This window comes from Xenopus laevis, chromosome 7S (assembly GCF_017654675.1).
Source record: "Xenopus laevis strain J_2021 chromosome 7S, Xenopus_laevis_v10.1, whole genome shotgun sequence".
Taxonomy (NCBI): Eukaryota; Metazoa; Chordata; class Amphibia; order Anura; family Pipidae; genus Xenopus; species Xenopus laevis.
The window spans coordinates 108,520,068-108,574,384 of record NC_054384.1 but is presented as its reverse complement, the minus strand read 5'-3'; the positions used below and the strand labels follow the sequence as shown (position 1 = coordinate 108,574,384).

General features: G+C 40.6%; 4 protein-coding genes across 4 annotated transcripts in view; all 4 read left to right on the top strand.

The window, feature by feature from the left end:
- The window catches only part of LOC121393049 (tRNA selenocysteine 1-associated protein 1-like), a 7,339-nt gene extending 6,905 nt beyond the window's left edge, over positions 1-434 (top strand). The window contains exon 7 of the mRNA XM_041571743.1: positions 1-434. This exon is cut by the window's left edge and continues 26 nt beyond it. Within this exon, the coding sequence (XP_041427677.1) occupies positions 1-111 (111 nt within the window). The 3' untranslated portion in view covers positions 112-434.
- Positions 435-11,472: 11,038 nt separating this feature from the next.
- Positions 11,473-14,491, top strand: LOC108697896 (fish-egg lectin). Its single transcript, XM_018228375.2, has 4 exons — positions 11,473-11,621; positions 11,800-12,027; positions 12,967-13,300; positions 14,073-14,491. The coding sequence occupies exons 1-4, from the start codon at positions 11,573-11,575 to the stop codon at positions 14,248-14,250; spliced, it is 789 nt and encodes a 262-aa protein (XP_018083864.1). The 5' UTR covers positions 11,473-11,572; the 3' UTR covers positions 14,251-14,491.
- Positions 14,492-29,278: 14,787 nt separating this feature from the next.
- On the top strand, positions 29,279-32,091 carry LOC121396625 (fish-egg lectin-like). Its single transcript, XM_041571748.1, has 4 exons — positions 29,279-29,341; positions 29,527-29,754; positions 30,649-30,982; positions 31,730-32,091. Exons 1-4 carry the CDS (start codon positions 29,293-29,295, stop codon positions 31,896-31,898), a joined length of 780 nt encoding a protein of 259 aa, XP_041427682.1. The 5' UTR covers positions 29,279-29,292; the 3' UTR covers positions 31,899-32,091.
- Positions 32,092-41,701: 9,610 nt separating this feature from the next.
- On the top strand, positions 41,702-51,121 carry LOC121396618 (phospholipase A2 inhibitor subunit gamma B-like). The gene is made up of 5 exons (XM_041571738.1): positions 41,702-41,791; positions 47,030-47,143; positions 48,142-48,282; positions 49,625-49,765; positions 50,745-51,121. The coding sequence occupies exons 1-5, from the start codon at positions 41,707-41,709 to the stop codon at positions 51,110-51,112; spliced, it is 849 nt and encodes a 282-aa protein (XP_041427672.1). The 5' UTR covers positions 41,702-41,706; the 3' UTR covers positions 51,113-51,121.
- The last annotated feature ends 3,196 nt before the right edge of the window (positions 51,122-54,317 follow it).

The following is a 54,317-nucleotide window of genomic DNA, read 5'->3' as shown; positions in this document are numbered from 1 at the left end:
GAGGCTAATAAGCAGTTTATGGAGCAGAGTGAAGAACTATACACTGCACTTATGGACTGTCACTGGCAGCCACTGGACACCGTCATGTCCAAAATCCCAACAGATATGTGACCCAGTAAAGACACTGGACTAAATCAGACAGTAGCCAGTGAGCCCAGGGCTAGTGGTGCATTGTATGACTCAATGATTCAGATACAAACATTCAGTACTTTCACTTCCAAGTCAACAGAGGGAGCAATTTGGAACATGAGTGAGTCACACCTCATTGTTGAATCTTATTTAGTCCTTTTATTTACATTTGTATAAACCTGGAACAGACTTCTCTGCATTGTGTGGCTTGTGATGTTCAGGGTTTCTATTGTTTTACTGATACCTTTTGTATGAGTTCAGCAACACTCAGTTCTGTAAAGATGATAAAATTCACTATTTTACTATGTAATGCTCTAGTTTATTGGTCGCATATGCTTTAGACAGGCGGGTTTGATTGCCTTTTGCACCCTGAAACAAAGAGTAACTCCCAGGATGCAGTTGGGCTTCGCAGCTCTAGTGATTCAACCCAGCTGCTGCAGGAGAGGCCTCTATGAGATTAAGTTGAATACGGAGACATGAAAGAAACAACATATTCACAGTACGAGTTTTATTTAAACTAAAGCAACAGATGTGCACGTTTCATACAATTTCAAGTATAATATCTCTTTTTTTTTCTTTGATCAGAATCCTGGCAGATTGCCACTATACTTGGCCATTTTCTCCCTTTCAGTTAAAGGGACCACTCACTTTGCTAACATTTAAAGGAAAAGTATACCTCCAAAATGAATATTTAAGCAACCATTTATATCATATTAAGTGGCATATTAATAAATCTTACCAAACTGGAATATATATTTAAAGGAAAACTATACCCCCCAAACAATGTAGGTCTTGATTAAAAGATACTGAGTAAAACAGCTCATGTGTAAAACCTTGCTTCATGTAAATGAACCATTATCATAATAATATACTTTTTTTAGTAGTATGTGCCATTGGGTAATCATAAATAGAAAATTGCCATTTTAAAAAATAAGGGCCACCCCCTGAGATCGTAAGATTCACTGTGCTCACATACAAACCATATGTTAGGTCACATGAGCCAATTAACAGACAGAGTTCTGCCTTTTGCTTCCTCACTTCTTCCTGTTACAGTTAGAGCTGCAGTATTTCTGGTCAGGTGATCTCTGAGGCAGCACAGATAGAGTCACGAAATGGTGGTTCAAGGCAAGAGATGTAAAAGGGCAATATTTATGTAAATATATATTCCAGTTTGGTAAGATTCTTTAATATGTCATTCAATTTGATATAAACTATCTGTTGCTTAAGTATTCATTTTGGGGGTATAGTTTTCCTTTAAGTAAATATTGCCCTTTTACATCTCTTGCATTGAACCACCATTTCATGAAGGTCTGTGTGCTGCCTCAGAGATCACCTGACCAGAAATACTGCAGCTCTAACTGTAACAGGAAGAGATCACCTGACCAGAAATAATGCAGCTCTCACTGTAACAGGAAGAGATCACCTGACCAGAAATAATGCAGCTCTCACTGTAACAGGAAGAGATCACCTGACCAGAAATACTGCAGCTGTAACAGGAAGAGATCACCTGACCAGAAATACTGCAGCTCTAACTGTAACAGGAAGAGATCACCTGACCAGAAATACTGCAGCTCTAACTGTAACAGGAAGAGATCACCTGACCAGAAATACTGCAGCTCTAACTGTAACAGGAAGAGATCACCTGACCAGAAATACTGCAGCTCTAACTGTAACAGGAAGAGATCACCTGACCAGAAATAATGCAGCTCTCACTGTAACAGGAAGAGATCACCTGACCAGAAATAATGCAGCTCTCACTGTAACAGGAAGAGATCACCTGACCAGAAATAATGCAGCTCTCACTGTAACAGGAAGAGATCACCTGACCAGAAATACTGCAGCTCTAACTGTAACAGGAAGAGATCACCTGACCAGAAATACTGCAGCTCTAACTGTAACAGGAAGAAGTGTAGAAGCAAAAGACCGAACTCTGTCTGTTAATTGGCTCATGTGACCTAACCTGTATGGTTTGTTTGTGTGAATTGTATGATCCCAGGGGGTGGCCCTTATTTTTTTTTTTTTAAATGGCAATTCTCTATTTAAGGTTACCCAATAGCACATACTGCTAGAAAAGTATATTATTATGAAAATGGTTTATTTACATAAAGCAGGGTTTTAGGCAATACATTGTTAGATAGACCTACCGTATATACTCAAGTATAAGCAGAGTTTTTCAGCATCCAAAATGTGCTGAAAAAGTCTACCTCGGCTTATACTCGGGTCAGCGGGCAGTAGCTGAGATTGCAGTCACTTTTAATCATTCCTATACCAACAGTTCACTTGGGGAGAGACTGCAATATCCCACAATGCCCTCTGTTGGTTATATGAAAGAATAACAGTGAATTTGCACCCTAGACTTGTATGTATAAGCAAATGAATTCCCTTTGGCAGCCAGGGGCTACCAACATAGGTGCTTCAGAGCCAGGGACCAATGCCATGTAGACAAATTGTAAGGCACCTTAGACTCCTAAGGCATAAGCTGGTCACACAGTGGTGGGACAGGTGAAAACTTGAGGAAATATTGAGATATCTTCTCCTTATGGAATCCTAATAACATGGCAGTCTGGAGCAGTAACAGTTATTGTCTTGTTTGTGGCCCATTTGCCACCCTTCTAGTTCAGAGTGCAGTTTACCCTCTGGCTTCCCATCAAATATGATTCCTGATATGATTTACACTTTGGGTAACTGCATTTTGTCCATCGCACACTCATATCACATGAACTATTGGGGTTGGTGATCCGTTGACCTGGCTTGGTCAACAACAGTAAGGGCTCTTACACACGGGCGTTCTGACCTGCGCTCCCCTACGTTCCGTTTTTGGCGTTCAGCCGCAGGGGAGCGCAGGAATAGACGCAAGTCATTATTTGAAATGGGGCTGTACTCACTCAGGCGCGTGTAGGCGCCGAACGCAGGAAAAATGCAGCATGCTGCGTCTGAACCTGCGTTCGGCGCCTACACGCGCCTGAGTGAGTACAGCCCCATTTCAAATAATGACTTGCGTCTATTCCTGCGCTCCCCTGCGGCTGAACGCCAAAGAACGGAACGCAGGGGAGCGCAGGTCAGAACGCTCATGTGTAAGAGCCCTTAAATATTCATGGGTCCACACACACACACTCACGGGTCAAGTTGGAGAGCTTACACCGTTTATTGAATCACCAAAAGTATCAACATTTCAGGGGGGAAGATACACCCTGATCCCTATGAAGGGAGGGTGTAGCTCCCTGAAACGTTGATACTTTTGGTGATTCAATAAACGGTGTAAGGTCTCCCACTGAATATTTACACTTGGGGTCCATAGAGAGCAGTGGAGGGTGACGAGGAAATTCGGGCCAATGTGATCAAGGAATAAGCAAATGTCTGTTATTACATTTGTTATAACCCAAACAAAGGGCTTATTTGTCAGTATGGAGGATGAATAACACATGAATAAAAGCACGAGCTATAAAAGAATACCAGTCTATCTGCTTTTGGTTTGCTTACATAAAAAAATGGGAAAACCGAAGACTAACTGCAAGGTTGCTTTAATCACTGCCATATAAAACATTCCAAGGGCACATTTCCCAGACTGGACTGTAGTTTGGTAGCCCCTATGTAGATTGTCAACCTACATTGAGACTCTGTTTGGCAGTACATCTGGTTTTTATACAACCAAAACTTGCCTCCAAGTCTGGAATTCAAAGCAAGGGAACCACACGTTATACTGGATTGGAGAACAAGGAAAGTAGTCGGGGTCACAGGCCGGGTCAATACACCAGATAAGCAGAGCAGTACAATAACAGGAGACAGGAACATGACTGGGGTCACAGGCTGGATCAAAATACCAGAGACTTAAGATCCGAGAGAATGATCAACCACAGGCAGGGGTCAAGGCAGGCAGCAGACAGGACTTGGTCAAACACAAGTAGAAATAATCACACCCAGGAACTAATAAATAGACCTTTACGTTGGCCAATGAGATACACACAGAGAGCCCCTTAAATATTTGAATTTCGCACCAGCCGATGACATCACGTTCGGCGTTTTCCGGATATAGCCAGAAACAGAAATGCGGAAAAGAAACGCATTCACTGGCACAGTGCAGAAAGAGACAGATGTCCCTGTCGCACCCCAACTAGAGTTGTCACAGCGGCAAACCAGAGTGAATCCATATCAAGCAGTGGTTGAGGCAGCAAACAAGAACAAGTGTGATGAAATATATGGGATAATTAGGGGTGCCACCTGGTTTTCATCCGAACAGTTCGGTTTTTGTAAGGCCTGTTCAGTTTTCAGCCTTATGAAACCCGAACAATAATCTGGCCAATACATGAAAAACATGTAAATACCAAGATACTCACCTCAACATGGCTTAGTCACTATCAAGTGCAGTTCATTTCTTATTATTACAGATGCAAAAAAGCAAATCAATCAAAAATAAGATTTTTTTTTTCTAAATTAGCATTGCTGTATTTCAGAGCTTTCTGGATAACTGATTTCTTTATGATAGATCTCAGACCTGTAATTAAAGGATTGGGCTTAGTCATCAAGCAGCTAGAGATAGGGTTGCCACCTGTGTGGTTTTGAACTGGGCATCAACACTTTAAAACATTGTGAAAACTGGATAGAAATCAAACCAGTGATGTAATAGCCTCTCTCTGGTGTCATAACTCCACCAAAATCATTGTGCCCACCTCTGATGTCATCATGCCTGTTCCTACATCACTGCCCCACCCCCGTATTCGGGTTTAGCCATCAGCAAAGGTGGCAACTCTAGGGATAATACATTTTGTGTGTGTTATTACAATATCCAGATAGAAAGTGCACAAACTGTTTAATGGAATAGTATAGAGCTTCATGATTTTGTAAGAATTCTCCACCATACAGTAGTATCCCCAGTCTCTTCTATATAAGAACAATATATCACTTGATTGAGTTCTGAGCAGGAACGGGGCAAAATGATCATGTGAATTATAAAGGATTACAGAATGTTTACAAGAAGCAGGTTGGCTGAATACATTACGGACTATCTCATGATTCAGAATAGATAGAGGTTCTACTATTAATGGAAGCCACGTTCAGGACATTACTTTTGCTACATGAGCCCTTTATATCTCAGGCGCTTGAGGATCTGAATGTTAGAGTAAATCATTAAAGGCCAGTATATTCCTCTGTGTTCCAAATGAGTTCCATGCATAGGGTTTGTGTCCAACACAACGTTTGAGGGACAACAGCTGGAGAAGTCGCATGTATAGGTAAATGGTAAATACAAAAATGAGTTACCTGCCATAAAGGAGAAGAAAAATTAAAATCACTGGGAGTGTCAAAAGTCAGGCACCACCAGTGATTATATTCACTTACCTCCGGCCAGTGCTCCTGTTAGAGCAAAACTACACTGACTTGGGGAATTTGTGGAGGAAGAAGCTCACTCTGTTGTGTTCCTCCTGAAATACCCCAGGCACATGCATTTCAGCTGACAGATGCACCAGCCTGGGGTATCAGGTACGTGAATAAAACATTAGGGAAGAGACACACTCAGATTCGGGGAGATTAATCGCCCGGCAATAAATTGCCTCTTCTTCGGGGGCAACTAATCTCCCGTGGCAGCTTGAATCTAAATGGCACCTGGAGTGCTTTGTTTTCTGAAGTCACCCAAAGTTTCCTCGTGAGGCAAAACAAATCGCACCGATTGCCATCCCTTCGGAGATTTACATTCTAGCCGGTGGGGGGCAGTTTGGGGACGTTAGTTGCCCTAAAGAAGAGGATATTTGTCGCTGGGTGACTAATCTCCTTGAATCTGAGCGTGTGTCTCTGCCCTTAAGACTAGTAGTATCTAGTTGTCTTCACTACTTAAGGGTAAGGGCACACGGACTTCACGAGGAAACTTCGGAAAAACAAAGTGCCACGAGTGCCATCCCGCTGGCTATTTTTTTATTGCAGTTCGGGGAGATTGTCGCCCCAGCGACTAATCTCCCCGAATCTGCCCGTGTGCCCTTACCCTAAATGTGGCTTCTCTAGCTGTTGTACTTTAAAATTGTGTTGGGCCCGTGGATTAAACATAAAAGCACAGTGATAGCAGATAATGGCTGGTCTTGAGTTAAAGAATAATTATGTTCTGGTTTTTCAGCAGAAATGTGTCATCCTGAGTTTCAATGAGGGTTTAATTCTGTTCACTTGGGCTGAATTCAGATTTACTGAAGAAAATGGAGTTGTGAACTGGTTTAGCAGAAATTGCAACTTACGAAAGTTCAGCAGATCATTCTGAAAGTGCCCCTATAGGGATATGTAATTGAAGCTGACTAACTGGAATATTGTGTTTAATTAGCTTTACTTTCATTTACTGGACTAGAATTAAGATTATTCAGCAACTTCCAGTCTTAGGTGGCCAAACCCAAGGACGAAGTGTTACTGAAACCCAATAATAATGTTGCATCGTTATTCCAGAGGATCTTTAATGTCTCATGGGAAATAGTGGAATTGGAGCAGTTCAACAAACTCATTGTCGCTTCGGTCAAAGCAATTGACAAAGTTCTCCATAAATATGGTAAAGTTATAAAAAAAAAAAAATCAAAATGGAAGTTGCAAGAAACAGAAATGGAAAACTAAGTAAAAATGCACAACTATCTGTCTATATAGTGAATAAAGTGCCCCCTATTGTAAAATATAAGGATATTATAAGTCACCAAGGAGTTGCTTGACCGAGTGCTTTTATACAGGTCACGGAATTCCAAAGTTGCTTCTAATATCCTCATGTTTCTCAACAAGGGTTACTTTATTTATTTATTATAATACACCCGTTTTTGTGAGTCATGTGACCAAAATGACGTAAATTAAAAACTCCAGAGCAGGTGTTAACGCTAAACCTTTGCTAAGGAATAATACGCAACGTAATATTCGCCAGCATTTTGTTTTACATTGCAAGCAGCGCTAAACATTTCCATAAATGCCATTTTAGTTAACCCTTGCGATTTAAATTACATTCCCCCCTTAGTCCTTTATTATTCACTCACTAATAAGGGACTGAATATTTTTACACAAGACCCGTAAGTCCGGTCCTATTTTTCAACCTATATGCAGGGGATTTATTACACCCGAGGGTGGAGAAAGTCCTAATCTGAAAATCTGGCATCTCAGACCTGCTAAAGTTGTATATAAGGGTTTTTGTTTTTTATTAAAGTCAGAATGGCAAAAACTCAAAAAAATTTAGTTTTTTTGACTATAAAATGCTATTTTTTTGTGAATAAAAACCTAGAATTTTGTGATTTATTATACCTTGAGGATGGAAAAGTCTGAATTTGAAAATCCAGCATCTCAGACCTGCCGAGGTTGTATAGAAATCAATGGGAAGGGTCCCGAAGATATCTTGATCTGCGCTGTGTTTCGTGCAAAAATCTACGTTTTCTGGTGGAAAATCCAAAAAATTCATAAGATTCAAATTTCTGGAATATTTTCAGGAAAATGTATTGATAATAAAGGGAAATAACCCGTGCAGATTTGGTTGGAGTAAATTTCAGAAAATAATGAGATAAATTTTGATTTTGATAAATAGTCACCTAAATCAATGGGAGAAGTCCTGAAGATATCCTGATCTGCGCTGAGTTTTATGCAATAATCTGAAGATTTCATGGTTTTCATGCAAACATCCAATAAAATCTGATTTTTTGGTTTTTTTTTTATTGAAATCAGAATGGCAAAAACTCGAAAAATCTGAGTTTTTTTGACTATAAAATCCGATTTTTTTTGTGAATAAAATCCTAGAATTTTGATTTTTGTGATTTATTATACCTTGAGGATAGAAAAAGTCTGAATTCGAAAATCCGGCATCTCAGACCTGCCGAGGTTCTATATAAATCAATGAGAGGAGTCCCGACGATATCCTGATCTGCACTGGGTTTTGTGCAAAAATCAGAAGATTTCATGGTTTTCGGAAAAAAAAATAGTTTTCTGCTGGAAAATCCCAAAAATTCATACCATTCAAATTTATGGAATATTTTCAATTTTTTTTCCCGAACTGGAATTTATAATATGGGGAAATAACCCATGCAGATTTGGTTGGAGTAAATTTTAGAAAATAATGAGATAAATTCCGATTTTGATAAATAACCCCAAAAGTCAATGGAAGAAGTCCTGAAGATATCCTGATCTGCGCTGAGTTTTGTGCAATAATCTGAAGATTTCATGTTTTTCGGGCAAACATCCAATAAAATCTGATTTTTTTGGGTGAAAAATCCCCAAAATTTTAACTTTCTTACAATTTTCAAGATTGTTTGAGTTTTTTTCCCCCGAACTAAAATTTTTCTAGAAAATGATTTGATAAATAAGGGGAAATAACCCTTGGAGATTTGGTTGGAGTATATTTCAGAAAATAATGAGATAAATTTGGATTTTGATAAATAAGCCCTTTTTAAGTTGATTAATGACTTGGGGGTGGACATTTAAGTAATGAGACTAATCCTTTATGGTGAAGGACCTGGGGGCACTTGTTGATAATAAACTAAGCTGTAACAAGCAATGTCAGTCAGCAGCAGGAAGGGCCAGCAAGCTGTTATTCAATATAAAAAGAGGATTGATGCCGGAGAGGGTAATACTTCCCCTTTACAACTGGGAGTTTTGGCCTCCAGTGCTCAAAAGGGAGATTATTGAATTAGAGAGAGAGTCCAATGAAGAGCAAATAAGTAGTGATGGGCGAATTTCTCCCGTTTCGATTTGCCGAAAAATTCATTAGTTTCCAGAAAAATTCATGAAACTGCGAAAAATTTGCGAAAAATCGTGAAATCGGAAAGTTCACGAAAATCGTGAAATTCGAACATTTTCACAAAAAAACTGAAATTCGGATGTTTTCACTCAAAAATCGTGAAATTTGAAGGTTTTCACAAAAAATCTTGAAATTAGCAGGTTTTCACTAAAAAATCATGAAATTTGAAGGATTTCACACAAAAAATCGTGAAATTTGAAGGATTTCACAAAAAAATCGTGAAATTTGAAGGTTTTCTCAAAAAAATCTTGAATATCTGACATTTTCACAGAAAAATCAGAAATTGACACCGGCAAATTTTCACTGGTGAATTTTCCCGGGAGTTTCGTTAATTTATTCGCTGGCAGTGAAACGTGGAAATTCACCGCGAGTTTGTGCCAGGCGAATTTATTCGCCCATCACTACAAATAAGTAGATAACGGGAATGGAAAGTGTCAGTTATGAAGGAAGACTGGCCAAGTTGGGGTTGTTTACACTGGAGAAGAGGAGATTTAGGGGAGCAAACTAGTAGGTCCTTCCCACAGACATAAGGGCTCCATTAGGAGAAATGAGATTTTATATTAAGATATGGAAAAGGTATTTTGTAGTGAAAAGTGTTGTTATGGGATTCCCTCCCTGAATCAGAAAATACAGGTTTACAGAGTTTAGCTCTTAGTACAAAGTTGATCCAGGGACTGGTCCGATTGCATTTCAGAGTCAGGAAGGAATTTTTTCCTCTTAGGCAAATGGGACAGAGTTTCGATGGGGTTTTTCAGCTTCTTCTGGATCGACTGGCAGGTTACACTTAGACAAAGAGCTTAAACTTGACGGACAGGTTTGTAATTTCCTCCTACATTTATTATGTTATTATGTATGTTACAAAGCCTACAGAGAAAAACTGCTGCTTCATTATTTTATTTACCTAATTGAATGTAGATATGACTTATCTTTCATTCTAATGGTAGTTCTCCTTTATATGATGTTAGAATTTGATAAATGAAACTCAAATACCTACAAATTAGATAAATACTAACCCATAGCGCTGTGTGTAGTGATTCTGTACTCCTGGATTTAATCAATACGCTAAATTGACTTCATGCAGCTGAAATAAAAGTACGAACAACACGACGGATGCGCCTGGAAATTAGAATCAATTCAGTACAAACAAGCCTGTTTCACAGTATAACAAATACATATACATTAATAAAAGCATTAGTATGATTATGAATATGATAGATGTCAAATTTCTCCCGTTTTCCCACGAAAAATTAGCGAATTTTGACGCCGGCGTCCAAATATTTTCGACGCCGGCAACAATTCTGCCACTGGCGACAATTCTGACGCCCATGAAAATTTGTCGCCGGTGTCGGAATTGTCGCCGTCGTCAAATATATTTTTGCTGGCGAATTTTTGCGGCAATTTTGGCGAATTTATTTGCCGGTGGTGAAACGTGGAAATTTGCCGTGAATTTGCACCTGTCGAATAAATTCGCCCATCACTAGTCAATCGAGGGGTTTGCAAATATAAAGAGACATAAAAGATAAAGGTCTTAGTGACCCCTCACATTTATTCCCTCCAAGTTAGAAAAAACAGCAACGGAAAAACCCAATCAGCAATATATTCAAGTTTCTTTCTTTTTTAAAAAAAAAATTGAAGTTTTACTATTTACTAACAAACAAAAGAATTTGGAGAACTGGAATGAAAATCTCAATGTATCTAAAGCAAGTAAAAGAGACTTTACAGCTTGGGGTTTTGGGGACTAGATTGCTGTTTGCCGAGGGTCAGGTCTGGATTTGTGGAAAGGTCACCAAGGCCCGGGCCTAGGGGAGCAAGATTTTAGGGGGCAGCATGGTACCCAACCCATCTACATTAGTTCAGAAAGAAAGGGGTTGCACTAGAAATACAATAGTTTTTTAAAAATTTCCTGAGCACCAATACCTAGTGCTCCGGACCTGATGAAGAACATTTGCGTATGTGCAGGAATAAAGGGGAGGGGCCAGGGTGGTGAATGGCAGTTGGCCTAGGGGCACCCACCATACAGCGAAAATCCAGCCCTGCCAAGGACCCTTGACTCAGGTCTTCTGTTGAAAACCACTTTGCACAATATTTGTCCAGATATTGAATAAATCAACCTCCCTGATTTATTAAACAAGTGGTGTTTTCTTCCTCCTTGTATTTATGTAAAAAAAACGCCAATTTGCTGTCATTTGTCCCATGTTCTTGCAGCACCGACAGACACTCAAAGTGGTGGATTTTGGGCATTTGTGCTGCTGGAACATGGGATGGTAGAGTTTAATCTCCGCTGTCATTGGCCTAAAAAGGATCAAAAAGATCAGAGTCTATATTAAAATAAAAATTTCACGTAATGAAGTTATTTTAATGCATTTCTTTAAGAGCTCAAATCAAATATCGGGAAGTAAAGAATTAGAATGAAATGTTTCCAAGTGGTGTGAAGACTGAATAGGATTCCTCTGATGACTGATGTGAATGACTGGAATATTTGTAATTGTCCCTAAACAGTCAAGTTGGTGAGGATTCCAACACCACCAGGACAGAGCCATTACAGACATTGATTTCACTGACATAAGGAATCTCCATAAACCTCCAGGCAATAATGATCCTCTCACACCCAGTCTTTGCCCCTCTGGCTGTGAGGGAGGAGTCGGAGGGGATATATAAAGAAGGCAGGATTTACAGCCCACATTATAGTTTCTTCTGCTTGAACCTAAAGTCGCCATGTTGCGCTTCATCTGCCTATTCCTGCTCTATGCCGGAGCCATTGCAGGTAATACCAATATTTCTGTCTTTCTATTCCTAGTTGAGTAAAGGGAGCCCAAAGGCTACAAGAATGTCTGTTTGGACCTTCAGAAGAGCCTAAGGAGGGGTCAGGAGAAGCAATCTTTTTTATGCCCCCCAAGTTGTATCTCAATGTACCAATAACTCATTCTTTGTCACTTTTTCAGAACTGCCATGTACAGTTATGCCTGGGAAGCTGAAGCAGTTGGACGCAGGCAATGGAGAAGTCTACGGGGTGGCAGATGATGAAACTATTTACTTCTTGCACTCAAACCAGTGGGCACAGATTGAAGGAAGGCTCATTCACGTGACTGTGGGACCAGCGGGAGTTTGGGGAGTCAACAAAGATAACTACATTTACAGGCTGAAGAATTACAACTGGATAGAAGTATCAGGTAATGGGTGGGAGATCTCTTGCTTGGCTGGGAGAGCACTCAAAGGCAATACATGGGGGAGGCATAGTTTTTATAGGAACAGGCAGAACGTGCTGGAGAAGGTCAACAATCTAGAAAGAGGGAAACAAGAGTGAGGAGAGAAGCAGCAGAAGAGATGTGAATAAACATGGGAGAAGTTCTAAACCTACAAGAAAGTGGCCTCCCTTCAAGGAGATCAGAGTTTTCATTCTGTTTGAAAAATTTAATTTCATGGTTTGCATTGCTCAGACCATTCATCAATAGGGGTGTGAAAGGAAGTTATGCAGATGGCAGGGGTTTATTTAGTCTTTGTTTTTGAAGGAGAAGTAGAAGTCTAAAATAGAATAAGGCTAGAAATGCTGTATTTTGTATACTAAACATGAACTTACTGCACCACAAGTCTAATCAAACACATGGTTTATGCTTTCAAAGTTGGCCACAGGGGGTCACCATCTTGTAACTTTGTTATACATCTTTGCAAGACCAAGATTGTGCACATGCTCAGTGTGGTCTGGGCTGCTTAGGGATCGTCATAAACAAAGCTGCTTGAGTTCTGCATGGCTGGGAAGTAAGGCGGGGGCTCCCCCTGCTGTTCATAAGTATGATTGTTTCCCTGCACAGCAGTTAGTGACTGTCTGATAATTCCCCAGTAGTAAATGAAGGGAGAATTTCACTGCATACAGTCAGGTTTCTAATAAAAACGGTACAGATTTTTTAATTAAAGAATATTGGAGATAGGTTTCTTTTTCATTAAAGAAAGTAAAAATGGGATTTTATTTTTTTGCCGTTACATGCCCTTTAATCTCTAAATTTTGGAAGATTAACAAACAGTAAATGTATATCCTAATGCAAGTGTTGTTTTTGTTTTTTTATATAACAATAATAGAATTGGTGTTATTGTGTATGTTCTTTTACCCACAGGACGTTTGAAGCAGATAGATGCTGGGGGTGATATATTCATCTCAGGAGCCAATGCAGACGATGACATTTACTGTGTGAACCAGGATCCAAACACCTTCCCTGCAAATTCCTTACCCTATGTCCAAATTAAAGGGAAGCTGAAGCATTATGCCTGTGGTCCTCTTGGATGCTGGGGAATCAACAGTGACAATGAGATCTATTATCGCAACCATGTGACCCCAAGCTCATGCGAGGGTACAGCATGGAGTAGGATGGAAGGCAGCCTGATCATGGTGGAGGTTGGAACTGATGGCTCAGTCTTTGGCGTCAACTCAGAAGGCTCAGTGTACAAAAGGTAAGAAGAAGAAATACCAAATTTCCAAAAATTCTCAAAATTATGAATTCTCCACAGCTAATTGCTGCAGGTTGCTATTTTGCATGCTCAGTTGCAATTTTTTGAGAGTATGGATTGCACCACTTTCAGCTTGTCAATGCCAATGTCTTTAAAAAAGCCATTAGAGTTTAAGTCTATAGCTGATATTGACACAACCCATTGTGGGAACGCTGGAATTACCATCACATGCTGGGTGCCAGTTATTCCAGGGTTCCGAGTGTCAGTAGGTGCACTTACACACTACTTACCCGCAACAGCCAGGGGTCACAGTTGTATTCACCACAGAACAAATAGTGAGTGTACCCCCTACTTTAATTTATAGGGATATTAGAGGTCAATGATATAATAATCTTAAGGATCATCCTGTATCTTTACAAGTTAAAGAATAAATCCAAATATACAATGTTTATTGATGTAATCATTTGTTAATGGTTCTTAATGATGTCATTGGTGTCACATGACTAGCTGAGACTTTCATATCATAAAGTGTAATGTGACCCTGTTGTAAAATATGAGGATATAAGAAGTCACCTTAGAGAACCATGAACTGTTCCTTAGTCAATGTTTCTCCTAATATCCTTATGATTTACAATAGGAGGAACATCACATCAGTACTCACTGTATGTAACGTTATAGGAATTACAGTAATAGTAAAACGTTATAGGAAATACAGTAATAGTAATAGTATATTACATGTCATTATCTAATCACTGCTATTTACTTCTATCTTCAGAGACGGGATCTCCCCCAAGAACCCCAGAGGAACATCATGGACTCAGATAGACGTCTTTAACAGCTTTAAGTACGTCAGCTACGATGCCGGGTTCCTGTGGCTCATTAGTGACAACGGACGCATTTTCAAATGCGAATATCCTGAATCCATGCTGCCCAATTTGTTATCAAATGTATGAAATCCCACAATAACTCTTATAATAAAGCAACATTATGGGCGGTAGTTCTGTGATTTAGGCAGGACTATTTCTATGGGAAATCTTAGTAAATCATTTTGGCTAATGGGGGTCCATGATGTTGGGTGACACAGTAAAGGTTCGAACTTGATGTGCAGTTGCATATTTTTCAAGCCAAATCAACAATATAACAATGTAAGAACTGATCCTTTCAATAAACGTTATCATTCATTTGTTATCACAAGGGATCTGTCTTTGTACATCATTTCTATGGAATTTAGTGTGAGATTACTCTGAGGACTTGCCAGGGAACATGGATAGTGATGGAAATGAATTTGCATCGAATTTCCGCACTTCGCCACCTGCAAAAAAGTTGCATGCATAAAAATTGTCGCATGTAGAAAAAATATTTTGACGCCCATTGACTTGAATACATTTGGACGAAAAGGTGCCAAGAGTATGGCACCCAACAAATAGTGTACACCACAACTTATGTTCTAAAGCTTCCCATTCAGAGACCATTGATGATTAATATTAGTGGTTTATTCACTAAAACATAAGGACAACAAAATGAAGTGCTACAAATATAAAAACAATTTGGGGATCCGCGCTCGCATTGGCGTTTTCAATATCTGCATCCCTACAGGTAACATTAGTGTCTATAGTAACTCCCCCATATATGTCAGTCCACTTGCCAAATCTGCAGACATGTTCAGTGGTGCAGCCACGGAGAGTCCTTGCACTTGATACCCACGGTCCTGGGGAAGAGAAATGTTACATATAGTTACATTGGGTTGAAAAAAGACCAAATTCCATGAAGTTCAACTCCTCCAAATGAAACCCAGCATCTTTATATCCAGTACCAATATCTATATTAATTGTAGATTGTAGTATCACAATAGCCTTGGATAAAGTCATTAACTGAATCAGCATCACAACATCACCCGGCAGTGCATTCCCCAACCTCACTGTCCTCACTGTGACGAACCCCCTACTTTGCTTCATATGAAAGTTCTTTTCTTCTACATAGTTACATAGTTAGTTACATAGTTAAATTGGGTTGAAAAAAAGACAAAGTCCATCAAGTTCAACCCCTCCAAATGAAAACCCAGCATCCTTACACACACCCCTCCAGAACCGCCATCAGAAATCGTAGGGCCCCATACAACAAAATTTCCTGGGCCCCCTTGGCTGCACCCACCGCAAGCCCCACCTACAGGTCCGCCCCCACCACACAGTAAAAAAACTTTGTCTTCCATACTGACAAATAAGCCCCTTGTTTGGGTTATAACAAATGTAATAACATTTGCTTATTCCATGATCACATTATCCCGAATTGCCTCTTGTCACACTCCATTGCTCTCTACAGACCCCAAGTGTAAATATTCAGTTGGAGAGCTTACACCGTTTATTGAATCACTAAAAGTATCAACGTTTCAGGGGGCTACACCCTCCCTTCATCAGGATCAGGGTGTATGAAATGTTGATACTTTTGGTGATTCAATAAACGGTGTAAGCTCTCCAACTTGACCCATGAGTGTGTGTGTGGACCCATGAATATTTTACTGTTGTTGACCAAGCCAGGTCAATAGTTCATGTGATATGAGTGTGCGATGGACAAAATGCAGTTACCCAAAGTGTAAATCATATCAGGAATCATATTTGATGGGAAGCGGGAGGGTAAACTGCAATCTGAACTAGAAGGGTGGCAAATGGGCCACACACAAGACAATAACTGTTACTGCTCCAGGCTGCCATGTTATTAGGATTCCATAAGGAGAAGATATCTCAATATTTCCTCAAGTTTTCACCTGTCCCACCACTGTGTGACCAGCTTATGCCTTAGGAGTCTAAGGTGCCTTACAATTTGTCTACATGGCATTGGTCCCTGGCTCTGAAGCTCCTATGTTGGTAGCCCCTGGCTGCCAAAGGAGGAATTCTATCATACTTACCGTGATTCCCCTTTCCTGGCCATCCCCCTAGTCAGCATTTAACTGACGGGTATCCCCTCCCACTGACAGATGTGTCCCCTAGCAGAGTTTAAAGCCCCACCTACCTACTTCCTCCCTGTCTCTGTAAAAAGCTCTAGGATTCGGGAGGGAATGCTGACTAGGGGGATGGCCAGGAAAGGGGAATCACGGTAAGTATGATAGAATTCCTCCTTTCCCTGGCCATCCCCCGGTCAGCATTTAACTGACGGCTAATACCCAAGCAATGAAAACAAGGGGTGGGAGAATCAAACAGTTTACTTAGAATTCAGTACTGCTTGAATAACTTTACGACCAAAATCAGCTCTTTTGGTTAGCCTGACATCTAAACGATAATGTTTAACAAAAGTAATTAGGACTAGCCCAGGTAGCTGCCCTGCAAATGGCATCTGTAGGTGCCTCCTGCTTCTGCCGCCCAAGACGTCGCCATAACCTCTGGTTGAATGGGGCCTGACCCCCTCAGGTACTTCTTGCCCTTTTAGCGAGTAAGCCTTCTTGATCATAGTAATGATCCCATCTACGAATCGTGGGAAATCGAAAGCCGCTTGACCCTTGTTAGCCTCCACAAGGGATAATGAACAGGCTTTCAGACTTCCTAAAGGGTCTTGTAGAGATCAGATACCTCTCCAAACACCTCTTTACATCCAGAACTTCAGGAATATCTCCCTCCTGACCTGAATTCTTGTCAATGGCTGGAAGACATATCGGTTCATTTAGGTGAAATTCAGACACCACCTTCGGCAGAAATGTTAAACTTGGTTAAGTGTCACTCCTTGATCACTGAATACTGTGTAAGGAGGGTTTAGCCATCAGAGCTTGTAGTTCGGAAGACCCTTCGACCTGAAAGCTATAGCCACCAAAATACAGACTCAGAGTTAAATCCCACATGGATATGTTCTCTTCAGGGAGTGAAAGGAGATTTTGAAAAAGCTTCCAGCACAAGCGGCAAATCCCAAGAGGGAGCAAGCTCCTTAACTGGTGGTCTAATTTTACTGCAGCCTTGAAAAAGCGAATTATTAAAGGATTGCTGGCAAACTGAATTCCCAAAATAGCTGAAAGTGCAGATACCTGAACTCTAAGGGTACTGGTGCTTGAGGCCCTTATCCAAACCCAACTGAAGGAACTCCAAACACCTGAATCACTTCTGGGTTTCAGGATTGAATCCCTCCTTCGTAGCCCAAGAAGAAAAAAATACTCCAAATTCTATCGTATTTTAAAAGAAGTGCTATTCTTCCGAGATTTCGACAAAGTATTTATAAGGGCTTCCGAACAGCCTTCTTCCCTCAGCCTGTTGAGCTGAGTCTCATGCCGCTAGCTTTAGTTGTTGAGGAGCAGGATGAAGAAGATGACCTGGAACAGAAGGTTCTGGTTTGTAGGGGAGTCTCATTGGTTTGTCCAAGCCAACCTCCTTAACAGCGGATACCAAGGCCTTCTCGGCCAATCCGGTAGGACTGCCGACAACTTCGATCCGGGACCTCAAAATCTTCTTTCAAAACCTTGAAGATCATTGCGAATGGGGGAAATACGTAAGCCCAAAGGTTGTTCCAACTGTGGGCAAATGCATCCGGTCGCCCACGCTTCCCTGCATTGGAACTCTGGAGAAAGAAGATTGGAAGCTTGTGGTTGTTCACAGATGCCATGAGATCCGATCGGTTCCCCATCTTCCCAATATCCTCCGAAAAACCTGGCTGTTGAGGCTCCATTCTCCCGGATCTACTTGCTTGCGGCTCAACCAGTTCCGCCCTCCAATTCAGATTCCCTGGAAATATGAACTGCGTTTCCCCCAAGAGGCATGACTGGGCAAATTCCATAATGGATTCAATTCTTTCATCATTGCCCTGCTTTTGGTGCCCTCCTTGACACCTGATATAAGCTACTGCTGAGACGTTGTCTGATCTTATGCAGACCTCCTCTGCCCAAAAGTAGAGGTTCGAAAGCCTGTAGAGCTTTTCAAGACCGCCCTTAGTTCAGGATGTTGGACTGCAGATGAGATAGATCTTTCTCCCAACAACCTTGGACTGACCACTGCTGGCAATGTGCTCCCCAACCGAGCCGAAGCGTCTGTGTAAGATGTTTAATGGCCTTTGATCTAGCAGAGGGAATCCTCTCCGAAGATTTAGGCTTCAGCCACCATAAAATCGTTTTCTTTGCCTCCATGAAAAATAAAATTTGGTCCAATTTTTCCGTGTCGATCCCACTGCTTAAAATAGCCCCTGAATTTCCTCATATTCCATCTGGCCCAAAGAATACTCAATTGTTGAAGTCAGACTGTTAAAACTGCATAAATTGTCTTGCTGAAGACAGTTAAAAAACAACCTTGTTCATCATTTGCTTTATCTTAAGATCCTTTCCTGAGACAGGAAACCATCCCTAGACACGTATCTATCTAGCTCCCAGATAGACAATCTCTGAGTTGGTACAAGTTGGTTTTTTTCCAGATTTAACAACCATGAAACCTCTGTAGCTCCGACATACTGTGTCTCGGTTCTTTCTTAGGATCTCGGATTTCTGGCTACCACTAACAGGTCGTCCAAATATAAAACCCCTCTATCTTTGTCTTTAAACCCCTTGCGATGACAACTATTAAGAATTTTGAGAATGTTCTGGGTGAGGGGAAAAGGCCAAACGGAAGGCAGGTGAATGAATGCTGCCCCGGGGAAAAAAAATCTGGGGAAAACCGTTTTCTACCGACGGGCACATGCAGATTCGTCTTTTAGATCGTTGAGATGCCCCTCTCGGACTTACTGCCCCCTTATAGTTAGGGGCTCCATCTTGAAGGAGCAAACCCCTCAGCACTTGTTCATTTTCCCCGAGACCCCGGGTTGGGTCTCATGTCTGAAAAAACTTGTGTCTCTCTACGTCAGGTTTGAAACGATCTTGAGTTTAGGAGGGCCCCCAAAACGTTGGGATTTTTTTAGGGAAAAAATACTTTTCCTCCTAAGACTTATTAATGATCTTTTAAACCTTTCCAAAAAGATTCCCCCCAAAAGGAAGTTTACATTGAAATTTTTAGGGGGAGTACCCCAAAACAAGCTTAACCACGGGGGTCTAGGGCTGCGCCCCAAAAAAGTCTACTTTAGGCCCAACGGTTAAATCACAGGCCTGGACAAAAATTACATGCCATCCTGATTTTCCCCGAACCTGAAAGACTTTTTCAAAAGGGGCTCCCCACTGGATAAAACAGCCCGCCTCCGCCCCAAAAGACATGGCTTTAAAAACTAAAATTTTGGAGACTGAAGGCCGCAACATTCCCCACTATAAATAGGTTTTCTAACTCGTCTCCATCCTTTTTTGGGATGTAGCGAACCCCCCTTTTAAGGTTTGCGAACCCCCTTCGCGAACAGGGGAAAAAATCAACATTTTGGAAAAAATTTTTCGCGAATTTCGAACATCCGAAAATGTTCGATTCGAACGGATCAAAGGATTTAATCGTTCGGATTAACGATTTTCGTTCAAATGGAACGAAAATCGTTGTTTGGGCGATCGAATGGTCGAATGGGTGGAACGATTTTGACGCGAACGCCTATTGGGAACGTCGCCGAGGTTGCGAACTTTGCGGCGGCCCGCGAACAGCCGATGTTCGGCGAAACAAGTTGCCGCCGAACAGTCCCCCGACATCCCTTCTTCTCCAAAAGGAGCTTAAGTGCTGAGGAAATCATTATTGGAAAACGTTTTTCTTGAGAGGCGTGCTACAGGGCATCCACTGTAGGGGGGAGAGTCCCACACCTTGGAGACTCCACCCAGGAAAGGGGTAGAACTTTCCAACTGGTTCAACCGGACTCTTCTTGGTCCCTTCTGCCACTCGGCTGATACTAATTCTCAACTATCCCTATGAAATAGGAAAAGTTTTGTCTCCCTTCTTGGAGACAAAAATGGCGTGGATGCCTGCTCCTTTCCTGCAGAGTAAGGGAATGCCAAGCCCTGATCAGGCTGGAATTAGTTTTGACATCGAAAGGGGATCGGTTCAATCCTCCGTATCCTCCTTTCCTCTGAATCCCCATCATACGGTACTTGTTGTCTAGGATTTGAAGGGCGGATTCACCGTTGCTTCCTTAATGCCCTGTGACCCCAGTTGAAAATCCATGATAAGATATCCGCAGGAGAGGGATCAGTAATGCAGACTCAGCCCCCGAAGGGGAAGCTTGACTTTTCCAGCTCACGGTCTTGCTTTTTTTGCTAATGGGCGATTGCCAAAGTCTTTGTCAAGCAATTCGAGGATGCATTGTTTGCAGGAGCCTCTTCCCCTTACAGCGGATTCTTGAAGCTCTGCAAACTATCACAACATAGATTCAGATCCAGAAGTCAACCTCCTTTTCCCAGATGAATCTCCATCTGTAAGAAACAATTTACTTTTTAGTACAGATAATGCCTCTTTTTCGAAGTAGAAACTTACCTGAAAGTGACTCACCATAACCTGAGGGGCGGCACAATTCTCCAGCCGGCAATCCTAAGGAGCTAAGCCAGTAAAAACTAACCAGGCAAGGAAGGATGCCGAAAACCGGTTAAAAACTGGCGCCAAAGGACGCAGTGTGTTGAGCGCCGCGGGGCTCGAAGTAACGCGCATGCGCCCGAAAAACGCGCCGCGACAAACGTGCGTAGCGCCCACACACGCCAGGCGAGTTAGAGTAAACTGACCTCAAACCCCGGCCGTAAGAGGGCCCAGAGCGAATGCGCTAAGGCGAACGCTAATTCTGGAGCTTCAGGCGGAGAAGGCAAAATGCGCCTGGATTCCCAGCCTAAAAAGGACCGGGGGGAGCCACAAAAGAAAAAATATACCTCCTGCGAGGAACCGCAGAGAGAAAAAGAAGACAGGGGGAAGTAGGTTAGGTGGGGCTTTAAACTCTGCTAGGGGAACATCTTCGTGGGGGGGGAAACCCGTCAGTTAAATGCTGACGGGGGATGGCCCAGGAAAGGGAAATTCATTTGCTTATACATTACAAGTCTAGGAATGTAAGTCTAGGAATACAATGAGTTCAGTTAAGTTCAGTTGCCAAATCACAGTATCGCCCCCTTGTCTGCCTTCTTCCCTTTAACAAGTCCCAATGTTGGTAAAGCTCAAAGTGTAGACTTAAGGTACCTGTAACCGCAGGGCCGGGGGCGGGGGCAACGGGGTGCTTAGGTTCCTGAGGATTCCCGGCGTCTGTCGCGCCGGCGCGGTCTGACGCGACCGGCGTTGTCGCGCGGGGGGCGCGCGTCCGTTTTATTCGGGCGCGCTGCGTGGGGGGTGGACGCGGGCGCATTGACCCTGCGTCATTAGTTTTTGGCGCCAAACTTGTCCCTATAAAAAGACGTCAGCAAAAGCAAACGTTTGGTGTTTTCCTTGTTGTGCTTGTTACTGTTTTCTCAGATTATTCTTTGGATTTGTCTTTTTTTGTTACCGACCTCGGCTGACCTGGATTCGATTACCTTCTACCTGCCATCGACCTCGGCCCGTTCCTGACTAGGTATTTCTGCCTGCTACTGACCCATTTCTGTTCCTGTTTACGAATATTTTCTGCTCTCCGACCCCTGCCGTCCCGACTTACGTTACCTCGCCCGCCTACGACTCTCTGCTGTTCTCCGACCACCTTTTTTGGGTTGCATCTTTCCTTCGGGGTCAAGTTCAGCAAGCTGTACCCCTAACAGCAGTTCTAACTCTCTTCCCATCGAATCTCCAAAAAGCCTGCAAGACTCCTTGCATTGCTAAACCATTCTCTTATTCCACATCAAAGGCACAGGCTCTTCATAGGACTGACTTTGTCCCATTGGCAAGTTCTTCATCAGGAGGGTCATCAGCAGCCTGTGTGGGGGGGGAGGTTGATTGTTCATAAGTGAAGTATCGTTGGGCAGCATATCAATCCGAGTTACATTAAAAGAGTGGTTCTCATTTAAGTTAACTTTTAGTAGGGTTAATTCTAACCTCATCTAAAAACAAATGCCCTGTAAGGCTACAAATGTATTGTTATTGTTATTACTCATCTTTCTATTCAGTCCCTCTGCTATTCATATTGTAGGTTCGACATGGCAAATAATTTACTAGTAGGTGTAGTAGAGTAATAGAAACCCAACAGTCGTGCCATGATGCTGATTCTGTGTCACTGAATCGTTCATTGAGGCTTGTTCCAAATAATAAAAATATTCATTTTTAGATAAAAACCCATTACTTCAATGCATTTCAGCAAATTTCTACCATTTCGCAACTTTTTACAAAGTGAAAAGGGTCAGATTCCCCGTCACTATCCAGGACTTGTCACAGGGGGTCACCATCTTGGAAAGTGTCTGTGACACTCACATGCTCAGTGGGCTCTGATTGGCTGTTGAGAAGCTAAGCTTAGGGCTCGTCACTAATTATCCAGCAGAAAATGAGCTTCCCTGGCTGTAATATAAGCTGATGCTACAGGTTTGCTGATTATTCAATTCTGAGGCTAATTGCACTGGTTTCTGTGCTGCCATGTAATAAGTATCTGTATTGCAGAGCTGATTTGGCAGGAATTTGAAAATATAAAGAGTTTAGCAGATAATTCTGAGAGTGTGTATATAGGAATATGTAATTAAAGTTGTCTAACTTGATTATTGCACCACCATGCAGCCTCAGGGACCAATCTAAAATATATATCAGGAGAAACTTCAGGTGTGAGATTGGCAGGTAGGAGCCTTTATTCTGTGTAACCCAGGTTATAAACAAGGTAGCTGAATAGTAGAAGCAAGATGTTAATTAGAAAACAAACAATAAATAAAACATCAAATATAATGCATGGAGCTCAATGGAAGAGGCAATTCCTATACCAGGGATCCCCAACCTTTTGAAGCTTTGAGCAACATTCAGAAGTAAAAGGAGTTGGGGAGCAACATAAGCATGAAAAATGTTCTTGGGCTGCCAAATAAGGGCTGTGATTGGCCATTTGGTAGCCCCTATGTAGATTGTCAACCTACATTGTGACTCTGTTTGGCAGTACACCTGGTTTTTATGAAACAAAAACTTGTCTCCAAGCCTGGAATTCAAATATAAGCACCTGCTTTGAGGCCACCGGGAGCAACATACAAGTGGGTGGAGAGCAACATGTTGCTCTCAAGCTACTGGTTGGGGATCTCTGTCCTATACAATCCAGTAATTAAGGCAAATGGAAAGCAACTTTAATTGCAGGCAAGGCGTCAGGGCAGGCGGCTGTTACGATTGGTATTCTGAACCCAGAACAAACCCTTAGGTCCCAGTCATGTCTCTTCCGCCTATAACAGCCATGTTTCACTTCGGGAGGAGCCCTCCGCTATTCAGGTGCCGCCAGGTGTTAGTATGAGAGGACAAAGGAGAGAGTACAATAACAGGAGACAGGAACATAATTGGGGTCACAGGCCGGATCAAAATACCAGAGACTTAACAAGATCCGAGAGAATGATCAACCACAGGCAGGGGTCAAGGCAGGCAGCAGACAGGACTTGGTCAAACACAAGTAGAAATGCAAATAATCACACCCAGGAACTAATGAATAGACCTTTACGTTGGCCAATGAGATACAGAAGGAGAGCCCCTTAAATATTTGAGCCAATGACATCTCGTTCGGCGTTTTCCGGATATAGCCAGAAACAGCCGAACGCTCAATGCGGAAGAGAAACGCATTCACTGGGACAGTGCAGAAAGAGACAAATGTGTCCTGTTGCACCCTAACTAGACCACCAGGGTGAGTTGTCACAGCGGCAAACCAGAGTGAATCCATATCAAGCAGTGGTTGAGGCAGCAAACAAGAACAAGTATGATGAAATATATGGGATAATTAGGGGTGCCACCTGGTTTTCAACCAAACAGTTCAGTTTTTGTAAGGCCTGTTCAGTTCTGAACTTTCTGTTCAGTTTTCAGCCTTATGAAACCCGAACAATAATCTGGCCAATACATGAAAAACATGTAAATACCAAGATACTCACCTCAACATGGCTTAGTCACTATCAAGTGCAGTTCATTTCTTATTATTACAGATGCAAAAATAAGATTCTAAATTAGCATTGCTGTATTTCAGAGCTTTCTGGATAACTGATTTCTGTATGATAGATCTCAGACCTGTAATTAAAGGATTGGGCTTAGTCATCAAGCAGCTAGAGATAGGGTTGCCACCTGTGTGGTTATGAACTGGGCATCAACACTTTAAAACATTGTGAACACTGGATAGAAATCAAACCAGTGATGTAATAGCCTCTCTCTGGTGTCACAACTCCACAAACATCATTGTGCCCACCTCTGATGTCATCATGCCTGTTCCTACATCACTGCCCCACCCCCGTATTCGGGTTTAGCCATCAGCAAAGGTGGCAACTCTAAGGATAATACATTTTGTGTGTGTTATTACAATATCCAGATAGAAAGTGTACAAACTGTTTCATGGAATAGTATAGAGCTTCATGATTTTGTAAGAAATCTCCACCATACAGTAGTATCCCCAGTCTCTTCTATATAAGAACAATATATCACTTGATTGAGTTCTGAGCAGAAATGGGGCAAAATGATCATGTGAATTATAAAGGATTATAGAATGTTTACAAGAAGCAGGTTGGCTGAATACATTACGGACTATCTCATGATTCAGAATAGATAGAGGTTCTACTATTAATGGAAGCCACGTTCAGGACATTAATTTTGCTACATGAGCACTTTATATCTCAGGCGCTTGAGGATCTGAATGTTAGAGTAAATCATTAAAGGCCGGTATATTCCTCTGTGTTCCAAATGAGTTCCATGCATAGGGTTTGTGTCCAACACAATGTTTGAGGGACAACAGCTGGAGAAGTCACATGTATAGGTAAATGGTAAATCAAAAAATGAGTTACCTGCCATAAAGGAGAAGAAAAATTAAAATCACTGGGAGTGTCAAAAGTCAGGCACCACCAGTGATTATATTCACTTACCTCCGGCCAGTGCTCCTGTTAGAGCAAAACTACACTGACTTGGGGAATTTGTGGAGGAAGAAGCTCACTCTGTTGTGTTCCTCCTGAAATACCCCAGGCACATGCATTTCAGCTGACAGATGCACCAGCCTGGGGTATCAGGTACGTGAATAAAACATTTGTCACCCCCCACCCAGTGATATTAACTTTATCCTTTAGGGAAGAGACACACTCAGATTCGGGGAGATTAATCGCCCGGCAATAAATTGCCTCTTCTTCTGGGGCAACTAATCTCCCCTGGCAGCTTGAATCTAAATGGCACCTGGAGGGCTTTGTTTTCTGAAGTCACCCAAAGTTTCCTCGTGAGGCAAAACGAAGCGCACCGATTGCCATCCCGTCGGAGATTTACGTTCTAGCCGGTGGGGGGCAGTTTGGGGACGTTAGTTGCCCCAAAGAAGAGGATATTTGTCGCTGGGCGACTAATCTCCTTGAATCTGAGCGTGTGTCTCTGCACTTAAGACTAGTAGTATCTAGTTGTCTTCACTACTTAAGGGTAAGGGCACACGGACTTCATGAGGAAACTTCGGAAAAACAAAGTGCCATGAGTGCCATCCCGCTGGCTATTTTTTTATTGCAGTTCGGGGAGATTATCGCCCCAGCGAATAATGATGTTCTGGTTTTTCAGCAGAAATGTGTCATCCTGAGTTTCAATGAGGGTTTAATTCTGTTCACTTGGGCTGAATTCAGATTTACTGAAGAAAATGGAGTTGTGAACTGGTTTAGCAGGAATTGCAACTTACGAACGTTCAGCAGATCATTCTGAAAGTGCTCCTATAGGGATATGTAATTGAAGCTGACTAACTGGAATATTGTGTTTAATTAGCTTTACTTTCATTTACTGGACTAGAATTAAGATTATTCAGCAACTTCCAGTTTTAGGTGGCCAAACCCAAGGACGAAGTGTTACTGAAACCCAATAATAATGTTGCATCGTTATTCCAGAGGTTCTTTAATGTCTCATGGGAAATAGTGGAATTGGAGCAGTTCAACAAACTCATTGTTGCTTCGGTCAAAGCAATTGACAAAGTTCTCCATAAATATGGTAAAGTTATAAAAAAAAAAATCAAAATGGAAGTTGCAAGAAACAGAAATGGAAAACTAAGTAAAAATGCACAACTATCTGTCTATATAGTGAATAAAGTACCCCCTATTGTAAAATATAAGGATATTATAAGTCACCGAGGAGTTGCTTGACCGAGTGCTTTTATACAGGTCACGGAATTCCAAAGTTGCTTCTAATATCCTCATGTTTCTCAACAAGGGTTACTAGTTTATTTATTTATTATAATACACCCGTTTTTGTGAGTCATGTGACCAAAATGACGTAAATTAAAAACTCCAGAGCAGGTGTTAACGCTAAACCTTTGCTAAGGAATAATACGCAACGTAATATTCGCCAGCATTTTGTTTTACATTGCAAGCAGCGCTAAACATTTCCATAAATGCCATTTTAGTTAACCCTTGCGATTTAAATTACATTCCCCCTTAGTCCTTTATTATTCACTCACTAATAAGGGACTGAATATTTTACACAAGACCCGTGAGTCCGGTCCTATTTTTCAACCTATATGCAGGGGATTTATTACACCCGAGGGTGGAGAAAGTCCTAATCTGAAAATCTGGCATCTCAGACCTGCTAAAGTTGTATATAAGGGTTTTTTTTTTTATTAAGTCAGAATGGCAAAAACTCAAAAAAATTTAGTTTTTTGACTATAAAATGCTATTTTTTGTGAATAAAAACCTAGAATTTTGTGATTTATTATACCTTGAGGATGGAAAAGTCTGAATTTGAAAATCCAGCATCTCAGACCTGCCGAGGTTGTAATAGAAATCAATGGGAAGGGTCCCGAAGATATCTTGATCTGCGCTGTGTTTCGTGCAAAAATCTACGTTTTCTGGTGGAAATCCAAAAAATTCATAAGATTCAAATTTCTGGAATATTTTCAGGAAAATGTATTGATAATAAAGGGAAAAACCCGTGCAGATTTGGTTGGAGTAAATTTCAAAAAATAAATGAGATAAATTTTGATTTTGATAAATAGTCACCTAAATCAATGGGAGAAGTCCTGAAGATATCCTGATCTGCGCTGAGTTTTATGCAATAATCTGAAGATTTCATGGTTTTCATGCAAACATCCAATAAAATCTGATTTTTTGGTTTTTTTTTTTATTGAAATCAGAATGGCAAAAACTCGAAAAATCTGAGTTTTTTTGACTATAAAATCCGATTTTTTTGTGAATAAAATCCTAGAATTTTGATTTTTGTGATTTATTATACCTTGAGGATAGAAAAAGTCTGAATTCGAAAATCCGGCTTTCTCAGACCTGCCGAGGTTCTATATAAATCAATGAGAGGAGTCCCGACGATATCCTGATCTGCACTGGGTTTTGTGCAAAAATCAGAAAGATTTCATGGTTTTCGGAAAAAAAAATAGTTTTCTGCTGGAAAATCCCAAAAATTCATACCATTCAAATTTATGGAATATTCCTGGATTTAATCAATACGCTAAATTGACTTCATGCAGCTGAAATAAAAGTACAAACAACACGACGGATGCGCCTGGAAATTAGAATCAATTCAGTACAAACAAGCCTGTTTCACAGTATAACAAATACATATACATTAATAAAGTATTAGTATGATTATGAATATGATAGATGTCAAATTTCTCTCCGTTTTCCCACGAAAATTAGCGAATTTTGACGCGGCGTCCAAATATTTTCGACGCCGGCAACAATTCTGCACTGGCGACAATTCTGACGCCCATGAAAATTTTCATGGGCGCCTAGAATTGTCGCCGGTGTCGGAATTGTCGCCGTCGTCAAATATATTTTTGCTGGCGAATTTTTGCGGCAATTTTGGCGAATTTATTTGCCGGCGGTGAAACGTGGAAATTTGCCGTGAATTTGCACCTGTCGAATAAATTCGCCCATCACTAGTCAATCGAGGGGTTTGCAAATATAAAGAGACATAAAAGATAAAGGTCTTTACCCCTCACTTTTATTCCCTCCAAGTTAGAAAAAACAGCAACGGAAAAACCCAATCAGCAATATATTCAAGTTTCTTTCTTTTTTTTTAAAAAAATTGAAGTTTTACTATTTACTAACAAACAAAAGAATTTGGAGAACTGGAATGAAAATCTCAATGTATCTAAAGCAAGTAAAAGAGACTTTACAGCTTGGGGTTTTGGGGACTAGATTGCTGTTTGCCGAGGGCCAGGCCTGGATTTGTGGAAAGGTCACCAAGGCCCGGGCCTAGGGGAGCAAGATTTTAGGGGGCAGCATGGTACCCAACCCATCTACATTAGTTCAGAAAGAAAGGGGTTGCACTAGAAATACAATAGTTTTTTAAAAATGTCCTGTGCACCAATACCTAGTGCTCCAGACCTGATGAAGAACATTTGCGTATGTGCAGGAATAAAGGGGAGGGGCCAGGGGTGGTGAATGGCAGTTGGCCTAGGGGCACCCACCATACAGCGAAAATCCAGCCCTGCCAAGGACCCTTGACTCAGGTCTTCTGTTGAAAACCACTTTGCACAATATTTGTCCAGATATTGAATAAATCAACCTCCCTGATTTATTTAACAAGTGGTGTTTTCTTCCTCCTTGTATTTATGTAAAAAAACGCCAATTTGCTGTCATTTGTCCCATGTTCTTGCAGCACCGACAGACACTCAAAGTGGTGGATTTTGGGCATTTGTGCTGCTGGAACATGGGATGGTAGAGGTTAATCTCCGCTGTCATTGGCCTAAAAGGAAAAATAAAAATTTTACGTAATTAAGTTATTTTAATGCATTTCTTTAAGAACTCAAATCAAATATCGGGAAGTAAAGAATTAGAATGAAATGTTTCCAAGTGGTGTGAAGACTGAATAGGATTCCTCTGATGACTGATGTGAATGACTGGAATATTTGTAATTGTCCCTAAACAGTCAAGTTGGTGAGGATTCCAACACCACCAGGACAGAGCCATTACAGACATTGATTTCACTGACATAAGGAATCTCCATAAACCTCCAGGCAATAATGATCCTCTCACACCCAGTCTTTGCCCCTCTGGCTGTGAGGGAGGAGTCGGAGGGGATATATAAAGAAGGCAGGATTTACAGCCCACATTATAGTTTCTTCTGCTTGAACCTAAAGTCGCCATGTTGCGCTTCATCTGCCTATTCCTGCTCTATGCCGGAGCCATTGCAGGTAATACAAATATTTCTGTCTTTCTATTCCTAGTTGAGTAAAGGGAGCCCAAAGGCTACAAGAATGTCTGTTTGGACCTTCAGAAGAGCCTAAGGAGGGGTCAGGAGAAGCAATCGTTTTTATGCCCCCCAAAAGTCAAGTTGTATCTCCATGTACCAATAACTCATTCTTTGTCACTTTTTCAGAACTGCCATGTACAGTTATGCCTGGGAAGCTGAAGCAGTTGGACGCAGGCAATGGAGAAGTCTACGGGGTGGCAGATGATGAAACTATTTACTTCTTGCACTCAAACCAGTGGGCACAGATTGAAGGAAGGCTCACTCACGTGACTGTGGGACCAGCGGGAGTTTGGGGAGTCAACAAAGATAACTACATTTACAGGCTGAAGAATTACAACTGGATAGAAGTATCAGGTAATGGGTGGGAGATCTCTTGCTTGGCTGGGAGAGCACTCAAAGGCAATACATGGGGGAAGGCATAGTTTTTATAAAAACAGGCAGAACATGCTGGAGAAGGTCAACAATCTAGAAAAGAGTTACCAAGAATGAGGAGAGAAGCAGCAGATGAGATAAGTTCTAAAACTACATGAACATGGCCTCCCTTAAAGGAGATCAGAGTTTTGATTCCGTTTGCAAAATTTACTGGGAATTCCATGGTTTGCATTGCTCAGACCATTCATCAATAGGGTGTGAAAGGAAGTTATGCAGATGGCAGGGGTTTATTTAGTCTTTGTTTTTAATCTCTACATTTTGGAAGATTAACAAACAGTAAATGTATATCCTGATGCAAGGGTTGTTTTTGTTTTTTTATATAACAATAATAGAATTTGGGGTCAATTTACTTATTGTCGAATATCGAGGGTTAATTAACTCTCTACATTCGACTGCTGAATTAAATATTCGATATTCGAAGTCGAAGGATTTAGCGCTATTCCTGCGATCAAACGATTAAATCCTTTGAATCGAAGGATTTTAATCCATAGATCGAAGGATTTTCCTTCGATCAGAAAATTGTTAGGAAGCCTATGGGGACCTTCCCCGTAGGCTAACATTGGCCTCGGTATATTTTAGGTGGCGAACTAGGGGGTCAAAGTATGTTTTTAAAAAGACAATACTTCGACGGTCGAATAGTCAAATGATTTTTAGTTCGAATCGAAGTTGAAGGTCGAAGTCGAAGTCGAAGTAGCCCATTCGATGGTCGAAGTAGCCAAAAAAAAAATTGAAATTCAAGTTTTTTTCCTCTATTCCTTCACTTGAGCTAAGTAAATGGGCCCCTTTATGTCATTGTGTATGTTCTTTTACCCACAGGACTTTTGAAGCAGATAGATGCTGGGGGTGATATATTCATCTCAGGAGCCAATGCAGACGATGACATTTACTGTGTGAACCAGGATCCAAACACCTTCCCTGCAAATTCCTTACCCTATGTCCACATTGAAGGGAAGCTGAAGCATTATGCCTGTGGTCCTCTTGGATGCTGGGGAATCAACAGTGACAATGAGATCTATTATCGCAACCATGTGACCCCAAGCTCATGCAAGGGTACAGCATGGAGTAAGGTGGAAGGCAGCCTGATCATGGTGGAGGTTGGAACTGATGGCTCAGTCTTTGGCGTCAACTCAGAAGGCTCAGTGTACAAAAGGTAAGAAGAAGAAATACCAAATTTAAAAAAATTCTCAAAATTATGATTTCTCCACAGCTAATTGCTGCAGGTTGCTATTTTGCATGCTCAGTTGCAATTTTTTGAGAGTATGGATTGCACCACTTTCAGCTTGTCAATGCCAATGTCTTCAAAAAAGCCATTAGAGTGTAAGTCCATAGCTGATATTGACACAACCCATTGTGGGAACCCTGGAATTACCATCACATGTTGTATGGCAGTTATTCCAGGGTTCCGAATGTCAGTAGGTGCACTTACACACTACTTTTTCACAGTTGTATTCACCACAGTACAAATAGTGAGTGTAGCCCCTACTTTAATTTATAGGGATATTAGAGGTCAATGATATAATAATATTAAGAATCATCCTGTATCTTTGCATGGTAAATTCTAATATCATAATAAATTACATTAGTGGTGTGAATTAATCCAAATACACAATGTTTATTGATCATTTGTTAATGGTTCTTAATGATGTCACATGACTAGCTGAGACTTTCATATCATAAAGTGTAATGCGACCCTGTTCTAAAATATGAGGATATAAGAAGTCACCTTAGAGAACCATGAACTGTTCCTTAGTCAATGTCTCTCCTAATATCCTTATGATTTACAATAGGAGGAACATCACATCAGTACTCACTGTATGTAACGTTATAGGAATTACAGTAATAGTAATAGTATATTACATGTCATTATCTAATCACTGCTATTTACTTCTATCTTCAGAGACGGGATCTCCCCCAAGAACCCCAGAGGAACATCATGGACTCAGATAGACGTCTTTAACAGCTTTAAGTACGTCAGCTACGATGCCGGGTTCCTGTGGCTCATTAGTGACAACGGACGCATTTTCAAATGCGAATATCCTGAATCCATGCTGCCCAATTTGTTATGAAATGTATGAAATCCCACAATAACTCTTATAATAAAGCAACATTATGGGTGGTAGTTCTGTGATTTAGGCAGGACTATTTCTATGGCAAATCTAAGTGAATCATTTTGGCTAATGGGGGTCCATGATGTTGGGTGACACAGTAAGGGGCACATTTACTTAGGGTCGAATATCGAGGGTTAATTAACCCTCGATATTCGACCGTCAAAGTAAAATCCTTCGACTTCGAATCGAACGATTTTCCTTCGATCAAAAAAACCTAGGAAAGCCTATGGGGACCTTCCCTATAGGCTAACAGTGATGCTCAGTAGGTTTTAGGTGGCGAAGTAGGTGGTCGAAGTTTTTTTTAAAGAGACAGTACTTTGACTATCGAATGGTCGAACGATTTTTAGTTCAAATCGTTCGATTCAAAGTAGAAGTCGTAGTTGAAGTAGCCAATTCGATGGTGGAAGTAGCCAAAAAAAACATTCGAAATTCAAAGTATTTTTTGTCCATTCCTTCACTTGAACTAAGTAAATGTGCCCCTAAATGTCCGAACTTGATGTGCAGTTGCCTATTTTTCAAGCCAAATGAACAATCTAACAATGTAAGCGCCAATCCTTTCAATAAACTTTATCATTCATTTGTTAAGACATCTGACTTTGTGCATAATTTCTATGGAATTTAGTGTGAGATTACTCTGAGGACTTGCCAGGGAACATGGAAAAGTGATGGACATGAATTCACTGCGAATTTCCGCATTTCGCCACCTGCAAAAAGATTTGCATGCGTAAAAAGTGTCGCATGCAGAAAAATTGTTGTGCATCAAAATGATTTTGACCATTGACTTGAATGCATTTGGACGAAAAAGTTGCGCGTGTAAAAATTGTCGAGAGTATGGCACGCAATAAATATTATGTTCTAAAGCTTCCCATTCAGAGACCATTGATGAATAATAGTGGTTTATTCACTAAAACTTAAGGACAAGAAAATGAAGTGCTACAACTATAAAAACACTTTGGGGACCGGCGCTCCCATTGGCGTTTTCAATATCTGCATCCGTACAGGTAACATTAGTGTCTATAGTAACTCCCCCATATATGTCAGTCCACTTGCCAAATCTGCAGACATGTTCAGTGGTGCAGCCACGGAGAGTCCTTGCACTTGATACCCACGGTCCTGGGGAAGAGAAATGTTACATATAGTTACATTGGCTTGAAAAAAGACCAAATTCCATCAAGTTCAACCCCTCCAAATTAAACCCAGCATCTTTATATCCAGTACCAATATCTATATTAATTGTAGATTTTAGTATCACAATAGCCTTGGATAAAGTCATTAAAGGGATCCTGTCATCGGAAAACATGTTTTTTTCAAAACCCATCAGTTAATAGTGCTGCTCCAGCAGAATTCTGCACTGAAATCCATTTCTCAAAAGAGCAAACAGATTTTTTTCTATTCAATTTTGAAATCTGACATGGGGCTAGACATATTGTCAGTTTCCCAGCTGTCCCATGTCATGTGACTTGTGCCTGCACTTTAGGAGAGAAATGCTTTCTGGCAGGCTGCTGTTTTTCCTTCTCAATGTAACTGAATGTGTCTCAGTGAGACATGGGTTTTTACTATTGAGTGCTGTTCTTAGATCTACCAGGCAGCTGTTATCTTGTGCTAGGGAGCTGCTATCTGATTACCTTCCCATTGTTCTGTTGTTTGGCTGCTGGGGGGAAAGGGAGGGGGTGATATCACTCCAACTTGCAGTACAGCAGTAAAGAGTGATTGAAGTTTATCAGAGTACAAGTCACATGACTTGGGGCAGCTGGGAAATTGACAAAATGTCTAGCCCCATGTCAGATTTCAAAATTGAATATAAAAAAATCTGTTTGCTCTTTTGAGAAATGGATTTCAGTGCAGAATTCTGCTGGAGCAGCACTATTAACTGCTGCATTTTCCCATGACAGTATCCCTTTAACTGAAACAGCATCACGACATCACCCGGCAGTGCATTCCCCAACCTCACTGTCCTCACTGTGATGAACCCCCTACTCTGTTCCTTTAAATGAAACTTCTTTTCCTCTAGTCTGAAGGGGAGGCCTCTGGTACGTGATTCTCTTTATGGGTAAAAAGGTCCCCTGCTATTTGTCTATAATGTCCTCTAATGTACTTGTAAAGTCTAATCATGTCCCCTCACAAGCGCCTTTTTTCCAGAGAAAACAACCCCAACCTTGTCAGTCTCCCCTCATAATTTAACTCTTCCCTCCCTCTAACCAGTTTAGTTACACTTAGGGACAGATTCACTAAAGGGCGAAGTGACTAACGCTGGCGAAAATTCACCAGCATGACGTAAATTCGCTGGCGTAATTTCGCCAAGGAGATAGATTCTGGCGCAACTTCGCACTCTAACGCCAGATGAATTTACAGTATGGCGAAAGAGTGTTACTACGCAAATCCACTAAGTTTTTGATTTTACTGACCATGACCTCTATCGCCAGACTTGCCTCCTTAGGAATAAAATGAGAAATCTTTCTCACATCTTTCCTAAGCAGAAGAACATCAGCCTCTTTCTTTCTCCCGACAACTTCCTTGACTACTTGCTGGTCAGACTGGTGGGAAACTGACCAGCAGGTGGCGCTGTTGTAACACAATTCATTCATATTAACAGCACATGTATCCCTTAATATCTTGGAATAAAAACAAAATAAATAATGAATATAAATACAAAAGTGCTTAGAATAGCACCCTTGCCAATTTTACAATTTTACTTATTTTAAAGGTTTACTTATCCTTTAAATATTTGCATGGCATCAGGATGGGGCTTCACCATATGCATGCTTTATGGTAAAAACTGGTCCTGCAGGGAATTTTTATTGTGGCCTGGGTTCCTTTATGTGATGTTATTCACAAACTATCTTTATTTATGTTGCTGCAGTTAAATGATGTGTGCAGAGCAAAGCCATTGCTACAAATTATATAATTAACCTGGCACCTGTCCAAGAATTTGGGAGAGGCAAAAAAAACTTTACCAGATTTCCCTAGAAAAGGAAGTCAGCGCAGGGAATAATAAGGAAACAGATACAACTATACAACTGTCTGTGCCAATTAATACACTGTATATATAATCCTTTCCTTAAAGGAACAGTAAGTGTTTTAAATGAATGGCAATATAATGTACTGTTGCCCTGCACTGGTACAACTGTTGTTTTGCATCAGAAACTCTACTATAGTTTATATAAACAAGCTGCTGTGTAGCCATGGGGGCAGCCATTCAAGCACAGGATACACAGTAGATAACAGATAAGTACTACTATAGTTTATATAAACAAGCTGCTGTGTAGCCATGGGGGCAGCCATTCAAGCACAGGATACACAGTAGATAACAGATAAGTACTACTATAGTTTATATAAACAAGCTGCTGTGTAGCCGTGGGGGCAGCCATTCAAGCACAGGATACACAGTAGATAACAGATAAGTACTACTATAGTTTATATAAACAAGCTGCTGTGTAGCCATGGGGGCAGCCATTCAAGCACAGGATACACAGTAGATAACAGATAAGTACTATTATAATTTATATAAACAAACTGCTGTGTAGCCATGGGGGCAGCCATTCAAGCACAGGATACACAGTAGATAACAGATAAGTACTATTATAGTTTATATAAACAAGCTGCTGTGTAGCCATGGGGGCAACCATTCAAGCACAGGATACACAGTAGATAACAGATAAGTACTACTGTAGTTTATATAAACAAGCTGCTGTGTAGCCATGGGGGCAGCCATTCAAGCACAGGATACACAGTAGATAACAGATAAGTTCTGAAGAATCCCATTGTACACTACAGAGCTTATCTGTTATCTACTGTGTATCCTGTGCTTGAATGGCTGCCCCCATGGCTACACAGCAGCTTATTTATATAAACTATACTAGTACTTATCTGTTATCTACTGTGTATCCTGTGCTTGAATGGCTGCCCCCATGGCTACACAGCAGCTTGTTTATATAAACTATAGTAGTACTTATCTGTTATCTACTGTGTATCCTGTGCTTGAATGGCTGCCCCCATGGCTACACAGCAGCTTGTTTATATAAACTATAGTAGTACTTATCTGTTATCTACTGTGTATCCTGTGCTTGAATGGCTGCCCCCATGGCTACACAGCAGCTTGTTTATATGGGACTACCTGCTAATAATACTGGGAGACTAATTTACCAGTCCCCTACAGGTATAATGTGCAGACAGTCTATCTGAAGTTGTGAGAGCAGTTTTTACTCTATATTGAAGCACTGGGTAACTAGAAGTTTCTTGGTTAGGGTGGATGAAGGTCTTCTGTCCATCCATAGTACTCTCATGGTGTTTCATATATCTCCCTTTATTAGGTCTGCTGTTGTAGTTGCATTCCATCAGTTCTCCTGTCTCATCCATTTATGGTTTGTTTCATTAGCCAACTTTTTGCCAGGTTGCCCTGGCGCCCCAGATATTGTCCCTTGTTTCTTTATTAGAGCTACAAAACAGGTTTTGGTCTAATTGATCCTACAATCCTGTCAAGGAACTACACCCTGCAGTTCATCCTATATGCTATCTATATTTTGATTTAATTAACATTTTGGTACACCCCACTGAATTAGTCTTTCATTGTCCTTGAAATAGCATTATATAATGAGATGACTCACAAACTACCGTGGCGCTTGAACGGTGGGTTGTTACTTAGAGAGGAACACAAAACGCATATAGAACAGACTATTACACAATATTTTGTCGAAAATTCCGGAGGCGAAGTCAACCCGCAAACAGTCTGGTTGGCTCATAAGGCAGTCGTTCGAGGGGAATTTATATCTCTTGCGAAGACTCTTAAAAAATCTAGAGAGGAGACTCAATTGCAATTGGAAATGAAACTTAGAGATCTAGCATTTCAACAAAAAATCTCCCCATCTTTGCCGGAGTTGGCTGAAACAAGACAAAAATTAAACAAAATTCTATTTGCAAAAACCTCATATAGGCTGAAATTGCTTAAAAAATTAATCTACACTAAGGGTAACAAAGAGGACAAATTGCTTGCAGCACAATTGAAAAAACAACAAGCCCAGTCTAGAATAAGCCTCTTGGCTTCCACCCAGGGGAACAGACCCCAAAGCAATAGCTGATCAGTTCGCTAAATATTATTCAGGCCTATATAATTTGGAGACAGATGCTGCCATGGTGAAGCCTACCCTTGATGTTATTAAAACATATTTAAAAGATTTGGCACTCCCTTTCCCCTCCCAATCACAAATAGACATCCTGAACGCACCGATTTCGGGGGAAGAAATCGCTGCGGTAATTAAGAACCTTAAAACTAACAAATCCCCAGGCCCCGATGGATTTTCTAATGTTTACTACAAGCTGTTCTCGAATATACTTACACCATATTTACTTCAAGTCTATCAGAACATTATGGACACCGGGGCGATTACTCCAGAATACCTACAAGCTCATATAGTAACGATCCCCAAACCTGGGAAACCTCAGGACCAATGTCAGAGTTATCGCCCAATCGCAATCCTGAATACGGATCTAAAGATCTATGCCAAACTTTTAGCCCTTCGCCAGGTTCTTCCGTCACTAATCAACCCTAATCAAGTTGGTTTTATCTTAAATAGACAGGGCTCTGATAGCACCCGTGGATTTCACAATATCATACACATACTGAAAACACAGAAGACCCCAGCATTGGTTTTGTCGCTTGATGCGGAGAAGGCGTTCGATAGGGTCAATTGGGAATATATGGCCGAAACTCTTAGACACTATCAATTAGGTCCAACGTTCTTAAAAGCAGTACACCCTTTGTACACCAACCCCTCTGCTAAAGTATCCACGGCAGGGGCCCTATCGGACACCTTCCAGATATCGAATGGTACGAGGCAGGGATGTCCCTTGTCCCCCCTCATATTTGCACTGATGGTTGAACCGTTGGCCTCTAAAATTAGAGATAATCCAGATATCATGGGAATATCGACCCCTGCCGAACAACACAAAATAGGGTTGTTCGCGGATGATATTTTACTTACCCTAAGGAATGTCCCGATTTCACTCCCTAATGTATTCAAGGAAATCCTGGAGTTCCAATCAGTTTCCTGGTTTAAAAATAATCAATCTAAATCCCAGGCCCTTCCATTTAACATCCCGCATCTTTCCCTACAAGGGTATAAACAAACGTATGATTTCGAATGGAGAGACTCCTATTTGCACTATCTAGGCTTGAAACTGCCCAGGGATCCTGTCAACATCTACAAATTGAATTAACAGCCACTTCTTAGATTGGAAGAAGCTGAATGTCTTAGGTGGAAGGGGGAATCTGTGTCTTGGCTAGTTAGAATCGTGTCAATCAAAATGAACATCCTGCCCAAAATACTCTATTTGTTTAGGACGCTTCATATAGCACTTCCCCCACAATTTAGCCCTGCTATACAATGCACCATTAATAAATATATATGGGCCAATAAGCCCCCGCGTATAGCCTTTCGCTGCTCCCAGTACGCTAAAAATGTTGGAGGATTGGGAATTCCTAATATAAAAATGTACTATTTAGCTACCATATTAGAAACAGTGGTCCGTGCACACTCCCCCCCAGGTTTGCGAAATTGGGTGGATTTGGAAACCGGCTTTGCCACATACAAAAATCTGGTTCAGCTGTTTTGGCTTCCTAGGTGCAATAGGCCTTCGACCCTGCTGCCAGCTACTCAGCTCTCCCTGCATGTATGGGACATTATGGTTGCTAGGCGCAACTTCGCCGCACTTCGCCGCACTTCGCCAGGCGTAGTTTCGCCAGCGCTCTGCAAATTCACTAAAATCCGAAGTTGCGCTCAGGGGTAGCGTAAGGTTGCGAAGTTGCGCTAGCGTTGATTCGCTATGTAAAGCGAAGTTACGCTAGCGAAGGCTAATTTGCATACGGCGCCAAATTCAAATTTCAATGGAGGAATACGTATCTGCACTACAAATGCCAAGATAACCTTCAAATCATCAAATAAAAATTTTATTTTGCCCTACACATGTGCCCACTGTCTAGGTAAGTTGCCATGAGTCAGGAAATGTAGGGGGGAAGGAGGGGAGCCCCAAAAATTTTTTCAATCTTTTTCAGCCTTTCACCCATAATGTAGAAAACACGCCAGTGTTTTTTGGGACTTAGAAAAATTTTTGACTTTTTTTTTAAACAATCCCTATCTACTCTATTGCGCTTCGTCTGGTCTGAGGTGGCGAAGGAAGTCTAGCGTAAAAGGTAGCGTTCAGTATACTGCGCAAGTTAGTGAATTTGCGTAGTTACGTCGCTAGCGAAAATTCGCCTGGCGTAAGGGTGCGAAGTAACACTAGCGATCGGCGCTTAGTGAATTTGCCTACTATTGCAGCATTGAAATATCTTATTCCGAATGTCAATTTTCATTCTTGGGAGCTTCGAGGGATACATAACGTTGGTCAATTGTATTTTGCAAATACTTTGAAAAGGTTTGAGGATCTGGTTATAAGTTTTGGATTACCGCACTCCCAGTATTATGCTTACCTGCAAATATGTCATCTGTTGAGATCCCATTCTTCGAAAGCTGCTGACGCAAGTTACAGTACTGGAATGGCACATCTGTGTGGTAAAGCATGGAACGGTAAGGGAATTATCTCGGACTGCTATCGGCAACAACTCCAGCTGCCTGAGGATTTTAAATTTTCATACATGCTGAAATGGAAGGATGAGCTCCAACTCCAGGGGGCAAATTCACTAAGAATCGAAGTTGCGCCAGGCGCAACTTTGCCGCTCTTCGCCGCACTTCGCCGCACTTCGCCAGGCGAATTTTCGCCAGCGCTTTGCAAATTCACAAAAATGCAAAGTTGCGCACAGGGGTAGCTTAAGTTTGCGAAGTTGCGCTAGCGTTGATTCGCTATATAAAGCGAAGTTGCGCTAGCGAAGGCTAATTTGCATACGGCGCGAAATTCAAATTTCAATGGAGGAATGCGTATCTGCACTACAAATGCCTAGAAAACCTTCAAATCAGCAAATAAAATTTTTATTTTGCCCTACACATGTGCCCACTGTCTAGGTAAGTTGCCATGAGTCAGGAAATGTAGGGGGAGGAAGGGGAGCCCCAAAAAATTTTCGATCTTTTTCAGCCTATCAGCCATCATGTAGAAAACACGCCAGCGTTTTTTGGGAAAAAATGTTGACTTTTTTTGAAACAATCCCTATCTACTCTATTGCGCTTCGCCAGGTCTGAGGTGGAGAAGGAAGTCTAGCGTAAAAGGTAGCGTTCAGTACACTGCGCAAGTTAGTGAATTTGCATAGTTTCGTCGCTAGTGAAAATTCGCCTGGCGTAAGGTTGCGAAGTAACACTAGCGAAACTACACCAGCGTTCGTTAGTGAATTTGCGCAGTAGCGAAAATGCCAAACGCTAGCGAAATAACGCTAGCGTTCGGCGCTTCGCGCCTTAGTGAATTTGCCCCCAGATCTCTCCGCAACAATGGTGCAAGTTTTTAGCTGCAGTTAAGGGAGCCACCAGTTGCACCAATCATGTGGAAACGCACACCAAAATTACGCTCAGATGGTACTTCACCCCACAGCGTATTGCGACCATGAACCCACAGTATTCCCCACAATGTTGGCGAAGATGTGGGCAAATTGGGACACTCTTGCACATGTGGTGGCACTGCCCCGTTGTTAGACCTTTCTGGTCAGCAGTTTTCGATCTCCTGAAGGATCGACTGGGCTACACATTACCTTGTCAGCCTCAATTAGCCCTTCTTCAACTTTACCCTCAACATCTTGCTGGATTAAACCGAAAGCTATTGTTCCACATATTTAGTGATGGGCGAATTTGCGCCGTTTCGCTTCGCCGAAAAATTCGCGAATTTCGCGCGAAATTCACGAAATGGCGAAAAATTCGCGAAACGGCGCCGGCGTCTCGTTTTTGACGCCGGCGCCCGTTTTTTCGACGCCAGCGCCCGTTTTTGACGCCGGCGTCTGTTTTTCGAAAAAATCACTACACATATTCAATGCTGCAGCTAATTTGATAGCACAAACTTGGAAGCAATCAGAGACTGCTAACATTCAACATCTGATCAAACAGCTAGATTCTAGAGAGTCTATGGAGAGGTTGGCAGCAGATCTAAATGTGCGCAGATCTGGGATGATTGGCACCCTGTACAACCCTTCCCAAAAGCTTCCCCTTGTTGCCCTGAGAGAAATGAAAGATTAGGGGTTTGGAAAGATTGAGATGGATGATGGAGAATGATTGGGTCTGGATCTTGTAAGTATTAAGTATTAATTATATCTTAGTTGGGATCAAATACAACCTACTGTTTTATTATTACAGAGAAAAAAAATTGGATTATTTGGATAAAATAAAGTATATGGGAACTCTAAGTTTTCTGGGTAATGGATCCAATTCCTATATAAAATCATATTGGTGGCAAAACAGTCCTACAGGTTAAAATGTTTTTAGAAGCTCTTAATTATGGAAATAACCTTTATCTGGAAGAACCCAGGTCCCAAACATTCTGGATAATAGATCCATACCTGTAATAGAACAGCTGTTTCTAATGCTTACAGACTCCTGAGTATCAGTGACTATGGCATATAAAAGTAAAGTGAAACCGAACACCAAAACCTGTAGCACAGATTGCTTATATAACAGGTCAGTAACACTGGCATGTAACCTGTAGTACGTGTATCGTAAGGCTTCATCATCCAAAGGTTGGTCCAACCCAGATATAGTTTATATTTAAATTTTATTTCTATGAGTCAAACACCTCCCGCCCCTGCCACACCAAACTTTAATTTAATATTAGAGGCTGAGATGCCATAATGTCAGGTCACATGTGTTTGTGGAGACTGGGGAACCTGCTCACAATGAGATCGGCTGTGGGGCTCCTGTGTGTTCTCTCAGCTCTTGTACCAACAGGTAAGGGGATTGTGCTCTTCTATAAGGACATTGCTGGGATTTTGAATTCTATGTAGAAATGAGTAGTAGGGCTATAGAGGGATAGTGAGGGTCTCCATTAGAGCTGGAGTGGCACTCCCTGGAGATGGGTAGTGTTATGGGCAGAACATTACAGGGATTATTCATGCCACAGAATATTATTATCCTCCTACAGGGCATTGCTTTTAGTTCTGTCTTAGCAACATGCAATATTTTATACGGTGGTACTGACTTACAAGGAAAATTTGTATATTAGTTTGAAAGCGGCAAATCACAATCCAAAAAATTAGTCAACATCCATAAGAATGTATGTACAGTATATTTGAATGTATGTATATTTTTACTTGTATAGCGCTCCTCTAGGGCAAAGCACTGTACAGCAGAACAATAAATCATTAGTAACAAACAAGGGGTCGCTGCAATAATAAGTAACAATAAGTAAATTATTAGAAATACAATACACATAAATATAAAATATAATTACACTCAGTGTAAAGGAGACAAAAGGACAAATGGAGCCCATTGAGCTTACAGTCTAAATAGTAGGGAAACTTACAGACACAATTCAGAGGGGTATTAAAGGGCTGTAGGTTACAGTGGGTGAAACTGTCATATAAGTGCCAGTTCCCATTTCTTTATATTTATGACTTTGCTGAGGCAGGTTTATTCCTTCCCTAAAGCCAAGATTATAGTTTCTGGGGCGTGTTCTGAAACATTAAGGGGCACATTCACCAAGCTCGGGTGAATGAATTGAGGGAAAAAAATTCCGAGTAGTTTTTTGTGCTCCTCGACTATCGAATTGGCGTAAATTCGCCTGAGTAGAATGATTCGAATAGATCGAGGGCAAAAACGCTGCGACTATTCGCCCATTCGATAGTCGAAGTACTGGCTCTTTTAAAAATACTTTGACTGCCTACTTCGCCACTAAAACCTACCAAATTGCTTTAAAAGCCTATGGGAAAGTCCCATAGGCTTGTTTTCTAAGTTTTTGATCGAATAAAAAGGCATTCGATCGAATGAAAATGCTTCGATCGAATATTCGATCGTGCGACTATTCGCCGGGCGAATATTCGCCCATTCGACTATTCGCCAGCGAGTAAATTCGCCCGAATTGCCTATTCGATTCTATTCCTCAGTCGAATTTCGACGAATATAACCCCTCGAAATTCGACCCTTGATACATCTGCCCCTTAATCTTTTTAGAGGAAATAGACAGGGATGCCTTTTGTCCCCACTTTTGTTCAATATTTCAATGGAGCCATTGATTATATACTTAGGGGCACATTTACTAAGCTCGAGTGAAGGATTCGAAGTAAAAAAAACTTCGAATTTCGAAGTATTTTTTTGGATACTTTGACCATCGTATAGGCTACTACGACCTTCGACTACGACTTCGATTCGAACAATTCAAACTAAAAATCGTTCGACTATTCGACCATTCGATAGTCAAAGTACTGTCTCTTTAAAAAAACTTCGACTACATACAGTTTAAACCTACCGAGGTACAATGTTAGCCTATGGGGACCTTCCTCATCAGTTTTCTAAGGTTTTTTTTAGATCGATCGTAGGATTTGCGGTAAATCCTTCAAATTCGATATTCGTAGGATTTTACTTCGAGGGTCGAATTCGAGGGTTTATTAACCCTCGATATTCGACCCTTAGTAAATGTGCCCCTTCCATTCTACAGATATTTTCCAAGGTTTAGTAATAAATGACAACGTCATCCAAACTCTATCTTATGTGGATGATATTCTTCTAGTGGCCACTAATCCTGCTAGATCTATTAAAATATGCTTAATTTTCTTGGACATTATGGTTCTTTTTCTGGATATAGAATTACTTTTAATAAAACTGGTATTTTAAATATTTCTAGTTCTATATCAAAACAATTACTTGAGGATCTTAAAATAAATTTACCTTCAGGAAAGCTAAAATATTTGGGTATTTCAGTAGCATCGGATTTATCTAAATTATACTCCTTAAATGATTCCACTTTAGTCCGGTCTACGATTTCCTTGTGTAACAAATGGATGAATTGCCCTCTTAGTCTATTAGGGAGAGTGGCATTTTTTAAAATGCTAATATTCCCAAAGATGTCTTACCCTGTTTTAAATCTCCCTTTTCTTTTAAAGCATGAAGATATAAGAAAATTAGATCAAGCCCTAAATATTTTTTTATGGCAGAAAAAGAAACCAATAATTTCATTATAAAAATTAAGTATGAAAAATTTCTCTATAAAAAGACAAATTGAAAAAAAAAAAGAAAAACTAAGTAGTTCAAAAGAATAAAGGGTGGTCTTGCGGTCCTGGATTTTCGTAAATTTAATCTAGCTTCCATTTCTAGATACTTAACTGAATGGTTATCAAGTAAAGAAAAATGTAATAATCTTGATTTGGAATTAAAAACAGAATCTAAAACGTACATTATTTCTTCTCTCCATAGGAATTGGTCAGATCAATCTAATGATATGAAAAATAATCCATTACATAGGGATACAGTTATAACCTTATAAATTAAATATTAATTATAATATTTCTCCTTTTGCATCCCCATTTTTCTTGGGACGCTTTCCCAAGACAGATGGGAATCAAATAATACAGAGATGGGAGAATAAAGGAATTTCTCAAATCAGACATTTAATAGATCCCGATACAGGATATTTCATTGGGATATTCTCAAAGAAATTTATCACTTAGAAAAAATAGATAAGTTGACATATTTTCAACTAAAAAGAGGCATTAATTTATTGGAAAAATGGCATATTATTTCCCTTTTTAAACATAATTTTTATAATTCATTGCAAATTCTGTTGGAGAACCCTAATATCAAATATCCCAATTACTCTTGTCCCGCAAGGATTATAATCACTTGAACCATTCAGGGGAAAAATGGTCTTCTTTTTTAGGTATTAAGATCACGTCTAAAGATCTTTTAAAAAGATTACAAAACTATAAGAAAAATATTTAATCAGAATCCTGGAGGGACCAACATTTTAGATTTTTGCATCTGGGATATAACACAATGTTCTGTGAATTTCTTGATTTTAGAAAAGAGCCTTATTGTTCTTAATGTAAAACTTATGGTGTTGACTTTTTTCATTACCTATGGTCATGTCCTCTCATTAAGATCTTTTGGGATAGTATTCAGGAATTTATAAATAGGGTAACAAATATTAAAATTAAATTGACCCCACAATCTATGTTTACAAGACGCTGTTTGATATAGAATAGGAGACCTTCAGTTAAGAAAACAATTGAAGACAAAGTGGTCTGTTTATTAAGAGACATTAGAAGTAACAAAAAAGCTATTTATTTTTGACTTTATATGGAAAAAAGTTGAAATTCAATAGGGTATTGTTACCTGTAAAGATTGTATATGAAATTCTTTTGTACTTAAAGTGTATTTAAAATTATAGTTGATACAAATTTTTATTTTGGCCACTTGGTAGTTATGTTAGTTATTTTATTTCATTTTTCATTTTTAATTACTACTAGTTGTTACTGGTATTTATTAGTCTTGCTTATAATTCTTTATTTCATTACTCATTCCAAAATCTTGTCAACTTACCGCATTAAATGTTTGATGCTGGATTATTATAAAATTCAATAAAAAGAAATTGAAAAGAAAAAAAGTAAAGAGACGTTCTAAAAAGAGGCCCAAAGAAAAATGGCAGCAGGAAGAAGTGAAAACAAAGAAATATGTTTACAGTATTTTTTAGAGAAAGCAGATTCTGACATCTATTTCTTGCTAAAGAAAAGATTGACAAATAAAGCAGAAATTTTTGGTGCTGAAAGGGATTGGCAGAAAGGAACACATTTTGGGTAAATTGTAGAAGAGCCAGCAGGGGGTGGTATCGTTTTAAAGGTGTTCCTAGATCTTGCAGTTAAGAATGCTTGTTAGTAGTTGTGATTCTTAAGGGTGAGTTACAGGTTTATCGACCCTTCACAGCAATGAAAACAAAGGAGCAAAAATATCAAAAATAAAGTAGTATGGGTCTCCTGCCCAGTGATTTTATCCATTTTAATCCAGGTGACAGAACAAGATGGATTTATATAAAAGTGCATATCTTTCAGGGAGGGTGTCAGGCTCTATTGGAGTTTGATCCTGAGACCTCCAGAGTCATCCAATCAGGGCTGACTCTGCCCTATATAAGGCCAGCCCTCCTCACCACCAATGACATTGCCCCTAGCTGGGTTCCAGCCCTCGCCTTTTCCCTTGATCCTTGTCTTGTTCTTCCTTGCCTTACCTGCCTATTGCATCTTGCTCTGTCTTGCCCTGCAGTTCTGTTCCTGCTCTGTCCTGACCTGTCCAGTCTGCTCCAGTTCATCGTCCTCTTCATCCTGATTCTGTCCCTCCTCTCCATGTCCAGCCTTACAGCCCCTGCCTTAAGGACTCAACCTACATCCTCTGCCTCCACAGCGCCCCCTACCCAATCCTTGACAGAGGGTCAGGCTGGAAGGGTTTAATGATGTGGCTATATGGCAAAATCGTTCAATGGGTTCCCTCAAGTTGGGAGCATTTATCTTCCTATGAGAGGGAAGGGTATGTGGACATTAGGAATTTGGTTGCTAAAGATGCAGCAGTACATGAATGAATGAATTTTGGTAGAACTTCGCCATCTCCTGGTTAGATTTGAGAAAGGTTTCTAATTTTATTCCTAAGCAGAAGAACATCAGAGCAGCCTCTTTCTTTCTCCTGACAACTTCCTTGACTACTTGCTGGTCAGACTGGTGGGAAACTGACCAGCAGGTGGCGCTGTTGTAACAAAATTCATTCATATTAACAGTACATGTATCCCTTAATATCTTGGAATGCAAAATAAAAAAATAATGAATGCAAATTACAAAAGTTCTTAGAATTCATGTATTTTAAAAGTTTACTTATACTTTAAAATTAAACTTTGGGAATCTGGGTAAAAGAACGTGTTTCCTGTGGAAAGTTGATTTCTTGTTTTGTTAATGTTTTAATTTTTTAATAAACATTTCTACCCTTATGGATAAATACAAATATACAGCTATTCCCTCCTACTATACCCTTCCTACTAACCGATATGGCAGCTCATTCCTACATGTATAGATACAAATATACAAAAAGGTTTTCTGCACAGAATAATGTATACTCTCACATTTAACTGCCCTTTTTCATTTATCATAGTATTTATGACGATGCTATGGCTCCAATTTTCAGGCTTTATTAATAACAGATGGATTTATTTTGCAGGTGACTGTATTTCATGTGTAGCTTGTATTGAGTTGGCTTCAACATCTTGCAGAGGGAAAAGTATGGAGTGTCCCCCAGGAGCAGTTTGTGGTACTTCCTTCCTAAAAGCCTCAGGTACATGGACCATACCAATAGGCATGTATGCTAGAGGTTGTTATTGTACAAACATTTCAGTATTGGTGTTCTGTAGGGTGGGGAACTCATTTCTCTTTTTAAATTGGCTCAATTCCTTATTTTATGGCTTAGGGGGTAGCGAGTTTGTTCTCGTTTCGTCTTTGTGGGGTTTTTCCCCACACTCCAAAAATATAGAGGCCTGATAAAATGTACCCCATTGTGTGTGAATGAGATAGGGACCTTAGATTATAAATTCCACTGAAGATAAAAAAATACATAATTAACAGCCAATAACCAAGGTATGAAATATTATTGGTGCATTCCATTATGAATACTTTTGTCTGGTCCCAAATCCAATAATATGGCATGTCCTCTTGACCTGGCCTAGAGATGACAGTTTTGAAGGTGACTGTCACCCTAAAGCAGGAAAGTGGAAGGAAGTTTGTGGCAATCCAGGTTGAAAACAATTGAAAATGATACAAGATTGTTGAGTGAAACTCAGATTTTTCATTGATAATCAGGACAGGTAATATGTCATGTCCCTTGGATGAGCTGAGCCAGTTACACCTTCATAGAAGCCAGGGGAATAACAAGGACTTTTACATACACGCCTCTAATGTTGTAATTAGGAAAATAATGAGATTAAATAAAAAATAAATAAAAATAAAATAATTCTCCTTAGGTGTCATTCAGTACATAACTGTAGGAGCTTTTCTTAGTACAGGGCTGGGTAATTGTAGAACAAAGGTAAATGTTATTATCCTTTATTTCCTAGACAATGGAGCTTACAATCTAAGGTCCCTATCACAGTCATTCACACAGGGATGTGTCATCAATGTGAGAATAAATAAACTCCTTGCAGATGGAGCCCTGCTTGGAACTGAACCCAGGACCCCAGTGTCGCAAGGCAGCAACACTAACCACTGTGCCATCAAGTTAACCCCTATCCAGCATATATGCCACTTATTAAGATTGTCATGTTCATATATTGTTTATAGATATGCTAAAGGGTGTCATAAGATCCTGCTTTCAGCAAAGTGACTGCAAGAAAAATGGGACGTTTTCTGTCGAGGACTATAAAGGAAAGCAGACGGTCTCCTGTTGTGCCACCAACAACTGCACTCCTCCTAAACCCACATGTAAGTGCTCCTCTCCTACTACCAGGAGTTTTAAACCTTCTAGTTGCACAGAGGGAACAGCAGAGGGCCCCGGTGTAACATTATGGCACATGTAAAAACTAAAAGACTGTTTTTCCAATAAGCCGTGTGGGTTTTGTGCCCTTTAATCCTCTAATGAAAAAATTCAGCTCCAATTACCAGTTACCTGTTATCCAGAATGCTTGGGACCTGTGGCTTTCTGGATAATTGATCTTTCTGTAATTTGGATCTTCATGCCTTACGTCTACTAGAAAATCATGTAAAAATTAAATAAACCCAATAGGCTGGTTTTGCTTCCAATAAGGATTAATTATATCTTAGTTGGGATCGAGTACAGGTATGGGACTTGTTATCCAGAATGCTTGGGACCTGGGTTTTTCCAGATAACAGATCTTTCCGTAATTTGGATCTTCATACATTGTCTACTAGAAAATCATATAAACATTAAATAAACCCAATAGGCTGGTTTTGCCTCCAATAAGGATTAATTATATCTTAGTTGGGATCAAGTACAAGCTCAAAAGGCAAAAAGGCATCTGGAAAGACTTACTGTTTAGTGAAGACGGAGCCCAAATATAAAAATGAAAAAACTTTATTAGGACATACTGTAGCCTGACGCGTTTTGTGCCAAAGGTGGGCACTTACTCATAGGTTATGTGTAAGTGACCACCTTTGGCACGAAACGCGTCAGGCTACATTATGTCCTAAAGTATTTTTCCTTTTTATAATATTTGGGCTCCGTCTTCACTAAACAGTAAGGGGCCAATTCTTTAACTTCGAGTGAAGGAATAGAAGAAAAAATACTTCGAATTTCGAAGTGTTTTTTCTTGGCTACTTCGACCATCGAATGGGCTACTTCGACCTTCGACTACGAATTCGACTTCGAATCGAAGGATTCAAACTAAAAATTAACCCTCGATATTCGACCCTTGATGCATCTGCCCCTAAGTCTTTCCTGATTTTTGCCTTTTAAGATTTTTTAACTATGTACAACCCTTGGACTGGGGGTATTTTGGGATATGACTACTGTGTATAATTATTTATCCCCTTGAATAAGACAGTTAGAAAAGTGAAGGCATACACCACAGCAAAATTACATCAAGTACAATCTAATGTTTTATTATTAAATAGTATTATTATTTTTAAAAAAAAATTGGATTATTTGGATAAAATGGCATTTATGGGAGACGGCCTTTCCGTAATTTAGAGCTTTCTGGATAATGGGTTTCTGGATAACAGATCTCATACTTATAATATATTTATTCTTTACACAGGGGTAAGGTAAACAACTCAATCTCATCTGTGTATTGTTTTTCCTCCGCAGGGAATGACTCCCCAGATATCAAACTAAATGGACTGATGTGCCCAAGTTGTGTCTCTTTCTCTAATGGCTGTTTTGGTACAGATCAGGTTTCATGTTCCGGCGATGAGAATTATTGTTTTACTCAGTCCCTTCGCACCTCAGGTACCATAAAGTCCAAACAATAAGCAAATATATTTTTTAAAAAGTAACTTTTTAAAATATATTTGGGGTTTTGACCTGTTTCTCTTAAGGCGTTAGTAAATATAGAGGAAGCAGACCCAGGAGGTATAGAGACCCCATGAGGTCCTCATTAATATAGAAGTTAAATAAATATTGGTGAAACAAGACAACCTCTAGACATTTTGGGGGCCTGAAAAACAATGTTCTGTGGGGCCCATTAATATCTAGTTACACCACTGAGCACACAGGAAGATTTGTTGCCATGGTAAAAATGTGCTACTGGGGCCAATGAATCCCCCCAAAATGTTTTCCCTGGCACTAATGTAAATGTTTCCTATCTATAAATACAAAAGAAGCTGTACAAGTTTTGATACTGAAAGGGACCTCAATGGCAAGATAGCAACGTATGGATTTGGTTCTTACCAGGGCACTATCTCCAGGGCCTGGACTCATACCTCCCAACTGTCCCGTTTTTAGAGGAACAGTCCCTCTTTTGACAGCTCAACCCGCGGTCCCTCCTTTGTACTGCAAAATCCCGTTTTTCTCTGCACTGAACAGCCAGAAAAATAAACAAAGTTTCTAACGTAATTGGCTTTTGGCAGAGCGCCCAGAACAGCCACAACTGCAGATAAGATACTTTTGTAACAATTTCGAGATAAGCAAATAAGTAATTGTGACAATATAAGATAACAGGTCCCTTGGGAGAAGTTAGACTCACAGCTTAAAGGGCAATCCACTTTCATTAGCAAAACTGTAATAACTGGAAAAAAAAAACCACAGAAATATGTTCAAACTTTCATTACCTGCCAAATTTTGTAAAATGAGCATGATAATTAGGGGGTGTGGCCACAGGAGCGGTCCTGTGTATGTTCCCCCTGGATTTGGTAAACAGTCAGTTTATAAATAATGTTCCTTTCTTGTTAAATAACATTGTGTAATGAGATGATTTTGTTCTATACAGGGCCATTCTCTGTTACATTGAGTGGTTGTGCCACAGAAAGTCTCTGCCAAATGGGCAATGGCTCTGTGAACCTGGATTCAAAGACAAATAGTACAGTGCACTGCACCAAGGCAAACATCGGCGACGCAAAAACCACAGAGCTGACAGTCACCTCGGATCTGAAAACCAACAGTACAGAGCACGGCACCAGAGTAAATACAGGCAACGCCATAAAGTTGGCTGCCACAGTCATGGCTACAATTAAAAGTGGAGATGCTGGAAGCGCTGGTACCTCAAGTTCCACCTCAATTCTTCATTCTTCTCTGGCCTCCATTCTGTTTTTATGTCAATCAGCTATTTTACTTTCATTATCATCAATAAACCTCTAATAATAAAAAGATATGGTTTGTTATTTAAATATGGTTTTACTTTAGTGTGTTTCTGTACATTGTGAGAGTGTCTGTAGCTCGCTGGGTGCAGTTGATACAATAGAGGTGGATGACGAAGTAGAGCACCAAACAGCCCTCCTACTCATCATGAGGTCTTGAGGTCTCACTGAATTCTTTATTGAGGTCTCACTAAGGATCCTCTGGGCCATAAAGATGAGGAACTGTATTAACAGTTGATAAAACCATCTCACAACTAATGGATGTAGCAAAATGCAAATTCTCTTGTGTGGTATTACTTGGGAAACAAGGGCTTTAGTCTGGGGTTCAGGAGGCATCTCTACCAACCTTGTACTTTCCTTGAGTCACAACAGGAATGGAGAAGTTTTTGCAGAAGGGACAAGCTACTAAGAATTCCATTGTGCTACTGGAAAGATGCTCAGAGCCAAGCCCTGCTTCTCTCTCTGGATGACCCTCTGAGCATCATAGCAAATGTTTGGGTTCAAACTGTTAGTCTGTGGAAACCTCTTCCAGCACCTGCAGTCCATCTAGTCATCTCACTCCTCCCAAATTTTCCTGGACCTCTTGGAGGGCTTGTGTTTAAAGTGTCCACCAGAAATGTCAGACCTATAATTTTAATAACTACAACATTATATTTTCCTTTAAATTTCTATCTTCTTTATATCTTTAATTTTCTCATTTACATTTTCACTCATTTTAATTGAATTCCAAGTTCCCTTCATTATCGTTCTCGAGCACTCAGTGCCAATGGGCCAGGCAGACACAGGGTACAAAATAGAAGGCCCCCGCTAAATATCATTAATTTTTACTTGGTGCAAGGCACCCCCAAGTGATCGCATTTACTTACCTGAAACCCCAGGCCTGTGCTTTTATCAGGAGAAAACTGAACCAGAATGAGATTCCAGACATGCCTAGGAGAAGGAAAGGTCTTCTTAATTGGGGGTGCCCAAAGTTAGGCGCCCCCAAGTGATCGCATTTACTTACCTGAAACCCAGGCCAGTGATCCTATTAGGAAGATACTGTACCGGCCCAGGAGTCTTCCGGCGAGCACCACGGAGCGAACGTCTTCTGGCTTCTTCTTTTTCTCGTGGCTGCACATGCGCAGTAGAGCGAAAAGTCAAACTTTTACGAAAAAGCTGCTATTTCTTCTGCCCCAGGAAATTTGAAGAAAGAAGAAGCCAGAAGAGGATCACTCAGTGGTACTCGCTGGAAGAATCCCAGGCCGCTGCTGTTTTCTGCTGATAGGAGCACCAGCCGGGGTGTCAGCTAAGTCAATACAATCACTTGGGGGCGCCTAACTTTTGGCACCCCCAATTAAAAAGACCCTTTCTTCTCCTAGGCATGTCTGGAATCTCATTCTGGTTCAGTTTTCTCCTGATAAAAGCACAGGCCTGGGGTTTCAGGTAAGTAAATGCGAACACTTGGGGGTGCCTTGCACCCCCAAGTAAAGCGACCCTTCCTTCTCCTATTCTATTCTGTCTATTCTTTAAAACAAAAGTTTTTGGTGTTACTGTTCCTTTAATATCGATCCTGCGTTTACATAGAACCTTTAAAAAATTCTGGGTGCTGGGTTTATCTTCAGGTAAAGCATCTGTCACGATTTATTAAACCTCGATTTTTACTGGTCAAGTTTTTAAATGGGAAAAACTTTTAGAGGGAAAAAACAAATTTGAATTTTTCAAGATTGATTATGCTCTGAATGCTGAGTCTGTGCCTTTCTGTCAAAAAATCGTGAAATTCGAATGTTTTCACGAAAAAAACTTGAAATTCGTACGTTTTCACTCTAAAATTTTGACATTTTAAGGTTTTCACTAAAAAATCTTGAAATTTGAAGGATTTCACTAAAAAAATCCTGAAATTTTAAGGATTTCACAAAAAATCTGAAATTTTCACGAAAAAATTGTGAAAATCGGAAATTGACGCCAGCGAATTTTCACCGGCGAATTTTCGCGGGAGATTCGCAACGAGGAAATTCGCTGCAAATTCGTGCCAGGTGAATTTCTTCGCCCATCACTACTCTATAGAGCTTTGTGCTGTGATACAAGCAGTGACAAACAGATGAAGCAACAGTCATCTCACAAGGGAATCAGCATATCTTGCACCATCTCAGTCTAATCACAGTTTAGCTAATGAGACAATGATCTGGCAAAGCCTGAGATATAAGACTAGTGCGTCTGGGTTCTTTGTATGCGGCCGTGGTCACATTGCCAGATATCCTCATTGACTCACCCTCATTGCTGAATTGGTTTCTCCTCCCCCTATCCAATTAGTCATTCCTATGGCAAAGGTATTAATTATGTCTCAATTAACAATACAAGTTATATCAAGCACCTGTTCAAGGGAAGTCTACAAGACTCAAGACTCAATGTCCCATTGGCACAGAATACACACGGCACTTGTACTACAGTTGTAATATAATAAATCAGGTACATAACATAGGTGTAGAATGCCAGTACTTGTCCTTTTGTTTTTTTTAGCGATGGACGAATTTCTCCCGTTTCGCTGGAAAATTGGCAAATTTTGTTTGAAATTCACGAAAAATTTGTGAAACTGAAAAATTGACACCCACGTCAATTTTGGACACGCGTCCCAAAAGTCCCTCGCGTTAACTTTGATGCCGGCGTTAAAGCCAATGGGCGGCCAAATAGTGTTGACGCACAACGATTTCGACGTGAGCGACTATTCGAATACATGTCCAAAAGGTTTTGGCTCCAGCGAATTTTCACAGGAGTTTCGAAAATGTATTTGCTGACGTTAAAAACGCGAAAATTCGCCGCAAAATCGCGCCGGGCGAATTTATTCATCCATCACTAGTCTTTTTACTTGGGGGTTCCAACAGACTTGCCTCTGCAGATTTAAAGGAGAAGGAAAGGTCTTTTTACTTTTTAAAGGTGAAATACAAAAAAGCTCTATGTATTGCCCCTGAAGTCAAGAGTTATTATTACAGTAATGCTGCCTCTATAAGACTTCCGCTTCATCTATATGCAAAGATCGATTTTAAAAATATTAAAAAGTGCATGAAATATAACAGACTTGCCTCTGCTGATTTAAGGAGAAGGAAAGGTCTTTTTACTTGGCGGTGCCAAAAGTAAGGTACCCCAAGTGATCGCATTTACTTACCTGACACCTGCCTGGTTCTCTTATCAGAAGAAAACTGCACCAGCCCGGGGGGGTTATACCAGTGAGC

What these genes read in the sequence shown, in the direction of transcription:
- LOC108697896 (XM_018228375.2), top strand. Translation starts at nt 11,573, where the DNA reads ATGTTGCGCTTCATCTGCCTATTCCTGCTCTATGCCGGAGCCATTGCA. An exon ending in CAACTGGATAGAAGTATCAG is followed by an intron (nt 12,028 to 12,966) that starts GTAATGGGTGGG and finishes TTTTACCCACAG; the next exon opens with GACGTTTGAAGCAGATAGAT. An exon ending in GAAGGCTCAGTGTACAAAAG is followed by an intron (nt 13,301 to 14,072) that starts GTAAGAAGAAGA and finishes TTCTATCTTCAG; the next exon opens with AGACGGGATCTCCCCCAAGA.
- LOC121396625 (XM_041571748.1), top strand. Translation starts at nt 29,293, where the DNA reads ATGTTGCGCTTCATCTGCCTATTCCTGCTCTATGCCGGAGCCATTGCA. An exon ending in CAACTGGATAGAAGTATCAG is followed by an intron (nt 29,755 to 30,648) that starts GTAATGGGTGGG and finishes TTTTACCCACAG; the next exon opens with GACTTTTGAAGCAGATAGAT. An exon ending in GAAGGCTCAGTGTACAAAAG is followed by an intron (nt 30,983 to 31,729) that starts GTAAGAAGAAGA and finishes TTCTATCTTCAG; the next exon opens with AGACGGGATCTCCCCCAAGA.
- LOC121396618 (XM_041571738.1), top strand. Translation starts at nt 41,707, where the DNA reads ATGTGTTTGTGGAGACTGGGGAACCTGCTCACAATGAGATCGGCTGTG. An exon ending in TTCCTTCCTAAAAGCCTCAG is followed by an intron (nt 47,144 to 48,141) that starts GTACATGGACCA and finishes TATTGTTTATAG; the next exon opens with ATATGCTAAAGGGTGTCATA. An exon ending in CACTCCTCCTAAACCCACAT is followed by an intron (nt 48,283 to 49,624) that starts GTAAGTGCTCCT and finishes TTTCCTCCGCAG; the next exon opens with GGAATGACTCCCCAGATATC.